At 36.4% G+C, this 72,089-nt stretch overlaps 2 protein-coding genes across 2 annotated transcripts; one reads left to right on the plus strand and one right to left on the minus strand.

The window, feature by feature from the left end:
* Positions 1–2,797: 2,797 nt before the first annotated feature.
* Positions 2,798–3,697, minus strand: LOC131057072 (uncharacterized). The gene has a single exon (XM_057991266.1). It carries the CDS (start codon positions 3,695–3,697, stop codon positions 2,798–2,800), a length of 900 nt encoding a protein of 299 aa, XP_057847249.1.
* Positions 3,698–13,166: 9,469 nt separating this feature from the next.
* On the plus strand, positions 13,167–50,252 carry LOC131056942 (ABC transporter F family member 1). The gene is made up of 6 exons (XM_057991196.1): positions 13,167–13,398; positions 13,639–13,898; positions 47,757–47,830; positions 47,939–48,149; positions 48,381–48,615; positions 48,848–50,252. Exons 2-6 carry the CDS (start codon positions 13,647–13,649, stop codon positions 49,897–49,899), a joined length of 1,824 nt encoding a protein of 607 aa, XP_057847179.1. The 5' UTR covers positions 13,167–13,398; positions 13,639–13,646; the 3' UTR covers positions 49,900–50,252.
* Positions 50,253–72,089: the final 21,837 nt, after the last annotated feature.

Here is a 72,089-nt window from a genome sequence, read left to right on the forward strand (position 1 = left end):
CTCTTTCCAAATTTCCCATATGACTAAAGAGGGGCTAATACGCCACACACTTAAAAGAGTGGACTTACTTGGCTGTCTTGGCCAACTTTCAAAGACCTCTTTAAGGGTGTGCTGAAGAGGACCTTTCCAGTTTAACTTCTCTTGAAGATCCAACCAACATCTCGAAGCCACATCACAACTTAATAATAAATGATCCATTGATTCCTCTGGCTTGCTACACATCACACATTTGGAAGGGCTCATAAACCCAAGTCGTTTCCTTCTCTCCCTAGTAAGAATTCTGCCTTTCACTGCTAACCATGCAAAAGCACCAGCTTTCGGAAGGCAATCTTTGCTCCAAAATAGATCCCAAAACCTTGAATGAACCTCCTCCCTGCCTTCCAAGAATTGATAGCCTAGTTTTACTGAGTAATTCCCATCCCGAGCTCCACACCAAATCACCATGTCCTCTAACTCTATGAGAAAAATCTTCCTATGGTCCAAAACTTCCATGAGATGCAACTGAGACTGATTTGAGAGACCTGTTGAAGACAAATCTTTCCACACCCATTCCTTTCCAAAGTCCCCTTCTACAGCTACCATACAGTCTTTTACAGAGTCACCCCAAAAGGGGCACCAAATGATTCTTAATAGTAGAGAAATTTGCAATGTCTTTGATGGCTGAAAACCCTGCCCAAGAGTCATCCCAGAACTTAGCTTTATATCCTTTACCAATTTGCCAAGATAGATGATCAATGACCACCCCTTTACAACTCACTATAAGTTGGTACAAGATGTTGTGTTTATGAGTGCTTGTCATGTCTTGTTGGGAAGACCTTGGCATTTTGATAGAGGAGCTATTTATGATCGTAGAAGAAACCTAATAACTATTAAGAAGGATGGGCAAAATTTCACATTGACTTATTTGAAGGAGAAAGAGAAGGAGGTGAAGAATTTGAGTCTTGAGAAAATTTTCAATACTGAGAAACCAATTGCAGAGGTTATATTGGAAGATGGCATGAGTCTACAAAAGGATTTGATAGATAAGCCTAATGGACAAATAGAACTGGATGATAGAAAGCTTATGGTGACAAACCGAATGAAGTCTTGTGGCAGAAACAAATCAGAGTTGAAGAAGAAAGAGAGCAGTAAGTAGAGACAATGTGTAGACCTGAAGAAAAGGAAGAGAAACAAAGGGAGTTAGGGGTAAGAGAATCTGGTTGAGGTCTTAGAGGAGCTAAAGAAGAGGTTTGTAGATAAGGAAGATGTTTGGATTGGAAATGAGCATGGGGTCTTTATCCCGAATCCTTTTCGATGTTCATGATTTGCCTCTCATGGAACATCTCTTTCTACCTAGGGTGTCTGATGCAGGAGCATCCTCAGTCTATGAGCAATCTTGCATCAACTAAAAATATTTGCTTTTAGTTTAGTTCTTGTTCAGTTCAGTGTGCATTTTTTTGTGTTCCTGTCAGTAGGTGCCTTATTTGCTTTCTTTTCATTGCAGATCCTATTGTCATTGACCACCCCTTTACAACTCACTATAAAATTCCATATACTCAAATATTTAGCTCGCAAAAATTTAACCCACATTTGATCCAGAATAGTATAGATATTCCAAACCAACATTGCCCATAGAGCTATATTCATCTCGTGTCAATCTCTCAAACCCGCACCACCCTTAAACTTTGCTTGGAAAAATTTATCTCACGCCAATAAGGGGATTTTATCTTGATCATTTGCCCCATTCCATAAAAATTATGTCATTCTTTATTGGATCACACTAGTCACCTTTTTCAAAATCTTTAGACACATCGTTGAGAAGATTGGTATTGCAGATACAGTTGATCTTAACATTAAAATTCTTCCAGCCAAAGTAAGCCATCTACTTTTCCACCCATCCATTTTATTAAGACAACTATCAATCAAATTTTTCCATAAATCAGACTTGTTCGTACCACCAAAGAAAGGGATGCTTAAATATTTACTGGGAAGGGTTCCCAACTTCATGCCCAAAATTCTACAAATCTCCCTTTGTTTACACAGTTTGGTGTTGAAAAAGAAAATTTCAGATTTGAACCAAAGCCTCTTCATAAACATCCAAAGTTCCCTTGATTATTCGGGCTTCTCTAGTTGACGCATCACCCACCGAGAAAGTGTCCTCTACAAATTGCAGGTGGGTAAGGGGGTTCACACCTTCTGCAATTTGAACATCTTTCCATAAACCTTCACTCTACTTCTTAGAGATTAGTCTCCCTAGAACCTCCGCCATTATGATGAAGAGAATGGGGGAGAAAGGGTCTCCTTGCCGAATACCTTTCTTGGACTAAAAAAAATCCTGAGGGCTACCATTTATAATAATAGAAAACCAAGGGGAACTGATACAACTATTGACCCAAGCAATCCAATCCTTACTGAAGCCAAATTTTGAAAGGGCTTGCACAAGAAAGTTCCCATTTACCTCATCATAAGCTTTCCTTATATCCACCTTGACCATCATCTTTTCTGTTCTTGCCATCCAAATAGAGTGAACAACTTCATGTGCAACAATAATACCCTCATAAATTGATCTACCCGGGGCAAAACCACTTTGTTCACTTGATATCACAGATTCCAGAACAAGTTTTAATCTATTAGCCATTACTTTGGATATCACATTATATATGGTGTTGCATAATGAAATCGGGCAAAACTTATCAAAAGATGTGTAGTCCACCTTCTTTGGGATCAAGGCAATAAAAGTGTTATTCAAATCCTTTAATACAAAGCCCCCTTTCCTTTATTCCTCCACCACATCCAGTATATCAGTTGCAAGAATGTCCTAAAATAATTGATAAAAAAGGGCAGGGAAGCCATCCGGCCTTGGGGATTTATCCGATCCTAGCCCAAAAACTGCTCTTTTCACCTCCTTCAAAGACACCAGATCCATTAGCATTTTGTTATGTTCTTCCTTGACACATGAAGGAATAACCTCCAAAATCTGGTGAAGATCCCCACTAGGGTTAACTTCACCATTATTAATTGAAAAGATCTTGTTACGAGTCCTCCTTACCTTTACTGAAGTGTGATAGATTTTTGTGTTTCTGTCTCCATCCTTCAACCATGTTTCCCTTGACTTTTGTTGCCAAAAGATTTCCTCTCTGGCTAATACTTCAGAGTAGCGTTTATATAGAACTTTTTCTTTATTAAACGCCTCTTCATCCATTCCATGACTGGTGATTTGTTCATGGAGTATTTTTAACTCATCTTCAATCCCTAGCTTCTCACTGAAAATATTACTAAAAAACTCTCTATTCCATTTCTTGAATTGCTCCTTTAAGAACTGTAGCTTCTCAAAAAATATAAAAGCTTTGTTACCAGATTTTTTTAAGATATAATGCCACCGACACTCCACTAAGTTTTTGATGTTACTATCCCTTAACCACATAGCTTCAAACATAAACGAACATCTGTCCGAAGCACTATCATCCTGAATTTTGAGGCATATTGGATAATGATCCGAACCTGTTATAAGTAGGATTTCAGCAACACGGTTCCAATGACTTTCTGACCAATCCCTAGTAATAAAAAACCTATCTAGCCACTCAACAATATTCAAAATTCCACTCCTATTAGTCCAGGTGAAATCCCCCATTCTGAAGGGAATCTCAAAAAGCCTAGAATCCATCACAAATGCACTAAAATCTCTATGACTTTGTCTATTCCATCCCACACCACCCATCTTATCTAAGGGGCGTAGTAGAGCATTAATCTCCGCCAAGAATGAATAAAATTTCCCTATCATGCCTCATAATGTCAGATAGATCAGACCATAGCTGCATTTTCAAATTTGTATTATTAGGCCCATAAATATTAATAAGGAAAAAACTAGTGTGTAGTTGTTTTGATCCGATTTTCAGCCACTGCCACCATCTGTTTGTCTTGATAACATCCACCTCAACAATTGAGTCCCACCAAAGAGAAACAAGGCCTCTAGAAGCACCTTGAACTCCAACAAGATTATATTTCCACGATTGGAACTTCCTAGAAAAAACACCAAAATCTTCTTCTTTATTTTTTGTTTCTTGTAAAAAAACAATATCCGACCTAACTTGATCAAGACACCTTTTGATCAAGCAGATCTTGTCAAGGGAATTGCAACCTTTGATATTCCATGATAGGGTCCTCATTGCTCTCGGGAAAAGGCATAGCCTCTTCCCGATCTCAATTTACTTTGGCCTACTGCATTGCCCGCCATCTCCAATTTGGCCTTATTAGATTTGGCTCCCCTCTTCTTCTTTTTTCCCACCTTAGCTTTTGTTTGGAGAGAAAATGTCATCTCTAGTGATCTCTTATCTTGCATTCATTCGAGGGTCGTTAACCCCAGTTCATCCTCTCCATCCTACGAGACTGAAGACTCACTCTCATAGTCTGAATCTAGGAAATCCCCTCCACTGTCCTTTACTCCTTCAAAATAACTTTCCAAATTTCTTATCAAGGATATTTGAATATCTATAAAAATAGGTTCCTCCATATTTGATTCAGGATTGTCATTCTGCATTTCTGAAAAGACCTTTATATGATCCAGGTCTGGGAGCATAGGGATCTCCATTTGAGTCATAACTATGTAGTTTGTTGCAGGCATCACCAATGTTACAAGGGGTTCATCCTTGTCCTTCATAGGGGAAACACACTCTCTAGAAACCCTAAACTCCAGGATTCTAGGGAAATTTTTTGCTTCCTGACCATCAATGATCTCCCTTTGAAGATTTGCCCTACCCTCTGAGATGGCCTCCTCTAGACCCAAATAAGCTACCTTCTCACACCTTCCCTGAGGAGTTGTTGCACAATTAGATCTATTCATGATTAATTCCACCTCTTCGTCCAGCCTCATGGAATCTCCTTTGGTGAAACAACATGAATTTGAATCCTTAACAAAAGTTACATCAATAACATCTTTTTGAGACTCAAAACAATAGTCTTTTCAAAAAAACTACCCAAGTCATTTCTACACTTGGAAGAAGACTGAATCATCCAATCCTTTTCATTCTAGAGTTGTTCCCAATGATTACCTTCCGACAACCTAATGATTTCCTCCACTAGCTAATTATGCATCACTGTTTTGCCTTTTTCATCCTTTTTACAGGAACCTGGAGGATGAATTTTGGTAATAAATTTGGAACAAGATTCCATCTCTTCGTCCAGAAGTATCTTTTTCTTCCAAAACTCCAAACCTATTTTAATCTCTATGGTGTCAGGGATATTGTGAATCAGTTGCCAATTTATACACATCCTAGAAACCATACTAAAATCAGAGGAGTCTACAGATTCCTCGGCCATAACAAAATCACCCAGTTTGTTGCCAATTTGTTTTAGGGTTTCCTGAGGAAGTCCTGGTAGTTTTATCCAAATGAGGATAGTCTCCACCAAAGCCTCATAGGGGTTGAAGTTAGGTTTCTAGTTTAAGATGGTGAGCCCTTTCCCTTCCAGAAAAAAATGACCCATTCTCTATAATCCAGTCTCGATCTTGTCCTGTTGGGCAAACGACTTGATAGAAGTAATTTCCTAGGGTTTTGAGATACATCCCTTCTCCCCAATTTTTATTACACCAATCCCTAAACTTAGTAAACATCGGCCATAAGCCTCCCCATTTAACAAAAAGAGCTTTATCAGATAAAAAATGAATCAACTCCCTCCATTCTTCATTTACTATTTCTAAAGAAAGGACCCTACTGTATTTTGCATTAGGGTTTACCTCTAAAACCTTTGCTGCTTCAAGAGAGGGTTTTGGTCACCAAAACTTCTCTTGGACTGTTCAAAAATCCACCTTCGGGCTTGAGTAAAGATATCGATAACCACCAAAACCACCAGATTTGTGTGCCCTAATTGAGCTGACACCACACTCACCAAAATGATTCCAACCTTTTGAGGTCACCAAAGCCTTCCATGTCCATTTGTTTTGGCTATTTTGCTTTCAAAAACCATTATTCCAACTGCTGTTGAAGCTCTTGCTTAGAGGCCATCTGGATCCTGCACCACCTCTGTAGAGGAAATCCTCATGTTTCCTGAACCTAGACCTACTGCTCTAATCCGCCATTAGTTTTCCATTGCATTAATAGAATTAAGAATTTATTAATTAAATAACTTGTATTTAATTAATTCTCTCCAGACCAAATTTTAGTGTATACAATATGGTGAATACAAAAGGGGTGGCTCACTGCCAGATTGATCACTACAAGATTATAAAAATGACTTATTGTCGGAATGCTCACTGCAACATGTATGATTGAATTGAAGAAATTTGCATCTTCAAATGCATGAGATCAGTTCCAAGTTAAGCTCATATTACAATTCACAAACCTTGTATTAGATCTGGTGAAAGATCTCTGTACAACTGTTTTTAAGCACTTGCAATAGATCTGGTGAAGGATTATTGTTTACACTCTAATTTTGCACCAATTGCCTTCATTGTCTGTAACTTACACTTCACACTATGTTACTTGTTCCTTGTACTCTTTCTGCATACACATCATCACCACACACTTATATATATATATATATATATATATATATATATATTGGAAGACTCACACACCGGGATAATATGTTAGCCTAGCTCAACACGTTATCCAATAAATCCTTGAATATTTAATATGATAATCAAGTTGACTTCCACAATATCTCTATACACTTCTCTTACATAATTTATTCACTAATGCATATACCTTGATTATCGAAATGGGACAAGGGTCATCCAAACTCACAAAAGTTGAAACATAATGACTCCAAACTCCAAGAATGCAAATTTTATGCATACCATAGATACCAAACCAAAATACACGAAAAGATACATCTGCCAGAACCAAAATAGTTGATACTGGAACACATGACTGATACTGCGACTAATGTAAGCACAACTCAAAATTTTGGGTACAAGGATCTTTCGAAAATAACTCCAGTAGATCAACCACATCTTACTGCAACACATCTCAAACCAATGGCAGAATTCACATTACCTACCCATAATTGCACACATCAACTGCTCACAACAATGCACACAACATTCAGACTAAACTATATAACCAACTTGACATCAATATACTGCGTATACCATCCATACCAAACCTTATAACTGGTTTGACATCAATGTCAAAAATATTCACACAAGTCTAACACAAGCTTCTGTACTTCAGACAATGGTACAAGATCCCATGTATCATTCTTTTTCAAAGCTCCCATTTCTTCTTCCATAGCAATCTTCTAGGATTCTACATCATTCATACCCAATGCCTCTTCTACATATCTAGGTTCATCCACATTAGTATTCAAAGAAAAAATACATCTCCAATCATCAAGTGAATACCTTTTAGGTGGTTGTCTATGTCTTGTAGACCTTCGAACAAGCTGAGTTGGAGGTTCTTCCTCCTCTTCTAAAGATTTGGAGCTACATGAGCTCTCCTCAACTTCTTGCCTATCAAGTGGTCTCGATTCAACTCTTTTAGACATAGAAGGGAATTGAATCACATCTTCTTGTTTAGTCTATTCTAGTTGCAATGTAACATAAGGGGAGTTAATTTCTCTAAAAAGAACACTTCTATTATGAATTACCTTTTGTGCAATAGGGTCCCAAATCTTGTCACCATAACTGTAACTGATGAAGATACATTTCACAACCTTGTTCTCCAACTTTGTTCACTTCTCCTTTGGCACATGTACATATGCTTCACAACCAAAAACTCTAAGATGACTCAATGAAGGCTTGTGACTTGACCATACTTCCATAGGCGTTTTATCAACAATAGTTGATGTAGGAGACTTGTTAATTAGGTAGCAAGAAGTGGCAACAACTTCAACCCAAAATTTTTGTTCTAAACCAACACCACTCAACAAACTCTTAGCCTTCTCTATTAGTGTCCCATTCATTCTTTCTGCAACTACATTCTGTCGTGGAGAATACATAGTTGTCTTTAGTCTGTTAATGCCATAGTCTTTACAGAATCTATCAAAATCATTAGAGCAAAATTCACCGCCATTATCAGTCTTAAAAAATTTAAGTTTCTTTCCAGTCTACAATTCAACCATTGCTTTAAATTCTTTAAAACGACTGAAAACTTTAGATTTACTCTTTAGAAAATATACTCATGTCCTTCTACTAAAGCCATCAATAAATGAAACATAATATATTGATTTTCCAATGGAAGAAACATCTACAAAGACTAAAAACATTAGAATGAATAAGATCCAAAACACCACAAGATCTAGGAGAACTCGAGTAAAACTAAATGTGGTTTTGTTTTCCATAAATGCAATGCTCACAGAAATCAAAGTCAAGATTACAATTATTCAAACCTTCAACAAGGTTTTTATTTTTCAAGGTCCTTAGATACTTTTCTCCAATGTGGCCAAGTCTTTGGTGCTATAACATAGTATTCTCTATAGGTAACTTTGCTTCATAAGAAATAGCACCCTTAGGTACCCAAAAGCCATGTCCATCCACTAAAGGTGAAACCCTCAAATATTTCGATGAAGTATCCATAGATTTACTTTTTTTTTATAAAAGTGCTATTACACTCAACAATGTATGCCTCTAGCTTATACAAAGTGTTGAAACTGACACCTGTAGCAATCACCATAGCACCCTTAACCATCTTAGATTTTGCATTAGAAAAGACTACCTGCACATCCACATTTATCAGTTTTCTCACAGATAATAAATTTCGTTTTAATCTAGAGATATGCAACACATCGCCAATCCTTTTTATTCTATCATCAGGAAACCTGATCCTGACTTTATCACGACCAACAATATCTAAATGTGAATCATCACCCAACTACACCTTACCTCCATTAAATTCTTTATATTCAAAAAACCAATTTCTATTGGAAGTCATATGAAAAGAGGCACCTGAGTCAATTAACCATGCATCATTACTTGCATAAGTAGCCAAAGCTGCAACAAATGCATCATCATCTTCCTTCTCAGACTCGGAATCAGAATCAAACTTCTTTTTATTCTTCTTTTCTTCTCTGTAGTCCTTACAGATGTGACCTGAATTACTGCAATTTCAACAAATGACTTTGGAATTTCTAGGAGATTTTGATCTCCCTCTATATTTGGACTTATTATGCTTCTCATTCTTCTTGCCTTTTTCCTTAGGTCTTCCACGAATAGTTAGGGATTCCTTAGAACTGATGGATACCTTCCTCTGTATCTCTTCACTAAGAAAGGAACCCACCACATATTCAGATTTCAAAACAACAGAAGTGCTTCCGATAGCCATAAAAAGAGAATCCCACGAATTAGGCAAAGAACAAAGCAATATTTGACATTTCGCCTCCTCATCCATCTTGACACCAACAAATACCAATTGAGCCACCAACATATTAAATGTTTCCAGGTGGTTTGTAATCCATCCACCCTCTTCCATTCTCAAGGAATACTATTTCTTCCTCAAGTAAATTTGAATCAATAAAGATTTTGCTTAATACATTTCACCAAGCTTTGTCCATAGCTTCTTTGTAGAGTTCTCTTCATGGACATTGATCATAATAGAGTCTACCAAGAACAATCTTATTAGACCCTTGGCTTTACAGTCCATAACATCAGATTAAGCAATCACAGTAGGATCTGAGGGTCTTGAGACATTCGCATCAACAACATCCCACAGATCTTGATCTACTAATAGATCTTCCATCTCCAACTTCCACGTCTTAAAATTATTTCCATTAAATTTCTCCAACTCTATTCTCCCTGACGAACTTGCCATCTATAAATTCCTACAAAAAGATCAAAAAGTGTCTTCTGCACAAGCTCCCACTCAAATCTAGATTAGTTCAAAAAACCCAACAACCCACAACTGAAACCAAAGGTGACCAGGCTCTGATACCACTTGTAAGGAAGTTAAGTAGTGAAACAAATTCCTACACTAACCTTGAGAGGAGTGTAATGCAAAACTTTTACAGATCGTTACAATAGTTACATAAAACTTAACATAAATAAACATAATATTGTGCATACCACGACACAATGATTTACGTGGGGAAAACCCTTTCAGAAGAAAAACCCCGCACTCCAAAAGAAGCTCAATATATTATTCAGCAACCAATAACATATTACAATATATTTTTAGAGCAAGATCTTCACAAAAGTACCACTAATCAGACACTCACAGGTAACTCAATAGCCATAAGACTCTTACACAAAACCTCTATCTCACACACCTCAAATATAGGAGATACAATACAAGAAACCGTCAAATGGTATTACAAAACCATGGGCTAAAACCACCCTATGAAGTAGAGCTGACCTTATCACCATTCTAGATGACCTATAATGTGTCAAAACACACATCACCACATGTTCCTTTAACAACTCATTTACGTGTTTGATGCAATTTTATATTTCCTATTATAGGAGTCCAAACTTTCGGAGGCCATAACTCATGAACCAGGTGTCCGATTAACAAACCCTTTGATGTGTCAGAAAGCTCGTGAAGTGCTCTATTACCTCATAACCCGCTATGTCGATTATGCACACTTTTCAGGGAATTTTGGAGGGTCTAAAGTCCTCAAAATTAAATTTAAACCTTTCATCGCACCCATCAAAAACAAAAACTTTAATATCTTCAAAACTAGCTGTGAGCTTGCGATGAAAATTTACCGACATGCTTATCGAGCCAATCTGAAGCTTTGGGGAGAATTTTGCACCATTTCATTCTCAAACAAAAACATACTATAAATAGTAACCTCGTGTAAATGCAAGGTTGAGACACCATTTTCCCAACAAAAATATGTTTTCTTCTAATGTAGGAGCATCCCTAGTTCTTGGCAATCTTGCATCACCCAAAAACATTTATATTCCATTTTGTTTTCCTCATTTGTTTTCTACTTGCAGTTTCAACATTTCATTCTGCGTTTTGCTGCATTTGTTCACCGGATCTTGTGGAGATGGATTTTGTTTGTGGACATGTTCATCTACCTTATCCTAAGTCCACAGGACATTTGGATATTTTTTCGGCAAGTTATCGCTTCCAGAATATGTGTTAGTTTTGCTAATTAGAGCACCAGAGCCGCTTGGACCTATTTGCCAATGGAGAATCTTGCAGATCACTTCCGTAGCTTGTAGAGCCTAATTTCATTGCTTCCAACGTTCCTTGGCTTGTGGCCAACCTTCCTTTGAGTCCGCACCTCAAACTATGTATTTTTTTGGAGGCATTCTTTTGGCGGAGGTTGACCTTGTTGTTTTACACATTACATTTTCTTCATAGGCAATTGTTTTCATCTTGGGCCAATGCAAATCATCCTTGATCTATGAATATCATATAAATTAATGTAATCAAGCAGTTAGACATAGTTAGACAAAACATAGAAGATCAATATGAAGGTGAGGAGGTCCAGAGTTGGCTCACATTCTGGCTTGAGCCCAGATACTATATTTGAGCATGTTTGTAATCAGGCATGTGTGCCAAATTTTGTAAGTCCGCATGTTGTTGGCTAGTTGTATTTGAATTCTCTGATACAATAAAGTCTATTTCTGCATTGCCTCCATCACATTGTGCTGCTTGTTGTGTTACTCTTGCTGCACAATCTAGACCGTTCTCTTTGAGGACTTACCCTTGTCGTGACTGCACCAACATCACTTACAACTTTATAAAGATTTTGGCACTAAGTGGAGAAGCCATGACGATGGCATTAGATAGTCATTCAAGCATGCATAGAAACATAAATAACTCTAAACAATTTGTTTTGTTAAGACAAATATTCTCATTTATAGGATTCCATGATGTTCAATATCATATTGGACGTATAACTCTAACACATATTGGCACTCTACCTTCTACCCAATATTTCAACTCAATCAAGGAATATTGAATTCAGCTCGTGCTCAACCCTTTCCTAATAAGTTTGAGGCTGAGCCTATTGAGTTCATTCTTCTTCCAAATATGATTATTGTGCAATAGGTTTGATTTATAGTTTGCATGCATAAACTAGTGAACCCTATTTTCAAACATTACTACAATTAACTGAATCTAACTCATATTATCATCCAACATATCATATTCAATCATATGGAAAACAATGTAAGAATTTTTTTATCTATAATGAAGATGAAAAGTGGTATTGTTAAAAGTGTGATGTCACATTCATTGATTGCAATTATAGGTACATAGTTCAAGTGAAACTACAGGATCATACAAATATAATATGGGCAATTGCATTTGATGAGACAATGATCGAAATCATGGGTAAGCCTACACCCTACAATTCAATCATGAGGTAGAAAGAAGTATTGAGGAGGTGATAAGAAATGTGCTCCTTAAGCGATTCCTCTTTACCTTGTCAATTACAGAATTCCAAATATATACAAATATATGCATTACACCACCTCTACTCTAATATTACTCCTTGTTGCAAAACTAATTCTATAATCAACAAAAAAACACCAATGAAAATTTTGATGGAAATGACATCAAACATGACTACAATGATGTCACTCATCTCGAGACTCAAAATCTATTTTTGTGTGAAGATGCGTAAATGATTATAGTTTATTATTACACATTTATATTTGTGAATACTTTTATAAATGCTACTTATAAGTTCAAATATATAGATCTTCCCAAATACATTTTATATAAAATATAATTGATATATCCTCCTTTTAATACAAGTGCAAATAAAAAAACATTCTTAAAGTAGGAGATATTTCCCAACAAGTCAAATTATGATATTTCTATCAGGATTCAACTGTGTAGCTTTGAGTCAAATTCAATGACCTATAATTCATGAGTAGTGGTTCACAAGAACTCATCTCTCATGAGAATGAACCATACACTTAGCACTCATTGCATCTAGGTGATGCTCACACAGATAAAACATTAGACCTACACAATGAATTTGACTCGAAAGCTACACAATCGAATCCTATAACAATATCATATCACATCCTTAAACCTAAAAGATTTTGTTCAAATCTCTTCTCAAAGAAGACTGAAATCCTAAGAAAGGCTCGGAACTTCCATACAAGAAAATGAAAAAAGCAAAAATATAAAAAAATACAGTAACGTGCTAGAAAATAATACATATTTGTGGAAGGTAGAGTGCCCAAGTCGAAACCTAATTGAATCCGACTTCAAATCAACGAAAAAAAAAAAGATATTTAATACAAAAAGCACTAAAAAGTGCACGCGTGTGAGGCCATAGACCAAGATATTTATGGCTCAAGTGGCGGTATAGTGACGCCGAAGCAATAGGCTTGGCAACAAAGTACTTACCGAAGCTAAACTCTAGCCCTATAAATACTTAAATTCGGGACTCTGCAATTTCTCTTTAAACGATCGGAAGGAAGATTTTAAGAAAACCTGCCATTAAATCTGTGAATTCGATACCCATTTGCCAGGTTTATCTCTTCCAATTCACCGCCCTCTCAGATCCCCTCTTGAGGTATATACTACTTGTTGTTTATTGTATTTTATCGTTTGGAAAACTAGCCATATTTGAGTGATTAATATGTGGTTATTACCAAAAAAATCTGTAACTTGATCAATAGGCTTTTTTCTGTATGACATTGATCAGAAGTTTAAATGTATCAGTCGGAAGGTTTTTTAAAGATCGGAGTGATATTCTGGGGTTTTAGGGTTTTTTAAAGTTAGGGTTTGACTATTATTTTCCTCTCGTTCGTAGGCTCTACAATGGTTTCTGATGCGAGCAAGCAGAGGGCGGCCGCCAAGAAGGCAGCCGCTGCGGCAAAGAGGGGTGCCAAGTCAGCGGCAGTCACGGCGCCCAAGTCAGAGGCGGCATCGTCTACGTCAGTAGAGCCATCGCAGAATGGCAAAGCTATCGCCAGCGTGGACAAAACAGCTGAAGAAATAGCTTACATGACTATATCTGATCGGACATGTACCGGTGTCCTTTGTTCTCATCCTCTTTCTCGAGATATACATGTGAGTTGAACGGAAGTGTAATCATTCTTTTTTGCTTATGCGAAAAATTATTATATTTTTAGTACCTTATTTGAAAGCCGAGTGATTGTAGTTTACAAGCTTTGAGGTGAATTTTGGCAAAGTTTGTAGCTTTTAATGTTGTGGGAAGTTGCTGTTTTCCTAAGAGAGATGGTGTGAAGTTGGTAATACTTGAAAGAGTTTTTCAAGAGTGGTTTGTGATTTATACCGTGCCTATCAACTGAAACAAAAAAGAAGGAAAGGAACATGGCTTATTAATTGAGAAAAAAGGATAAAGCTTAGGTGGGCGATCAGCCAGTAGAATAGTCGAATCAAGCGTTTTTTTTAAGATTACCAGGGCAATCAGTTTTTAATGCATACTAGCTTTTTGCCTGTGACGAATTTTACTGCTTTATTTGTAGCGATTTTACTGTAACTTGTTTACTGATATGCTAATGGCAGCATCGGTACTAGCTTTGACTCTTGACGAATTTTACTGTTTTATTAACAGTGATTTTATTATAAATTGTTTACTGAAATAATAATGGTAGCATCGATCACTAATTTGTCCTCTGGTTTGTTATTCTACTCAATCTAGGAATGTAAGACTGCGTACACTATTAGATTAATAAATTATTCTACATCGTAATATGTTGTTAAACAGGGAAAATATTATCTATTAGGATATTCTTGCCCCATTTCCGCCTTCTTCTCTTGCCTTAATAAGTGATTGTCTGTTTTTGGAAAGGGCTCCTTTTTCTTGCCTTCAAAGTGGTCTGTTTTTGAACAAAAGACCTTCCATTACATGATTAGGGTTGCCTTCTATTATTGCCTTTGCGTATTTCTTATTTTTTTTTTTTTACCTCTTGATGGTTTTTATTTGCTTTATAATTTTCTTTTATTATTTTAATAGTGCAAGCACGTGTATCTTGAAAAAGTAGTTTAAATTGTTTAATATTTATTTGTGATTGGTTCATGCCTATGTACCCAATCGATGCTTCTTCTATGCTTTTTGGCACCTCTACCCATCTGAAAAATTTCAGGGATGCATAGGAAACACATCCCTGCTATTCACTACACCCAGAGAATAGATAATGGCAGTGGCATGGCAGGATTTTTTTTGGAAATGCTGTCCCTTCAGTCCAGCACTCAAAAAAACATTTTTTTCCCCTTAAATAAAGTATTTTGGTGTACTCAGCTATGATTGCTCGATAGATTGAAACCTGAATCCATAGTTTATCGAACTGATGACCTGTTAAAGAAACCTGAGCAAAACCGCCTGTGTATTATTCACCATTAAATAAAGAGAAAGTAGCTGGTAAAGTTGGCTGAAAGGAAATGAGATCAGCAAAACAGATGGCAGGTTACCTTAAAAGCATTAGTGAAGGTGCTATCACAAGTTTTATTTTTAAGTCTTAACTTTTCTAAATGCAAATTCTTGGTGTAGTTACATGTCAAGAAATTTTATACATACGCAAAAAACAGAAAAATGGAGCATTCAATTTACAAGCTTCAGCCTTAGTGAGTAATTTCAATGGATTTCTAAGCCATGCTGTGAGGACAGTTCTACAGTAGTTTTTGATATGATGTTAAATGATTCTTATTTGCTGTTATTTACATGCTTTGAAGACAACCATATGGTTGTTTTCTTTGTTGCAGCTGCTACATTGTCTGTTAGGACTTAAGATCAACAAATGTACATTGTAGGCCATAAATAAGCCATCTGTAAAAGGCTAAAAAATAAAAACATCTATATAGCTGTTATTCTCATATATATATATATATAGAGAGAGAGAGAGAGAGAGAGAGAGAGAGAGAGAGAGAGAGAGAGAGAGAGATGCCACTGTGTAACAGCTTCGTGCTCTCCATTCTTGATTGAGACTGAGGAAAGCAGTTAGGTATTTATCTTTTTGCTTTAATGCTAAAAATATTATTTCTTCGGTCCCTAGCAGATTCCTTCTAGGGTTGGGCACAGGTTTGGCCTGGGTCCTGCTCTTGGCTGAATCCAAAGGCCTGAGGCAGGTCCTTTGGCAAACCTATGTTGGACCTAAAACAGGGTCAGCACCTGGTGTGGACCGATTCAAGTGTAGACAGGGTTCTTGCAGAACTGTAAACATTATCAACATTATATCTCATTTTTTTAAATGAGTTATTCAACAACGGTTGATAAGTTGCACACATCAAAATAGAAAATCTGCTATTTTTTTTTACAGGATAATTTGCAGTTATCCTTAAAGAGCACATGGTGCTTTGAAAATGTTACAAGCTTGTATATTATTATTCCTTTTGTTCATATTACGTGAAATCATTTTTTACATTATTCAATGTAGAGGTGGTCTGCAAATCTGTTTGGGACCTAGATATTTTCATGGCTGGTGTTGAATGCTTGAAATGCAAATGGATGTTTCCTTCCAGGCTTGTACAGGGAACCAAGGTTGGAACTTTTTAAGGTGACATTGGGCTACACAACACTTGGCTGCTATTGAGGGAGATGACATTTCATTCTTTCTTGATTTGCTCAAATTATAGATTACTAGGAGTTGGAGGAGAATGTACAACTTATTTTGATATGGTTGTTGGCAATTTTGATCTATTTTTGGAGACTTTGTTTAAGATAGGCATTTGGAAGGCTAATGCATTGCAAAAAGCATATCACATTATGGGCCTACATAACTTGCACATGGATTCATGTTCAGCCAAATGTCACATTGCATGTTCAGATTTAAGAGGTCAAGAGTCCACGTAAGATCCAACATGGTTTTTAAATTATGGTATGGCTGGGTTAAGATTAAATCGGAATATTATGTATCCACAATACATTAAGTCGGAATATTCAACATAGCTGAACTGATCTCCTTTTTGGCATCATATCATATAGTTGAGAAAATTGAGAAATGACCTTGTGGATCATGGCTTAGGTTAGATAAATATGAACATATTATTTGCAAATCTCAAGTAAAAGAATATTTAAATACCTATTAATAGTTCTTGTACACAGGAAAATGTGGTGATCAAAATGAATAAATCAAGATCAGATGACCTACATACCAATGAGACTCTTAGTGCAAGCATATAAACTATTTTGAACTAGTTTAACTTCCCAAGGGGGTGTCCCATTGTTCTCTATCTCACAGGATCCCTAAAGCCAATGTTTTGCTCTCAGATCATTGAGCAAATGACTTAGGAATGACAGCTCCAAGAACGAGTGATATTGTGATCTATATGCATGAGTGCACTCTAAGATCTATATGATGTGTTAAAACTATGATAATTACGCTAGTATGAAGATAGTGATATGATAAAGATATTGCTAAATTATCCTAATCATGATATACTAGCATGGATATATTATTGATATGAAAGTGAAATGCTTCTAAATGTTTATGATGATATTTTAACAAAGAGGCTAAAATGCTTAGTAAATTAGACTATAATGTAGATGCATGAAACTTGGATCCTTTGATAATGAAGAATGAGAGCTCTATTTATAGGGAAAATAGGGCAATGGAGGGTTAAGATTGAATAATCTTAACAATGGCTAGGATTGAAAGTTACTCAATCCATTTTTACAATTTTCACCAATGAAATGGTGACAATTGTCAACAAGAGGTGGCTTGAGAGGAGATACAAGAGGCATAAAATGCTCGAGGAGACATGAAGGTTACCTTAGGAGGTAAGGGTTAAGGTTAGGTTAGGGTTATCCATTGGATAAAGCTTTTGCCCAAGGGGTAAAGTCTTGTGCAAGGGTTAAGAGGATAACTATGGTCAAAGTCTATAAGTGCTTGATGAGACCCTTGGGTTAGACGAGGGTTAAAGTTAGAGAGAAAGTCTCTAATCATGAAGAGAGGGTTGAGTTAACCATTAATGGTTAGGAAGACTTTGAAGGTTAACTTGTTGAGGACATAAAGCCTTTAATGCATTTCAAAGACTTTTGAGGCATTTTTGAGTAGTGACTTCTCTTAAGGAATGTGCAAATGTTTAAGAGATGAATTAGGCTAATTAGAATGATTAGAAGAATCTAGCAGGCTCTAGAAGAGGTTTAGGAGGCAAGTGGGAGATGTAGGATTTTGCAAGTGAGGGAAAATAATTTAATTAAAATAAAATGTTTTATTTCAACTAAAATAGATGCAACTTGCATAAATACAAGTGGGGGGATTTAATTAAACGTAAATTTAATTAAAAGGAAGAAAAGGGAATTGATTAAATAAAGTGATTTATTTAATTAAAGGCTAGAAAAGATTTAGGTGAATTTAATTAAATAAATTGAGTAATTTATTTAATCAAATAGAAGAAGATGAAAAAATTAATTAAATAAGATTTAATTAATAGGGGGATAGGGTTAAAATAAATATTAAATATTTATTTAAGAAAGTGGTTAGATTTATACATCTACAGTTCCTTTTTTTGATATTGCATAGAATACGTACATCATGCAAAATATTAAGTGAGTGAACAAGAGAGCATCATGTTAGCACTTACCACCAACCACATAATTGTACGACTATCTTGTATGTCACCCCAAAAGGTGGACCCTATCTTTCATAGACAAGGTCACAAGAGCATGCCATATAGGAAGAGACTAAAACATGTGCAAATGATCGCTATGCTTGAATCACAAAACAATAGTACTTTCATAGTTCTGCAAGTAGGTCTTCTCTCATCTCGTCACAAGAACAAATGGATTCTCAATATTCTTTCATATAGATCAATGGTGTTGACACTACCTCGTCTCACACAAAATATAAATTCTATAGTCTGATTGATAGGACCACCAAGATTCTATTCCAATGAAGTTGCGTGGTGCCAATTATGTTCACAAACTTACTCTTGGATTTTAATTACCACCTTGTTTAGAGTGTGGGCTATTTCAAAAAGATTGGTAGAGGCCTTCTATAAGTTTCACCACTCCTTTATCTAGTAGTTTAAACTTGTCAATAAAAGAAATTGACAAATCACTCTCCGTCTAGATGTTCAACCAAATTGAACAAATCAACAAAGGTCCTTAAGAAGTCCCTCCATTTTATTTATTTATTGGAATAACTCACCATGAAGATAGATAAAGTGATTTTTTGAAACAAGTGAATTGCATAGAAAACAATATAATCTAAAAACAAATCAAATTCTAGAATTTAAATTATTAGAATATTTAATTATATTTTAGTCACCTATATTTAGTTCCTTGTTTAATGGTCATTTAGCTTTTTAGTTAATTAGCTTTTAAGCTTTATTTAGCATTTAGCTTTTTCTTTTTAATTAATTAGCTTTTAAGCTTAATTTAGCTTTTAGCTCTTTAATCTTTTACTTTAACGTTATGTTCTAATTATAGAACATCGTCTTGTAACCTCTATATATACGTGCGTATATCTTTCAATGTAATCATCCCCGATTATTGAATTATTCATTCAATTTATTTTTCATGGTATCAAAGCATGGAAATTAAAAATTTCGAAAATTTTTGTTATTAAAATTTTTCGAAGTTTTTATTGAAGAGTTTTTTTAAAAATAAAAACAGATTTTTTTCTCTTCTTTGGCAATTTTTTTTGCTGGTTGAAAATTTTCCTAGGGTTTTCTACAATTTTCGACTAGGGTTTTGACCCTTTTGTTAAGTCGAATTTTTTTTTTTGGTTGCAGATTCTTGGTGGGTTTTTCAAGACCTCAACTGGGTCACCGTCAAATTTATTTGGGTGCATCGTTTTCCGTGCCTCAATTTTTGAGCCGTTGGATCTGCATTTTGTTTTCAAATTCTTGGTGGGTTTTTTGAGAGCTTTTTGGGTTGGTCTTTAGATTTTTCTAGGTGCCTCGTTTTCCGCACCTCAAATTTTGTGCCAATGAATTTGCCTTGGAATTTAAAATCAGTCAGCAATTTCTGCTAATTTTGCGTACATCAGGAATTTTGGTGTCTTCTGGGCACCGTTTATGTTGTACATTCGACCTAGGGTTTCTGCCCCTATTTTTTTTGCATTTTTTTTGAAAAAAAAATCATCACTATTTTTCTAGTTTTTTTACAAAAAAATCAGAGGTATTTTTTTATTTTTTGCAAATTATTATTTTTTTCTGATTATTTTTAGGAAAAATTTCAGGTTTTAAGTTTGCAGAAAATTTTAATTTCTGGGTTTCTTCCCAACCTCGAAATTAGAGCCTTATAATTTGTGCCAGAATTCTCCTCCAGGGTTTCAGATTTTTTGTGCAACTGCTTCTATTCTAATTTTTTAATCAGATTCTTCTGTCTCATGCTTTCACTAGGTTGACCTCATTCAACCTCCATTTTTGTGATGGCATCTTTGACCAACATCATGTTGGAACACAGTCAAAAGTTCAACAGCTGCCACACAGTGCTCAAATCAGGAGAGGAAGGCTGAAAAGGCTATAAGTATGGGTGTTCGTCTTCCCTTAGCTCCATTTGATGGGAGGGATTTAGTTGACTCTAAAGTTGTGGGGTCTCCCAGGCATGCCATTGCACCCCCTGACTTTCCTCAAGATCTTCTTGATCCACATTCAGAGGAGCTTGCTCTAGATATTCCAGGCACTCTTCATCCTGCAGCAGATGTTGGTACTTCTACTCTGCGGCCTATGTGGTGGGCCAAGACCATTGGCGATCTTCATGATGATGAGCTCATTGAGGGTAGATCCGTTAGAGGTAAGAACCAACAACACACAGTTAATTTTGCTCCTATGGCCAACATTCACAGTATTTATGAGCCTCAAACATATACAGAGGCTAAAGGTGTACCTGAATGAGAAAAGGCTATGGCAGCGGAGCAACATAGTTTTTTGAAAAACAACACTTGGGTATTGTCTAATCTTCCTCCAAGAAAGAAGCCCATTGGTTGCAAATGGGTGTTTAAAGTCAAGTATAAAACTGATGGAAGTCTTGATAAGTACAAGGCTCGGTTGGTGGCAAAAGGGTTTTCACAGAAGGAGGGCATCGACTATGAGGAGACATTTGCTCCCACAGCCAAGATGAGTACCATTAGGCTTGTCCTCGCTCTCTCAGCTTAATTTGGATGGAAAGTCCATCAAATGGATGTTAAGAGTGCCTTTCTCAATGGTGATTTGCAAGAAGTCTACATGATGCAGCCTCTAGGATTCAAGGTTGCCGGCAAGGAACACCAGGTATGTAGACTAGTCAAAGCACTCTATGGCCTGAAACAGGCTCCTCGTGCATGGTACATCAAAATTGATAAGTACTTGATTGATCAAGGCTTTCAGAGGAGTCCTTCAGATCCCAATTTGTATGTCAAACATATTAGTGATGATATTCTATTTCTAGTAGTCTATGTTGATGATCTCATCATTATTGGCAATGCAACACATCTGATCATGCAGGTCAAACATAATTTGTGTCAACATTTTGATATGACAGATTTGGGACTTCTCCATCATTGTCTCGGTGTAGAGGTTTGGCAGATTGATAGTCACATATTCATTTCTCAGTCAAAGTATGCCAAGAGCCTACTAGATAAGTTTCGAATGCAAGATTGTAAACTTGCATCTACACCTATAGAGATAGGGCTCAAATTATCATCCAAATCAGATTCACCTGTAGTGGATGAGTCTTCATTCAGGCAACTAGTGGGCAGCCTCATCTATCTCACCGCCTGACATCAGTTATGCTGAGAGCTATATTTCTTGCTTCATGTCAGCCCCAAAAGTTGAACATTGGGTTGCAGCAAAGCGTGTGCTTAGATATGTGAAGGGCACTCCCGATTTTGGCATTCTGTACAACAGAAGCAAAGATCCTAGGCTGGTTGGTTTTACAGACTCAGATTAGGCAGGTTGTGTTGATGATAGAAAGTCAACTTTTGGGTATGTTTTCAGCTTGGGTACAGGTGCAGTCACATGGACCAGCAAGAAGCAACAGGCAATAGCTCTTTCCTCGACCGAAGCAGAGTATCGGGGAACTGTTAAGGCAGCATGTGGCAATTTGGCTACGTAGGATGCTTGCAGACATGCAAATGTCTCAACCAGGACCTACTCCCTTGTTTTGTGATAATCAAGGGGTTCTAAAATTAGCCAAAAATCCGGTCTTCCATGAGCGGACAAAGCATGTGGAGCTTCACTATCATTTCATCCGCCAGCATGTTGAAGATGGATCAGTGATACTGCAGTACATTCCTACAGAAGATCAGACTGTAGATATCCTCACCAAGTCCTTGAGCTCGACAAAGTTTCTCAAATTTAGAGGGCAGCTTGGTGTGATAGATAGCATGACCATTAAGGGAGGGTATTAGAATATTTAATTATATTTAGTTCCTTGTTTAATGGTCATTTAGCTTTTAAGCTTTATTTAGCATTTAGCTTTTTCTTTTTAATTAATTAGCTTTTAAGCTTAATTTAGCTTTTAGCTCTTTAATCTTTTACTTTAACGTTATGTTCTAATTATAGAACATTGTCTTGTAACCTCTATATATACGTGTGTATATCTTTCAATGTAATCATCCGATTATTGAATCATTCATTCAATTTATTTTTCATAAATGACATTAATATAATGTTTGTGTGCCATCCTTTTTAGGATGCATCTCGGATGGTAAATTTGATATATCCTCCCATCAAGATAAATCAATAATTAATATTAATTGCAAAATTTTTGTTTCCCTTTCACAATCATGACAAAGATAGTATTTTGTTACGATTGTCCTAGAAGTTTGTAACAATCCTTTTCAATATATGCCTTATGAGCTAGGCTGTCTTACATAGTGTTTAAAAAAGCTACTAAGTTTGTATTCGTGCTCAACTTTCTTCTATGATAAAGTTGAAGTCAATATTTAGTCTACACAAAGTCTAATACTATGACAATTCATTGTATCTATATATTATACACAATAGTCAAATGCATTGTGTAGAGCCACATAAATTAACTTATAATGCAGTAGTCAAATGAATAAGGATAGCTGGTAGGTAAAACATTAAACCTCATTCAACTCTTTGCTAGCTCTTGGACTTGTTCAAATAAATATTATAAGCTTCTAGGGTTTGGCTGCTAGAATTGGCCTAACCCAAAGTCTTCTAAAAGCAACTATGCCCATGCTTTGAGTCTAGGTTCTTAAGTTTTTTTGAAGAAAAGTTTGCTAATAAGCGAAAATCTAATTGTGACGAATTAATTCAAAAGTGCAATTCTTTAGTTATATCAATACCATCATAGTATTTTTGTTTAAAATCAAACAAAGTCAAATCTCAAAAGCTAACAAAGGTTGAAAATGATTATAACCATTCTTTCAAAGCCACACAAAAACCAAAGTGATGCAAGCCTTCATAGTCAAAAACGATAGTTTCCTATCTATCCGAAAACTGTTGACCCCAATCTTTCATCCCATCTTTAATAAAAGAATTGATCGCATTTGGGCAATAAAAGCAATGATGAATGCATTACCTCAAATAAACATCCCTAACCAAATTTCCCAATTATGAAGTCCTTGTTGTTAGGTTGTGTGCACAATTGGGCTTAAGCTCTTGCCATTCACATTCAGTAAGCCAAGACTTGGGGCTTTTACATAAGTTAACCCTAGACACCCCTAGTATTTTTCCATTAATGACATATTACTTACCCCATTATACCCCTTTTTAGCTCTTAATTAATTATTGAGCATGATTGTTTGGCTGGCCAAGCCTATGTCCACCTTTATCATTCTTGCTAAGCATTCAATTCAATTTTTCAATCATGATAAGCATTCGAAGAAAAATGCCAATGATGTGTACTTAATAAATGTGAGAAAAATGAGGTAAGATAAATTGACACATTTAAATCACAGAGGAAGACAATTTGACAAACATTTGAATCAACAATATAATATCTAAAGTGAATGAAAACCAATGAAGATAGATAACAAACCAATTTGAACATGTGAAATGAATAGACATACAATTGACCATGTATTCACTAAAGAAAACAACAAATATATGCTACCAATTTAATCGTGGCCAAAGATCACATACAATACTACATATATTACAAAGATTAACTAGATAAGTTTTCTCCATAGGGGTCAAGTATTTGCTTTTGACGCTATGTTGATTTGACAACATCCTCCCTCATGATGCTCTCCCTTGCTTGGTATAAACCTTGCATAAAATCAAAAGAGCTGAACAATTCAGTAGCAAAAATGGTATATGCATAAAATCAACATCATTTGAAGCATGTATAAATTATAAGCTTCCAAAGGCTAATAATAGATTACGTACAAATTTTTGATTAGGAATAAATAACATCCAACATTTTCAAATTAGATTTATATATGAAATAATTGTGTTTTCAAATAATTGCAATTGATATTCTAAATGTAAATGTATCGGTTCTCAATAGCTGTCCAAGTTATCTTGGAAGTATTACAAGCCAACATATTAAATATTAAATGGTCCAAAAACGGAGTGTTACATATCTTGTCTCTACCATTAGTCAACCTTATTTTTTGTTAACTTGTATGCATGGTCTATCAATAATCGATAGTCTTTATATCGTACATGTGTGAGCTGCCAAACAATACACCATATGCATCAAGAGAAAGCACATCTATATTAACTTCCATCAGCAAAATCCTTATTAGTACCAAACTTCAAATTGCATTATTAGGTGATATATAATTCTAGATCTTGTTTTACCAAACCCAACTTGTATGATTTGTGCTGTTAATATGTATCTAATCCAAATTTGTCTACCAATTCCATAGAAATCAAATTTACTCTAGAACAAGTATCATAGAGAGTGCCTACCTTTGTCTACTTCATTTATCTATATACCTTTTTCTCACTCTTAATTGCCACTCAAGCAAATCTAATTTTCAGAGGATACTGAAATATGTTTCGTCCACATTGAAATTACATTTCACTTCTCGGCCTTAATAAGATGTCACGACCACTTTTGCTTATTCTTCTTATTCTTGTTCGTCCATGGGTTTAGCTTTTGGGTGCCACTTTTCACTTTTATGAGAATGTGTAACAATGTTTAACAAATTTAGAATGGAAAGCACCAAACTTACCTTCACCTTTGTGTTTATTTTGGATTGGGAGTCACCTTGTTGTTATTGTGTTTGAAGTTAATGATGGACTCTTTACTTTGCCACCTCGATATAAAGAAAACTTGGCTTATATATATCTTTAGGCTTTCAGAGCAATACATGCCTCCTTAGAGGGTTGTGACGACCATCTATGTATTACATCAAGATATCTTCTTGGACATCCTTGTTCATTTTGATAGCCCTTCTATGAAATTCACTAGTGTACTCTTGCACTCATTGTCCTTTTTCTATCTTTCAAAATTGCCACTTAATATTTCTCTCTTCTTGATGACAGATGGCATAAAACTAGTTATTTATTAATCTCTTAAATACATCTCAAGAACAAATTACTTCTTAAAGGAAAGAACGAGAATAGCTTCCAAGACAATTAAAGGAGATTTACTTTTCTTTTCTAGCGTGATGTATGCTGAACTATACTTGAAATTGGGCTAGGGGATGGTCATGCGCATTTGCATTGATATCTCCTCCATAAGGCATTTATCCTTTCCTAACTTTGAAAAAGGTGTTGTACAAAGACTTTGTTTGTTGTACCACTGCACTTTCTCATGAGATTGTAAGCTGCTTTTTAGCTTTAAAATCCTCAATGGATATCTTTATTTTTCCATCAATGCCACCATGGGTTTTTATGGTTTCTCCATGGACCTACAAATGCTAACACATCTTTTTTTTAGCTTGAGAAATTTCTCTTCACCAAGAGGTGTTGTGTCATCATGTGCTATGCTTCTCACACTTGTTATCTAATCTTTAGATTCTTGTTGCAAAGGAATCAACCCTACTTTACCACTTGAACTAGTTGCTCTATTAATGGGCACAAATCTTCAAAATTGATCACACAAACAAACAACAAAATCCAAGAAATCTAGTTTTGATACTTATCTATAAATAGCATGGATATTCCATCACATAAATCACCAAAATGAATGTTATTCATTTGTAATGTAAATTGGTTTCATAAGTTGTTGTTCCTTGTGTGGATATATGAAAAAATAGTCGCAATATATTCAATTTAGAGATTATTGGAGTAATTGATAATGAAGAGAAGCATGGATCCACATGCAGATAACATTAATTAAGAATTAAAATGAAAGATAACAACAATATGAAGTGGAGAAACCCCAAAGTGAGAAAAACTCCATAATAGTGAGCGGTCTCCATATTAAATCTCCATCTCATCAGTTGTTTTAGTGGTTTGATACATTCATATCGAAGGCCTCTATGGACTTCTCTTACACAAAATACATATTATGCAAAGTCTCCAATTCTTTGACAATTTCCAAAATCCTTAGACAATCTCTCTTAGACTCGTAGGCTAAAGCAACATAAGCTTTTACAACCAACTTATTTTTAAAGCATTAGGCATTGACTAATTACAATGACTTTTGTTCTAGGTTTTTTAACAAGAAAGAGTTACAAGAAGAGCTGAAAATAGGAAGCTCAAGCATACTTATAGCTAATAATTAATTTTTAGACATGTCCCATATCCTCCAAAATCATATAGGCTTTGCCTTTATCATTTTTATGACTTCTTTGTCGTGGACATAGTTGCCTTGTATGCCTAACTCTATCATAGAGAATTCCGGTCATAGGTGAATTACTGACACTATGTTGGACAATAGTTGAACTGGTAAATCTTTAGTGATCAAGTCCTTTAGTGCAGCTATTCCTTTGTTCGTTTTCAATTGCTATCTTTTACAACTTTATTTGGGTGTTCATTTGCAAGAATGTGCCTTAAAAATTGATTAACATTTGGGTTAATTTATTTGAGAGAATTTAAGTAACTAAGTTAGCTAACTTATTCGATCCAATTTCAAATCAAGTACTTAGATAGATATAATTGTTTCATCTAGTTGGTCTTCTTGTTGCCTAAATACATCCTTCTATGCCCCTTTTGTGACTTTGTTCACTTGTTTGCCCTTTTTTTTAAGATGATACATTGTATTAATATTGAATGCTTTCCTTTCTAATTGAAATAGTTCTTGATTTTGGCCAAGCTCTTGATTTGGGACCGGGCCTAAAATTTGTGCAGAAGTGTGGTTTTATCTCTTTGCTTGGAGGGTCATGGTTTACAAACATCTTATGAGTTATTGAAGCACTTTGTTTTTGTCTAGTTCTTTTGTTTCAAGTCTTTCTTGAATGTTAATCTAGTTTTAACCTTTTAAAAAATAAAGCAATGATAAAAGCTTTTTAGGGGCTTGCATAAAGTCCTAGAGTATTATGTTTGTACTTCTACTACTTTTCAATAGTTTGAAACCTTTGCTTTGTTGAATTTAAGTTGCCTTACTTGAAGAAGCTTTCGCAATCAATGAATCAATCAGTGAATCGCTTTCAGTATTTCTTGCTTTCCAAAAGAGGCGGTTGTTCGGAGGCCTGGATAATGGCATGAATGTTACCTAAATGCCGCTTTCCTTCGTCTTCGTTAGTGAAGTATCCCCTGTTGGGGGATACTTCCCTCACGAGGAATGAGGTGCGGGGCTGCATCGAGAACATTCGTTGGATTTTATGCTATTGATTTGGTCTATATGGCTTATTGGCTTGAATGTTCTTTTGTACCCAAAGTGGAATTTAGCATTGCTATTTTCCTTTCAATATGGAATGTATTCCTTGGTAGAGCATGAATCTTTAAGATTCCAAATTTTTGTAACTTTATACACTCCTCGAGCCATAATCTTATTGATATTTTCACAAAACATATAATAATCATAACCAAATATTTTTTGTTAGATGGAGGCAAAAGTAGGGTTTTTGAAAGGGTTGAAACCCATTTTACATAATAGGGAAGTTAACACGATGAAACACAACCAATCAACAAAGAGCAACACCATGGAGCAAACAACATTGGGGCTGCATTACAATCAACAAAGGAGCCAAAAGCAGCAAACTCAAGGCAAACTAGCCAAGGACCAAAGGATGCTAGTTGAATCAAAGTGATTTGAAACCATAATGCTCTAGAGGGAGCATTGGACAGCCTCTTCTTCTTTACCTTGATGCAAAAATCCTTCTGGGCAGTTCACCCTTTTTAAATGCTACTCTTGAAACAAAAAGACCCAAAGGGCACATGAAATCCTATCTTCCAACTCTATTTCTCCTTTAGTCATGACTAACATTTATTAGTTGATCTATGTTTCCACTTCCAAATAAGATTTGAGCTCTAACTCTAAACATTGAAAAGTATTTTTTTAGGCAATCAAATTTGGAGTTGATTGAATGAATTTTTTTGTGTTATATTAAAGCATATGCCTAAAAGGTAAGACTTGTGAAAATATTTAGAGTCATTCAATCTACTCAATGTAATAGTTTGAACTTATTCTTGGCTGCACAAACCTCCAAAGTTGTGATGTCATCCAAAAATCCTTTAAATTCTTCAATTATCATTTAGTTGGCTTGTAAGCCTTGCCATCTATCCAAAAAGCAAATTGATGAAGTTATGACATTGCAGTCTATGCATTACTAACATTTAGTTTGTGAAAGTCTTAGATCCTAGAGTGAAGTATTGAAGCTTGTTTTGTATGTTGGCAATGATTTGGAACATTGCAAGGATGAAGTTATGACATTGCGGTCTATGCATTACTAACATTAAGTTTGTGAAAGTCTTAGATCCAAGAGTGAAGTGTTGAGCTTGTTGTGTGGTTTCATGTTGGTGATGATTTGGAGCATTGCAAGGACCAGTTTCACAGTGCAAGACATAAAATTTGTGTTTTTCTTGTTGTGGGGAAATCATTGGTTTCATAGGTAGTTGTTGTAGCTAGAATGAATTTGTGTCTGCCACAACAACAAACATATCAAATAGTGAATGGTAACATTTGTGGCAATTTGTATTGGTGGAAATAGGGGTGTCAGTTTGATACAATATGTGATGGAATTCAAAAAATTTTACTTGGTATTTTTTTTTATGTTTTTGGACACTTAATTTGCCTTTTCTTGGTTTTGGGATGTTGTTGGAGTCCATGCATAAGTGTGTAGGTATGTTAGATGCTAGTTGTAGTGCTGAAACCTTCATGTTTTGTACTCTTGGAGCATAAGTCATGACAACAAAGAGGTGTTCTTGGGTGTTCAAGTTCTCTGTAGGTGTATGGGAGCTTTTTTATGGGTCTTAAAACTTTGTATAAGCCCTTGTGGTGTATTGCACTTGTAAAGTGATTGAAGTCTAGTGAGTGAATTGTCTATAGGTGTGTGGAGCTTGTGTATGTGTCAAAGCTTTGTATAAAGTCTTTTGGTATGTTGCACTTGCAACGAGATAGAAGCATAGTGAGGTATGGGGTTCTTGAAACTCTCTTATGGATTTTTTTCTTGGTTTTGGTTTCTCTATAGTACAAGGGGTGTTAACAATCATTGCCCTGTGATGTTATCACTTTTGTTAATTGTTATTGCTCCCTATTTTCTAATTGGATATATGATAAATATGTGTGCTCTCAATTCAATAGGGTATTGAGCAAGTTTGCGCTACATTTTTGTAAGTTGGTGATTGTTGGGTGTATAACTCAAATTACTTATGGATTAAGTAGTATTAGAGTAGGTTTGTATCGTTTGTTTTTGTCGGATTGTGGTCATATTTGGTTTATGCCCTACACTAAATCTAGTAGGAGCGAAACTCTAATACCTTTTTAGCTTGAAATTGGATTAGGAGCTTGGTTAACCACAAGAATCACAAGAGAGGATGATGAAGAAGCATGATTGAGAAAATTGGGAGATGTGGCCAATATATATGTTTTGGAAGAAGAGCTTGATATGTTAGAAAGGATGGACCGTTAAATAAACTGTCAATAAGAGGGTGAATTTGTGAAGGCTTATGTAGGGCAATTGGAGTTTGTGATTTAGAGAGACTCTTATATGATGGAGATATTAATGTTGAAAAGTTGGACCAATGGTGTCCCAAGTGGAGGTGTACACTAGTGTATATTGGCTTTCTCCATACCATCAAATCTCTTATGCAAGGTTGAAAATTGTTGGGCATGCTTGTAGATGGTATAAGAGCTATACACATTATTTGGAGGTTCAAAAAGTGCTACTAGTGTTTAGGTGGGATGACTTCAAAATATTGTTTAGGAATACAATTCTATCCCCATTTGCCATGAAGGAAATAATGATGCAATGATATCATTCAAAGCAAGAGCATGGGCAAATCGTGCAAGTATACACAAGTGAATTTAGGAAATTAGTAGTTCAATTTGGGAAAGACTATGAATTGTGAGGTGTTGATAATGCATGTGGGAGGATTGTTTGATCACTTACAATGAGCGGTTCTCACCCAAAATAGAGACAAGGCATGTGCCCAAGCACGAGGGTGGAGAACAACAATATATTGGTAAGAAGAACAAAGATGATAAGGGTAAAAAGAATGCTACTACCATGACTAAAACAAAGGGCAAAGGAAAGAGCAAATCCAATTTGTAGCTATTGTGGCAAAGATGGGCTTGTGTTGTGACCATTTCACACATCGCCCCATTAGAATGGGGACCCCCTTTTTTTGGCTTTTGTTTTGCTTGTTCTTCTCTCTGCTTTTAGGGTTTTGAGTGAGTGAGTTGTCTGTCTGGACTAGGGCTAAACCTTAGGAGTTTCTTTTGGATGTTATTCAAGCCGAGTCCAATTAAATTTTGAAAAGTTGTTAAGTATCCTCCCGAAGAATTGAGACGATTGAAGTAAGGTAAGCCTTTCAGGGAAGTCAAGTAGGTCTAATAAAGGGTTTTTAGGGTAAAATCCAATTTTGACTAAATGTTAGTATTTTTGAAGGAGAAATTGTGTGTTCTTGCTCGGGTGAGTTTTGATCCTTTTTGAAGTAAGATGATGCCTGAAACAGAGAAATCGCTCCTGACCCTCAGACAGGGCCCAGGGCGAGATTTATCTTGAATACCATTTCTTGTTTTTGTTGAACTTGCTAATTGGTTCCTGACCTTGAAAATGACCTAACTTTGCCTTGTGAAGCAGTTTGAGACTTAAATTTGAAGCAGTTTGGCCTAAAAGGGTAAAATCGCTCCTGACCCTCAGAGAGGGCCCAGGGCGAAAATGTTGTTTAAGTCATATTTGTCACTGACTTTTCTAAATTACTTTGTGCAGGGCCTCCTGGAAGGATGATTCAACGTGATTTGATGCTTTGGACGGTTTGGAGACGTGAAAGATGGTGAATTTTGGAAACTAAGGAAAAAATCGCTACGGACCCTCAGAGAGGGCCCACAGTGAGATTTTGATTTCCTTCATTTTGCAATGAAAAGAGACCAAGCTTTGATCATAGATGGAAAATAAATGACTTTCCCCACCCGCCTAAGGAAGTTTTGGCTAGAAATGATGAAGGACGTTGTTGAAAACAGAAAAATTGCTATAGACCCTCAGAGAGGGCCCACAGGGAGAAATCTTATAAGGGTCATTGCAAGCTTTATTTGGTCGATTTGAGAGGTCAAGAGCATGATGAAGGATAGAATGAACATAATGAAGTATCCAGACTTGATCAAAGATGATGAATTGAAGGAGTTTTGCCCAGGAAAGGAAAAATCGCTACGGACCCTCAGAGAGGGCCCACAACGATTTTCTTTGTGTGCACATTTTTGGACCTTTCTTGGACATGAATTTTTATTCATAGCAAAGAACAAGACGATATCTTCCTTGGCGAAGTGATTTTTGGATGAAAAGTGAAACATTTTGGTCCAGGTAGCAAAAATCGCTCTTGACCCTCAGAGAGGGTCCACAACGAGATTTTCAAATATGCATTATTCTTACAGGATCAAAGTGATTTTATGATTGGAAGGGATGAAGGAAAGCATGTTCTATCCGTTGAATATAATTTGGAGGATCAACACAAGGGGAAATCAACTCAAAATGAAAAAATCGCTCCTGACCCTCACTAAAGGCCCACAGCAAGAAATCGCTCCGGACCCTCAGAGAAGGCCCACAACGAGAAACCTAAAATGGGAAATTTTCATCCAAGTTTGAGGAAAGCTATAAGGCTAGGCATGGGTTTGAAGCGATGTTTGAAAAGCCTTGAAATGAAAAGAAATCGTTGAGAATCAATATTTTGAAGGCAATTCAAAAAATCGCTACGAACCCTCAGAGAGGGCCCATAGCGATTTTCCAGTTTTCTCTCCTTGGTTTGAAGAATTGAGATAAAATCTTGCTTGGATAGGAGGAGAACGTGATGTGTTATGCCTTGGAGGTGATTTGAAGATTAAAAGATGAAGGAATTTGCCTAGAACCAAAAAATCGCTTCGGACCCTTACTGAAGGCCCACAGTGAGATTTTCAAAAAATGTATGTTTTCTTCAAAATGGTGCTAAGGCAAGGTTTGGACAAGGAGAAAAACCCTGCAAGAGTAGGATGCATATTATTTTGCATTTAAAACTTGATGATTTTGGTCAGAAAATGAAAAATCGCTCCTGACCCTCGGTGAAGGCCCACAACAAAAAATCGCTACGGACCCTCAGAGAGGGCCCATAGCGATATTGTTGAAAATCATCGTTTTACCTTACAACAACAAAGCGAATTTGGTTGGAGTGGATTAAGGGAAGGCATTGCCAAATGATGAATGAAGTTTTAGTGAAAAATGATGAAGAATCGAGCCTAAATTGCAAAAATCGCTACGGACCCTCAGAGAGGGCCCACAGCGAGAAACTTCAAAATCATGCCTTTTCTCCAAAATTGGATTGAGCTAAGTTTGCAATTCAGTGAAAGGACCTAGTTGAAATGTCTTGAAGAAATTTTGGAGGTAGAAAAGTGCTAAATTTGAGCAAGAAATGAAAAATCACTCCCGACCCTGAGAGAGGGTCCAGGGCGAAATCCTCAGGATGTTTCATTAAGCCTTGTTTTAAAAATTAATATTCTCCAAATTGCATTAGATCGCCAAAATTGCTAATTTTGAGGCATTTGAAAAAATTAAAATTAAATTGGCATTAAATAAAAGATATTTTGGCATTTAATAAATTAATTTTAAGCGTTAAAAAATTGAACTTCTATCTTGGAGGCATTTAAAATTAATTTTTATTAAATTAAAATTAAATGTAAAACGCTCAAGGCCTTATATTGATTTATTTTACCAAGTCGGCCCCCCTTTTTTGGAATTTTATTTATTTTTTAACCTCTTTTTGCCAAGTCGGCCTAGAGGGAGCAAAGGGGTGAGCGCTCTATATATTGGAGGTGTTTTTTCACAATTCAAATCATTCAAATATTGCGTCAAGTGCGAAATCTGGTTTGCTTGGAGCGAATTTATTTCAAGTGTTGGAGACTAGAAGGAAGTGGAGTTGATTCTTGTGAAGGCTAAAGGAGGTGCATTTTATCCAAGGGAGAGCTTTGATCTACATTTTGCTTAGCGAAATTCATCTATTTTTGCATCATTTCTTAGAGTTAATACTCAAGAGGAGGTATGGCGAAATCATCTTGACACCATTGTTGAAGATTTGAATTTTGAACTTTTGTTTTGAAAATTCTAAGTTTGGCGTAGTTAATTAGGAAATGATAACTCAAGATTTATCATGAAGTTTCCTAATTAAAATCTTAAATCTTCCTTTCTACTCTATATTTCTATGCTTCAAGATATATTACTAATTGTGAAATGTTGTGTAGGTGTCAAGATGGCGACTCCAAAGGCAGGAGCATCTACTATTTGCCGGGCTCTCATGAAGGAAGATCAGAAGAACGAAGAATTGGAGACCAGGATTGTGTCCAAATGGAGTAATATCGGAGATACCAACTTGGGAAACTTCAGTGTGAAGAAGTTTCGAGTGGTCCCCTACATTGGCAAGCCATCACCTATTGCGAAGACGATAATTGAAAGTGGCATCATCAAGGCAGCCAGTTTCCCCCCAACAGTCCAGTGTCATGAGCTGATGATCGAGTGTGCTCGCCATTATGACTCACAATCAAGATCGATTGTATCCAAGGAAGGAAACACTTTAGCTTACCTTTTAGAGGAGGCTATAAGCGAAGCTCTTCATCTTCCAGAGCATAATGATATGATTTACAAAAGCCTAGAAGGAGCCAGGTCAAAGTATGAAGATGATCCCGATACTTGCCTGAATCTCATCAACAAGAATTGGTTGCTCAAAAGTCGTCCTCGCCTGAACAAGACTCCCAATACACCGCATAGGATTGATTTCCAAGAAGAGTACAAAGATTTGATAACTTTGCTCAATCAAGTTACGGGGGCTCCCCAAGCCTTCTACTTCGAGAAATGGATGTTCTACTTCATTCAAGTGATTGTCCAAGGGAAAGGAACGATTCATTGGGCCAAAATTATTAGCAATAGCTTGGATGTGCAGTTGAGAAGACTGAGGCCTACCAGGTCGTTCCACATGAGCTCATATGTCATATATGCCTTGATAAGAAGTTTTGAGTATGCAGGGCTACCTCACAGAGGAGTGATCGGAAGAGGACCCGGAGAAGTGAGAGTTTGTGACTCTTATGTTCATTTGCATCATCCACCTGGAAGTGACTACAAGTTAGTCAATGATACCTTCACGATGAACATCACTAGGATATTGCAAGGCGGGATTCACAATCGACTATCTTTGGATGCACAAGAGCTTGTGAAGAGGTATGGTGCATGGTTCATCCAGTTTCAAAAGTTTACATATATTAGAGTTCAGGGGTGTCCTTCACCTCCCTACATGTTGCCAAGATATCCGACAGATAGAATAGTGCTACTTGAGGTAACCAGGTAGTTGGTGGCTTGTGCAAAGGTATCCAGACACAAGCATGGAAATGGAATTCCCATATCTATCATATTGGGGAATTCAATTGAGGTATGTCCTAATACTCAAGCTTCAGAAGATGCAGAGAAGGAATTAGCCTTGTATTCATTCACCTTCTTTGCCCCACGGGAGAATTTTGATCCTTATGGTTATATGGAGGAGACAGTTGCTAGGAAGTACGGACATGAGTTTCAGGTGGAAGACTTTTGGATTAATCTCTCAAGTGATTTAGAAGTGAAAAGAAAGATGCATTCCAGATTACCCTTAGATTTCATCAGGAAATGCAAAGTTTACAGAGTAGCCGATCAAGCTCAGGACAATGGCAGACATCTCCAGTCATCCTATGACAAAGAAGATAAGAGAGTGAAGATAGATTGGAACGAGCCTGAGATTTTGGACTTGAGAGCTTTGATGGCTCCAGTTTTGTCATGTACTCGCAGATGGGTGGATGTACAATATCAGAAGTTAAGAGAGCAGAATGTACCAATGACTTTTACTTTAGAGGAAAGACCAGAAGAAGGGGGAGCAAGCGTAAGTGAAGACAATTCTCATCCTAGAGGCGCGAAGAGGAAAGAAAGACCTGAGAAAGGGGCTTTCTTTGGAAAGTAGAGCTCACTCTGAAATAGCATACTTCAACGACCGGTTCCAACATTCAATTCGGATACGCACTCCCTTCGGGCATGTGCCTGCCGTAGGAATAGATGGATGGATAGATGCGCGTAATCAATCCATAGAAGAAGCAAGAGGCCAATCGAGATCGCCCATCAGATACATCTTCTCGACATGGAAAGAAGGCAAGTCAAGCTGAAGGTCAAAAGAAGATGGTACCTGAGATTGATGAATCTATGGAATCCATGGTACAGAATGATAAGCTAGAGAAGGGACAAACACCTCAACATTCATCAAGTCAACCTCTACAAAGTGATGAGCTACAAGAGGATCAAGGAAATGATGATGAAGCGACATCTCCTCTCCGAGAAGATGAACCACGACATAAAGAAATACAAGTGAGAGAGACAAGATCCGCCATTCCAGATTGGTTGAAGGAGAGACTGACAAGGGTGATTGTGATTGAAGAAGAAGAGGATGTGATTGACTTAGAGAGCCTTATAGGAAATTCTCAAGAGGTAACAGAGAAGAAGAAGGCCACCAACATGTCCAAGGTGATTAGAGATGAGACAGGATCCAGGAAATTGCAGATAGCTACACCAGTAGTGGACAAGTATGAAGGTGAAATTCTTGCAGATGAGTATGATGTAGAAACATTTGAGCTTGGTCCACTCACTATTGAACAGGCAATGGATGAGGCAACCGATTCATTTGAAGCACTTAAGGGCAAACTTAGAGAAGAAATGGAAAAGAATAGGAAGCTTGAGAGAGAGGTCGGTGCTTGGAGAGGCTATTTTAGTCATCTCAATCAGCCCTTGAGACGTCAGGATCCAGTTGTATCTCCTGTGCAAGCACTTCCCCTTGAATCAGTTGGCGAGGCAGAAAGAGTCAAGAGCTTGGTTCAGCTTATGAGCTCTTGGATTGACAAATCCCACGCGGTAGCTATTGAATTTACAACAAGAATGATGAAGACAATCCACCGAGCTATCCAGGTTCTTGAAATCGCCCACAATCTAATGATAACTGTAGCCGCTTTCGCTCACACTAGAGATGTTATCATTCCCGTTCTGCAAGTAATCAGGCAAACACCAAGGAAGATCCTAGCACAAGAAAAGATAGTGGATGGAGCAGCTCATAATCTACTTCAGTGGTCAACTCTACTCCAGATGAAAGAGGTTCTTTTTGAAGACATCAGCACCAAATGCAATCAAGTTGAAGGTGTCATCCATCCTATTCAGGATAAGGTGTTTGAAGTGTTGTGTACCATTCTTGGCAGGCGGGTCGAAGTTGAGACGGATGTGGACCTCCAAGAGTTGGAAGAGAGAGTCAAGGTCATCTTTTGCAAAGATGAGAATGTCATCACAGATGAGCAACGGGATCTAATGTTCACTACTATGTTCCTGATTGAGAAGATCAAAGAACAAGGTTCTAGAAGAAAGGTTGTTATAGAATGAGGTGGCATCTTAATTATCATTGGTCTATGTTTCCTCGATTTTTGTGCCAATTAAATATTTGGCTATGCATTTAATAATGTTCATCTAAAAAGGGAACTTTTTGTAACAAACCCTAATTAGGGTTTAGGTGTCAGAATCTCAGCCGTTCATCTTCTTTTGATCTGGGCCGTTCATTGTAATTGAGTATACTATATATACCCTCACTCATTTTCATTTTGTCATTAGAAGAGGAGATCAGATTAGATATTAAGGAGATAGATAATAGTTAGAGCTTTGGAGAGAAGAAAGTTATTTTGTAGCAAGATTGAGTAGTGAAGAAAGAATTTCGAACAATTGTTGTCTATTTTGGCTTTGAGATCAGTAAAATATTTAAGTTATGGTGTTTTATTACAATTCTTGTGGCTATCTTCATGGTTGTTTACTTTCTTGAATCATTCTCAGTCGAAGTAGTATTTAAGTTTGAAGGACTAAGTGTTGTGCTTGATCTTTGGTGAGATTCACGTTCCAAACCACTAGCTTCTTATTGATTGTAAGGACGCCTTGCGTGGTCAACTGGAGATATTGAGATTGCTTGAACCTTCAATCGTTATTGAAATATTGATATATATCTTTATGGTAGTATCTATAATTCTTGATGATTTGAAAATCACTAACCACCTTAGAAGATCGCATCAATTCCAGTAGAGTTGTAATTCCTTGGCAATACTGAAATTGGTAGAATCTTACCAAGTCTAGCCTACATTGAGTCATTCTTAGGATTAGATTAGTATCCATCTCTTGAAACCCTATCTTTTGCTATTTTTTGAGAACCTGTTAGCATTTGGGAAAATCCTGTTCCTGCAGATCGAGAATACGTAAGGCCCCTTGAGGAAACAACATTCACAACGACCACTGGTGTTTATCCACACGTAGAGATCCTACAACGAAGAACCTTGAAGTCACCCTGATTGATCCTTTTCGCGATATCTTCAGCATTCAGAGACTTTGCTCGAGAGGATAAGGTACCATTTGGGTATTTTATTTTGTGTTTGGTTGTGTACAAAATACACGTCAACAACTTGTGGCTGAAAGGTGTTTTGGAATTTGCATCTAGGGTTAATACCTTCTTGTATGAAGGTGGGTAAAGACAAGAGTACTCTTAATGTGGACAAAGCAAAATAAATAGATGGTTACTTAGAGGTAGATGATCGCCTTCCATTAGTACTCTTATATTTTTTGATTTGTGCTCTTAAACAAACCTCGCTTCTTTCAAATTAGTTGAAAGCTTAGTTTAGAAGTGATAGACAACCCGTCCTTATTCCTTGGGGGTGGTTGAATGACAATGTAAATTGAATGAAGCATTATAGGTTATAGTGTGGGGCACTTTGTAAATGAGGTAGTGTTTGATGTAGTTACTATAGACATTTGTGGTGTAATCTTTGGGATTCCATATTTGTATGAAAGAGATGAACTCTATTTCCAAAGAAGGAACCAATATAGATTGGTATTGAATGGAAAAGAGTACCTCTTGAACTCTCACAGTGGTAAATCCAAGATTGCTTTTGCTGGTACCTCAAAAGAAAAGTGGACACATCTCTCTAGAGGGGGATACATAAATTTGTGAAGTGGATGCCTCAAACCAGCAACTTGTGACGGAAAACAACAGATAGTTAAATATGAGATATGGGGTTCCATTAAGCATGCCAAGATGTGAACAATAAAGATGTTGAATAGAAAACAAGTACTAATTTCAAGTCCTATTCTACACCTAATGTATGCCATTGATTAAGATAAGGAATTAAACAAAAAGGAAAAAGAAACAAGAGTTCTCTTATCCACAACTCCTTGTTGCACACACAAGATGCGTGTAATTTCGCTCCAATGGATTTATGTTTGAGAGATGGTAGCACACACAAGATGCATGTTGTTTCACTCCAATGGATTTGTGTTTGAGAGATGGTATGTGGTTGCTTTTCGAATCAACATCTCCTTTTAAAAAAAACAGCTACACTTATTGCATCGTGCGCACCAAGGTGCTCACCCCGGGCAAACCAAGCTCCGATTTCGTGCGTACCTTGGAGCGCACTTCGGAGCGCTCCTTGGTGCGCACCGATGTTGCGCACCTCGGAGCGCACCGGGGGAAAACCAGGCAATTAACCTGACTTCCGACTTCGTGCGCACCTTGGAGCGCTCCTGGGTTTGCACCAGTGTTGCGCACCTCGGAGCACACCGAGGTGCACACCTTTGATGCGCTGCCTTAACCAATTTCCAGAAAAAGGCAAAAAAAAAATTGAGAAGGTGTGCGCACCGAGGTGCCCATTTGTCTTTTTACATGCCATGAAATAAGCCATCCTAGCAAATCTATCAACTACCACAAAAATTGAATCATGACCCCTTCGTGTTCTTGGCAAATTCAATATAAAATTTAAAACAATTTCTCCCTAAGCCTCTCTAGAATCAAGCAATGATTTGTTCAATCTAACATTTTGGCAAGTTTTGCACTTCTAAATTTACATCTTTGCATCCGTGTTCATCTAGAACTGAAAGTAATGGTTACTTATCAATGCCATTGTCTTTTTTGACCCTTACCCCTTGTCTCTTTGCAAGACAATCTTAACTATCCAAATCCCTTTAATACTTGCCCTCTTCAAGTGCACCAATCCGAAATTCTATAATTTCACTTTAAAAGCAAAATGCCTTCCAATCCTTAGGGTTCAGGTCTCTTTTTTTGTATGCTTGTAGGCATAAATTTTTTTGTTAAGGGATCTTTCTACATCTCATTGAATTTGCTCATAGGTTTTCCTATCGTTGTGGAAGATCTATTTATTCCATCTTAACCTCACCAATCAGACCAAGCTATACCTTATTTGTAATTCACAATTGAGTAGAATGTGATTTGCTGGGGCAAAGTTCACATTTAGTTGGACTAGAAAAAGCCCTCTTCTTCTGTTGATCCCTTGCAAAATCTATCTTCCATAACCACCACACAAAATCTTCAGCTTTTGGGCATGCTTGGGATTCCCAAACTTTCCTTTAGACATTTGATCTACAAGCAAGCATGGTGTTTCTTATAAGCAAGGTATATTTTGCAGCAATTGAGTAGACTCTCGGTCCAAGGCAATTCTAGGAAGTGTCTAAGAGTAGTTTTCTGTAGACACACTAAAGTATTGCAGGATTTTCTTCTAATTGGTTAGAAATGGGTTGATTCTGTTTGAAAAACTGCCCTTATCTTTCTATGACCCATCTTTCTGATGGCCTTCATCCCTACTAACACAATAGTCCGTTTCTTTCTTATCCAAAACATGGGAAGCCACTTTTGTGACTTCCTCGATACTAGATGTAGCATGGCAGGATATTATTTGAGCTATGCATCCCCTTGTTGTTGCCCTTGTTGTTTACCTTCTCTTTGATCCAATCTTGCAGAAGAGAGTGCTTTTTTGAATCAAATATCCAGCTTGACCCACATTACTCTCAGATAGGTGAGGCTTTAGGAAGCATAAATGATATAGATCCTTTTTGGGTTGTCGCTATCTAGGTACCTTCTATGGATGATAGATTTTCATCTTGCAGCATTTTCACCAATGATCCTTCAGACCAAGTTTGCATTTAGGTCTAGGTTGGCCTTTTCTCGATTCCTAATCCCATTGTCTGCTAAATCTTGGAAGGGTTGCCTTTTTTCCTTGCTGGCATGTAATTTTTTTCTGCTTCTTTGTTTCCTACCACTTTTAAAAGCAGAATACTTCGTTGATCCACCTATGAATTTTCTCTAGAGTTTCTAAAATTGAAACCCAATATTTAGGAACTGATTGAAGGAACACTTTTACCATTGCCATCTGAACTGCTGACGACAACTACTCAATTTTGTCTTTAAGAATTGACATTGCTTTCCCCTCTTAAGAGAGGTGTTTCGAGAAATGAATCTGGAAGCTGCATGACTTCACATCCAAAAATCCTTTTGGGGTAATTCTGCTTACTACTATTATTGAGGGAAAAGGCTATAGATTTCTTTCCATTGATAAGTTGATCCAATGCCCCTACATAATTTTGAAGAATCTCCTTCACGCATATGCACCCTCAAGGAAGGATCAACGGTTAGATTAGTGTCATCCACAAATTGAAAGTGATGAACAACTTACACGTGGAAGACTTCTATGCCTTCTATGTTTTGTCTTCATCTGCTTGTTGGAATATCCCCTCCAAGTCCTCAACCAGGATAATATACAAATAAGTGGAGGGGGATCTTATTGCTTCAAATTTCTTGTTGATTAAAAAAAGCTCTCAAGATTATTGTTGTTCTGAACATTTAATTTTGAGGTAGAACAGCATTCTTTAATCCATTCTCTCCATTGCTCAAAGATATTGAATCTCAAATTTTATTGAGAATACCCTTACAGAACTAATTATAGGCTTTAGGCATAGCTGACTTTATCAAAATATCCTTCTGCTACTTTTCAAGGTGAATGCCTTCATTTAGAGCAAAATTTCTGTCCAAAACTAACTTGTTGCCCTTTCACAAAACCTCTCCATTAGGCACAGGGTATCAATGTTTGTGTTATATCAATCATATTTGTTTTCCTTTCACAAAGAGAGAAAGATGAGTAGTTTCCAATATATCAATTGGGACGACTGATTTCTGAGCTTTTTGCTTGATCTACCTATGTTTCCCTTCCACAAAGAGAGAAAGAAGAAGAGTAGTTTTCAATATATCGATTGGATGACTAATTTTTCTGAGCTTTTTGCTTAATCTACCTTTGTACTATACATGATCAACATTTCTTTTTTCAGCTTCACTCAACATAAGTCATGCTTTATATGTCTAATTATCAGTTTGATTGTGTTATCAGCTAATTGTTATTGTACTTTTTAAAATTCAGTGCCTTTTGGTTTCTTTATTTATTTTTAGTTGTTTTTGAAATTCAAATATTAATTATATATTATTTTAACAATCATCTTCCTGCAGTCCCCAATTTCTGGATATTTTTTTCTAAACCTTCCCAAAGCCTGCCTCTGCCCTACGTCATCCTCAAAAGTGGGAGATGTTGCTAGGAATCCTTTCCTACTCATAAGGATCATGCACGGGATGGAGTTTGTAATGTGATTCACAATCATATTTGTGGCATGATTTACAAGGAAACGGTATAATTTAAATTCTTGAACAGTAAAATAGGGTAAGATTGGTCAAGTGTTTGTGTTATATGGTAGTGAACTTGATACTTCAGAACTCTAGTTACTTGTTGGCTGTGAGGATGAGACCATTAGCAATGATTAGGGACTTGTTACTGGGAATGGGGGATCTGTTATATTGGAGATGACATTCTTCTAATCTTCTTGTTGATCTTGGCCCTTTGCATGCTGGTGATTCATTCTTGATTCTTGAAGAGAGAATTTGAAACTGTTAATTTGCTTATGTGATGCGTGTTTATGTATTGATATCGTATGATACTTTTAACTTGTTCTGTTCCTCAACGTTAGTTACTGTTTATATATTTTTTTTGTTGATACTCTTTTTTAGGTTGCTGTTTGAGCTGTGCTGTGAACTTTTCTTTGGTTTCAATTGTTTGCTATCTATAGTCATATATTTTGTAATCTAGCTTTGCCAATATAACAAAGCTGCTATTGGTTGTATAGTTCGAAACTTATTCCTTTGTTTTGATCTATTCTCAATCATGGCTAATTAAACAAAATTTAGTGTCACATAATTCTGAGAAACTCATCAGGAAAAAAATTATAATTTTTGGAGTTGTAATGTTACAAGATACATACAATATGGGAAACGTAGTTAGACCTCTACAAACATAGATAGCTTTGACGTGCATCACATAAAGGCGATTTATTGAAATTTTTTGTCTTTGATGATGTCATACCCAAAATTCAAAATGCCTGTTTTGTTGCTACGTTGTTAACAAGTATGAAAATAAATATTTAACATTAGACAAGGGTTGTGAATTTTATCTAAAGAAATTGTTCACAAAGTTGGGCAAAAGGGATTCTCTTTGTCTAAACACTTAACTAGGTTGAGAGACCTAAATGATCTGTTTTCTATCGTAAACAATCCAATAGATAATTAAGGTATATTTGCCCTTGTAGGGAACATATTGCCTTCTTTCTATGAGTCATTTATTGAGTCTTTCAATCTATTGGCCAAGAGTTAGACATTAGCCTTTGAGTTGGTTGAATCCACTTCCAGATGTATGGAAATACTTTTGCAAATGCAATAAAGGCAACAAAACTAAGTACATTTTGTACAATATTTGCAGAAGGTTTGCAGCAGACCAAAGTGCATCGTTTTTATTGCCATAAGTTTGGCCATGTCAAAAATGAAATGTTGTGAGGAACATTATGGTTTAAGAACTCAAAGACTTGGGCAGACATGGTACCCATGAAGGGGGTAGGATATAGAGAGGGATATGTTTTTATTGTCTCCAAATTTGACGAAGAAGCCACTAGGTGGTGGTGCTTTGTTCAGGAGCACAGTAAAATTTTACTTCTTGCAATGGTTGGTAGGTAAATTTTACTATGAAAATACTAATTCTAAATGAGTATCTTTAGAAAATGGATGATCCCATACAGAAGGTTGAGGTGATGTTCATGTTGTTCTTATTGATGCTTCCAAGTATGTGCTATGGGATGTTATGTATGTTCCATAAATGAATAAAACCCTGATATCTATTAGGCAATTCACCTAAAATCTGAATATTAGTATTAATTTTAGTGGTAAAAATTGCATTCTTATAGTGGAGGACAACACTAACATTATTTGGCAAGAAAGGTATGGCCATTTGACATGGTTTATGGTTTGCCTTCCACTATGGAAAAGTAATATGTTTGTTTAGTGTGTTTGGCTATAAAAGGAAAGAGATCCATTTCCAATTGAAAGTGTGTGGGCCAAAGGGATTTTTGGTCTTATCCATGTTAATTAGTGTGGGCCATTTTTGAAATTATCAACAACATCAGATCAAGTTTTCCTGTTTTTGGTTGATGGTATTTGTTGGAAGATGTGGGTTTATTTTCTTCAGTTTAAGTTTGAATGCTTTAGTGATGTACTTAAGTTGAAAGCACTGGTAGAAAATCAGACTGGTTAGCACATTAGGCATCTCAATTCTAATAATTTGGCAGAGTTTACTTCTACACAACTCAAAGAAACTGTTTCAAGAAAGGGAGATGGAGCAATCTCGGCTCCAAGAAACTGTGTCAAGAAAGGGAGATGGAGCAGTCTCGACTCCTTGGATACCTTGTAGCAAAATAGAATTGTGGAAAGGAGGAACTTCAGAATAATGGAGATGGCCTGTGGGAGAGTGTCCATATGACAGTATATCTCTTGAATAGAAGTCTGCAAAAGCTCTGCAGCAGATGCTACCAGAGGAAGCATGGTTTGGACAAAAACCAAAGGTGAAGCACCTCTGCATCTTTGGTTCTATTATACACGCAATGCTTTTGAATAATAAAAAGGAAAACGCTGGATGCTAAGAATAGGAAATATATATTTATTGGTTATAATGAGCAATCAAAAGCTTATAAACTTATTGATGTTAGTGCTAACAAAGTCACAGTTAGGAGGGATGTGCAAATAAAGGAGATTGAGCCATTGTTTTCTAGTTCTTGAGATAATATTGGTAGTTTTAATCAACATGAAGTATTGAATAGTTTACTTGGTGCTAGTTCTGGTGTTATTTTTTGTTGCCATCCTGATTGGACAATGCTAGGAGCATCAGTTTCAATGGTGTATGCAACAAGATAATGTTCTTGTGTCTGTACCCTTACCTTAGTTTTAATTGCCCAATTTGGATTCAGACTGATGCTTTCGGAGGGTATTACTCTGGCACCTCACCCTCACTGTAAAATGAGACCCAAGTGGTTTATAGTTTATACTTAATACCACATTGTAGGATGTGTGGGAAGGCTAACTTTCCTAACTAAATGCTCGACCTAGAAGGTTGTGATAGCAACTTGTTGGTTCTAAGGAGCATGTGAATGAGCAACCCCAAAGTAGGAAACATCAATTAAAATTGAGTAAGATGGCCTAATGAAGAATAAAACTTGGGTGCTCATGGAGTTGCCTCTAGGTAGTCAAGGCAAATGGATGTAGTAAAAAGAAAGGCACATGGCAATTTGTATGAGTAGAATTCCCATCTCATTGCCTAAGGCTATAAGCGGTGAGACGTATTTTGGCTACAAGGATAGCTTTGTTCCTCTGTCCAAATGGTAACTTTTAAGTTGTCACTGAGCAGAAATTGTATTAGATGGATGGAAAGAGTGTTTTCCCGATTAGGGATTTTGATGTAGGAGGTTTATATGGTACAACTGGAAGGGTTCAGGTGCTAGGAAAGTGACATCTAGTGTGCAGTATGGTCAAGTCCTTGCATGAATTTAACTAGGATCCTTGATCTTGGCATATCAGAATGAAACAACGTTTATGGTATTATTATTATAGATGGGGAAGAAGTTTCTTTATTTCTAATCTCTACAACAAAAGCAATGGTGACGATATTGTGATTTAGTATTTGGAAGGTAAAACCAAATTTATTCCCAACTTAGGTTTGGAGTGTTGGCAAAATGATCATGTAGTCTTTGTCTCTCAACTCAATTTTTCGAAAGATCTTTGGGAGAAATTTGAGATGGTTGTGTTCAAATTTAAAGGACATGCTAATTCAATTATCAACTTTCAGATGGTGGACAATTTGATACATCTTTCATCTATTCAACCAGATTTAAGTCATCTTTCTCAATTCCTGTGACCGTTAGAATTATATGAGGACTTTAATATGTCAAAGGTATAGTTGACTTTAGCAATATGTAAGCATAGTTTTCAGGGTTTGGATTGTCAGGCTACATAGACTCTGACTGGGTCAATTTTGTTGACACGAGATCCACAAGGCTATTTTTACCACGAACATAGAATTTTTCATGGCAAACTAAACTCCAGTATATGGTTGCCTTGTATTTCACTAAATTAAAGTACAAGGTAATTGCCAGGAGTATTACAAATAAATTTGACAAGCAATGGTCATAACAAGCTCAAGGTTATTAAGATAATTGGACATCAAATGTTTTGTAATTGTGATTTGTTTAGTTATCTTATTTTTCTCACACCACTTTTCTAAATGTGAATCTGATCTAGGGAACAGGAGTATTCTTAATATGTCATTTCATTCAGATGATTTATTTTTAAATATGACCAAGGGGTTCATTCCTACTTGGTTGCTCCCTCAAAATTTTATCCCTTATGACATCTGTGTCCTTTATTTATAGTGCACTGTTTGTCTTTTAATGTGCCAGTTAGATTAACCTTTCCATTTTTACTTTACATGTGACCTTTATATAACTTCTGTTTCTCTCTGTATTGCATTTATAAGATAATCAGCACCTTTCTAAAACAGAATTAGTTCCTTCCATGATCAAGGGTTGACATTTTGTCTGGTTCCTCCTCTCTCTTCAACATAGTTTCTGTATATCTTGATTTTTTTTTATGTTCTGTCACAATTTTATCCGGCTTAAAATTGAATTTTGTGGTTAATGAGAACACATTTATCTTAAATTTTCATTCCTTTCTTGGAAGCCTAATATTACAATTTCTGATATGCCATTTTCTATGCTTAGTTCTATGCATTTTTCAAATGATATATGAACTTTCGTTTATGCTGTGTGATAGAAAAATATCTCAACAATATTGCTCAACTTAAAATATTGTTTTATGCTACAATTCTTTCAGAACTGTAATCTTAACAGGACAGGTGTCATTTTTTTTATATGTACTTGATTGTAGCGTATTATCCAATTGGTTTTCTGAAAAAACCCAATTTCCCTCTAAATCATGGTCGTACATGGATATTATCTCTATTTTGTTGAAGAAAATACAATTACACATGGTAACTTCTGGTCAAAATGTTAAGCTCAAAGAAGACTTTATGAAATCTGTTATGCAATGTGATAGAAAAATATCTCAGTAATATCGCTCAACTTAAAATATTGTTTTATGCTACATTTCTTTCAGACTGGTAATTCTAACAGGACAGGTGCCATTTTTTATATGATGTAATTGATTGTAGCGTATTATATCCAATTGGTATTCCGAAAAAAACTCAGTTTTCCTCTAAATCATGGTTGTACACAGATATTATCTCTATTGTACACACCTGGTAAATTCTGGTCAAAATGTCGACTCAAAGAAGACTTCAATACTCCTGTTATATGAAATCTAGGTGGTGATATTATGATGGAAGGCCATATAATCAGTTGCATGAGTGACAGCTGATTTAGGGGATGTTAACTGTTGATCATTGGTTCGTTTTCTTTTTTTCTTTTCTTTTGTTTGTTGACTGGCAAATCTAGCATATCTAGAATACAAAAGTTTTCTTGGGCTCTGTCTTTTGTTTGTTCACCCCTGAAACAATTTTAGGGCTTTGACACATCTGCTTTCTGTATGATCCTGGTTGGCATCTACTGATGTTCTCTTTCACTGCTTGGGTAAATGGTGGCAGATTGTAACTTTTTTAATTTAAGAGCAGTAAGCTTCACTTACTATTATAAATCAGACACAATTTCATAAAGCCATTGTGTGTTCTCAATCAGGGAATTCATCCACAACTAATCAAAATTTATGCGCCCCCTTCATCAATTTTTGTATGTCGTGCTAGCAAATGGAACCAAAAAGGTGCACGTAGAATATAGGTAATGGTATATGATGTGGACACATTAGATCCCTACAATGCTGTGGCTCAGACTACTTGATATGATGTATGAAAATATTCAGTATTAAAATTCCTTGAAACGTAGAATTAGCTCTGAAATATTGTTTAGAAAAATATGATGTATGAAAATATTCAATATTAAAATTACTTGAAACGTAGAATTAACTCTGAAATATAGTTTGGAAATGAGAAGGTAGAAATGATAGGCTGCACATATTATTAACAATGTTATCATTGATTGATGAATAAAAAATATATGAAAATGATATATAATGTACTAATGAAATTAATCTAGAACCAGAGAGACTAAGATATTTTTCTGACATTGGTCTTGCTGGTTGGAGTGAATCCCTGATGTGATTCATGGATCCATGGGTCCATGGTTACTCTCAGGGTGATCCACAGTTTTCTCTTGTATTAATATTTCATGTCTGTCATTTTGCCAGATAGAATCCTTGTCAGTTACATTCCATGGGCACGAGTTGATTGTTGATTCAGAGCTTGAGCTGAATTATGGAAGGTAGTAAACTAATTTATTTTTGGTACATTATTTCTGCTTTTTCATTCTTTGCTCTATTGGTCACAGTTATGGTGACCATTTCTTGATATTCTTTTTGCTGTATTCCAGACGCTATGGATTGCTTGGACTTAATGGATGTGGAAAATCAACACTTCTTACAGCTCTAGGAGTGCGAGAGCTTCCCATACCAGAGCATATGGATATATATCATTTGACCAGAGAAATTGAGGCTACTGATATGACTTCACTTGAAGCTGTAATGAACTGTGATGAAGAGAGGCTTAAGCTTGAGAAGGAAGCTGAAGCTTTGGCTGCGAAAGTATGTATAGAAGGGAAATAGAGACATTTTGCAATCCATCTTTTAGTTCAATTGTCTATTTCTATTTGACACAATGCATCAATCTATCTTTTTGTTCATTTATCTACATCTATTTGATGCATCTTCAAGTCTTCTTTTCTGAATGCAATATGATTGAAGGCTCACTAATTTCTATTGTGTCAAGAAATGAGAAGATTATTAAATTTTGATATTTTGTTTTGTGTGGTCTAGGATGATGGAGGTGGAGAGGCTTTAGATCGAATATATGAACGTTTGGATCTCCTGGATGCTGCTACAGCAGAAAAGCGAGCTGCTGAAATTTTATTTGGCCTGGGTTTTACTAAGAAAATGCAAGCACAAAAGACCAGAGACTTTTCTGGTGGCTGGCGGATGCGAATTGCACTGGCACGTGCACTATTCATGAATCCTACAATTTTGTTACTTGATGAGCCTACAAATCATTTAGGTTGGTAGTTTGTATTTGTTTGTTTGAGTTGTTAGTTTTAGGTATGGATCATACATGGTTGGTTTGCTTTTTGTTTGATATTCAAGCGTGATTTGATTTAACAGCAGGAATCATCTGTCTCAGTTTTTCATGCTGTAATGCAATACAGTTAATGCTTGAACTTATTGAAAAACAATGAAGTGATTGTTTTGAACTTTGTTAGTCTGAAGTTCTTGTCTTTGTGGATTTTCAGATCTTGAAGCTTGTGTTTGGCTTGAGGAAACTCTGAAGAAATTTGATCGTATTTTGGTTGTAGTATCACACTCCCAAGACTTCCTCAATGGAGTTTGTACAAACATTATTCATATGCAAAATAAGAAGTTGAAATTGTATACAGGAAACTATGATCAGTATGTACAAACACGAGCTGAGCTAGAGGAAAACCAGATGAAGCAATATAGGTGGGAACAAGAACAGATTTCTTCAATGAAGGAATATATAGCTAGGTTTGGACATGGTTCTGCAAAGCTTGCCAGGCAAGCACAGAGTAAAGAAAAGACACTAGCAAAGATGGAAAGAGGTGGGCTAACAGAAAAAGTAGTCAGAGATAAAGTATTAGTGTTCCGGTTCACTGATATTGGTAAGCTTCCCCCTCCAGTGCTTCAGTTTGTGGAGGTGGATTTTGGATACACTCCTGAAAACCTCATATACAGAAGTGTTGATTTTGGAGTTGATCTTGATTCACGGGTAGCGCTTGTTGGTCCAAATGGAGCTGGAAAGAGTACTTTGCTGAAACTAATGACTGGTGATTTGACTCCATTGGATGGCATGGTGAAGCGCCATAATCATCTCCGAATTGCTCAGTATCACCAGCATTTGACTGAAAAGCTAGATTTGGAAATGTCTGCTCTGCAGTTCATGATGCATGAATATAATGGTATTGATGAAGAGAAGATGCGTGCAGCAATTGGAAAATTTGGACTCACAGGCAAAGCACAGATTATGCCCATTAAAAACTTATCTGATGGACAGAAAAGCCGTGTGATTTTTGCATGGCTTGCTTGGAGGCTACCTCATCTGCTTTTGCTTGATGAACCAACTAACCATCTTGACATTGAAACCATTGATTCCCTTGCTGAAGCACTGAATGAGTGGGATGGGGGACTTGTTCTGGTTAGCCATGACTTTCGGCTCATAAACCAGGTTGCCAAAGAAATATGGGTGTGTGAAAATAAGTCCATAACTAGATGGCAAGGCGATATTATGGACTTCAAGCAGCATTTAAAGAGCAAGGCTGGCCTGTGAGTGCATTTGCCATCTGTGCTTTTGTGCTACTGGAAGTTAGTTTTTGAAAGACAAGCATATACACAGTTTATTTTACTATATGTAGGATTTAAGACTCCTTTGTTGTAGGCTTAAGCAATTCTATTGTATTGGTCTAGATAGATGTTCTAGGGTAAAATTATTAAAACCTTTGTTGAAAATTTGAAACCATTGCTCGTTATTGTTTATGGTCTCAAGGAACTAAGAGTTTGTTGCCATTTTTTTGTTGAAGCCAGCTATTTATTGATATATAGCTTGTGCATCACATGCATTTGGAAAGGGAAAACTGACACAGATTATTTTTAAAAGAATATATATTACAGTATTTGAAACAACTATTTGTGAACACGTGTTTGATTTATGAAATATTAAAACTAGATATGATGTTTGATTTGGAGACCCTTGCACACAATAAGTATCAATGCTGCTCCAAGTCAGACATGAACGAAATTGCCTATTGTTGATAATTATGTTATCGTTTTATATACTCAACGAACGGATTTTCAGTTCTTCCATCTAGTTATTAAAAATAACTAAAGATAAACTGAAGTATATGCTTTGGAACCATAACTGATCACAAAGTGATCAACGAACAATGCAAAAAAGAAATGCATCGAAGGGACTTACATATTCATTTCCTTTAAGATGAGACACTTCATTTTCAAATTACAGAGTTCATGTTGTCTTGATATGGCATTCCTGTATGGTTGCTTCTTTGATCGTGAATTATGTTAATATGAAGAACCCCATAGTGTACTGGATTATTTTAGCATTGAACCTGCATCAGTCCTACAACTGACCTGCTGTTATTTCGATTTGTCATTATGATGCTGCTGTCTTTTCAAGCAGCTGTGTACATGTGTGCGTTTGCATGCTTGTAACGTTTTTAACAATTTCATGTTTACCATTCACCGTAGTGTACTTGCGTGATTAAAAAGATATTTTCAGGATCAAAGACCGATCAAACAATATATTGATACCTCAAAGTTAATGAAACGACTGGGATATATGAGGTTTGACTTGCAACAATATGTTGTAATTGGTATGGAACTGAGGTTTTTTTTTCATTTTACGGACATCGCTTAATTGTTCTTTTGTTAGGTTAAAGCTATAGTTCATTATTTTGTAATCCTGGAATTATTTTGGAGTTAGTGGTGTTCAACCTCTAAATTTTTTACGTCTATTGCTGTTTGGCCTCGTCGATGTTTGAAAAATCATTCATTCATACACAGCAGTTATTCGTTTTGATGGTGTGTTTATGAGACGTTTTAAGAAAAACCAACCCAAAATCTGGCTTGATAAACGTAGAACGGTGAAAAGCAGTCATTCAAAGCAGTTTTTAGTTTTGATTGTCGTTATGAGATGTTTCAAGAAAAACCATCCCAAAATCTGGCTTGATAAACGTAGCACGGTGAAAATAGAAATATTGTTTATAGTGGGAATAGATTCTCTCCTCAAGATAATTATGCCTAGAGGCATTCTACATTGGCAGCCGGCAGTCTCTTTTTGCAAAATAAAACAAAAGAATTATCTAAATGATTAAACTAGTGTATCTATATTTAAAAAATATATGTAAAATATGCCAAGAGATATCTCATAATAAAAGAGAATCATCTGTAAAATAATGTTCTTCTAAAATACTAAAACACCAAGAATACAAATCTATTAAAGTCCTGCATGCAAAAAGCTGTGAATTGGGGAGGGTTCTATTTTATTTGGAGTAATAGAATAACACCTCCACAAAAGTAAATTGTTTCAAAAATGGATTTTTGTTTATGGCTATTTTGATGTCATTGTAGATGCCTTTTGGCATATATTAAAATGATTCTTAAATAAAAACAATTTTTTTTGTATCAATATGTATGTCTTAAATAAAATAGTTTTAAAATAAATTTAAATAACGTTTGAAAGTAAATTTAATTAACAACTTTTTTTAAGTAAATAAAATTTTATATATTAATTCTTTGGCATTTTTTTAGTATATAATGCGGTTAAAAGTCGTTTCAAAGTTCGTTGTAAGAAATAAATATGCTTTTTGGTACAATTTCAGGCTCAAATCCCTAAACTCGTCCGGGGAAACACTGTATACCCACTTTATAAGTTATTTGGGGCACTGGTGGATGCCTTCTAAATTTGTGCTAGGGCAGTTGGTTGTCTCTAATTCAACCCAAGTGTATGATGAATTGCAATGCTTAAGGCAACTTCTGATGTACAGATTCTTCGTGCAGATCAAAGGGAAGTTTGGATGTCTACTCGGGCCGAAGGGGTGGGTTAAAAATAATGTTTTGTAGGCATGAGCTTTATGTGCAAGAGTTACGTCCATGCAAGAGTTACGTCCATATAGTATGTGGAAGAGTTACGTTCATGTAGTATGTGGAAGAGTTATCGGGAAAAAACTATATGTTTTTTTGTAAAGTTTTTGATTAAATTAATGAAAATTAATATTAACCTTCGATAGAGAACAGCAAGCTAATTGGTTTTAGATTACACGGTTTAGAACAATAGGTATTCTAGACGGTACCATATTGGGAATATGTCAGCCCAATAGAGAAACATCATTTCTACTCTGATACCCTTCTATATATATTAACAAGATTACTCTGGGAGTTTGATCCAAAATGGTTCTGGAAAATTTATTTAGAAACAGAAACTTGAACAGCCCAATAGAGAAACATCATTTCAAGTCTAAATTTCTACTCTGATACCCTTCTATATATATTAACAAGATTACTCTGGGAATTTGATCCAAAATGGTTATGGAAAATTCATTTAGAAACAGAAACTTGAACAGTAAAGTTATTTTAGATGCAGGAAGATGAACATAACAGAATGGGGCCTGAGAGAGCAATGCCATATAAATCTATACAAAGGGGATTGTAGGTTGTTTTTGGAGTAGGAGACTTAAAGAAATATTGTAGAATTTAGCTATTATTTTTAGTTTCTGATTTGTTCTATAAGATCTTGGAGGGAGTCTATTTTTAGTAACTCATCTGGTTAGGTTTGATTATCAGTTTTCATCATTGGTATCATTTCTGCATGGTCAGTTTATAATTCAGATGCTTTTCGACCATTGTGACTACTTGGTGTAATTTGTAATTTTGAGCTACATCTAATTAATTTTATCAAGGTTGGCATTTTAATTAAAATAATTTTTGGGCTTAAAAGAAGTTGTCCAAGGCTTAACAAAGAGAGAGTGAACTCCCAAAGCCCATAACTTGCCCAAAACCAAATCCCGATTAGTCGAAGACGTAAAGGAAGAAATGAAAAATCCTTTAGCACAAGGAAATAGCTCAATATTATGAGCTATCAAAGGCTTCCAAGAGTCACTCACCCAACAATGGAGATCCAAAAGTGAAGGCTAGAACCTAGAGAATCAACACACCAAAGCGCAACGTTGGTAGAACACAATGCTATCCACAAACCACCACAGGGGAGGACTTGGGACATGGAAGAGGATGAACTCCCTTGGAGGGTTCTGTAGCAGATTTGGCTACACAAGCAAAGTTGCATGAACTAGTAAAAGGAGGTCTAGGCGAGACCTTCACACCCACATCAGGGTCACCATAAATAGCCTTATTACCAAAATGAGGATTAGCACCATAAGTCAAAGATTCTTTAACAACAACATCCCCTCAAAGGGCATCCATGGGGGAGTGGGGGGTGTGGGAGGGCACAAATCGTCCACCATTCGGGTAGAAGCACCAACAACAAGCACAAAGGCACCCATGTGAGGAGGGGGACCTGAACCACCCACCACCGAGGGTAAGACCACAGGTGGGACAACAGAGTCAACGAGAGTAGCGATCAAAGTTGGGCGAACAGAGCCGTTGCAGGAAGCAATGTTCAAACACGAACAAGCAGGAGGAGCAATGTTCAAACAAGAGCGAGTGGGAGTCATTTTGAAAACATAAAATCTAAGGAACCCAATTGTTGAATATCACTATTACATTTTTGATTGGGGTCGTTGTTCCATAACATAGGATTAAGACATATGTCACAATCTTGTCTAATTATATGTCTCAACCTTGTCTTTATAAGCAAGACCTCTCATTGTACATTTCATATTCAATCAATCAATCTTGCATTGTTTTTAATTAAATTAAACAACAAAACAAGGTTGTTGACCTTTTACAAAGACCAACCAAATGGGCCACTTACAACTAGTGAAAAATAGACCTTTGACAACAAAGGCCAAAATAGACCACTTATAGCAAACTAGCAAAGTAGCTAGTAGCCCACATCAAGGGGTGGTAGAAATTTTAACCATAACTTGGGGAAGAGTTTGGCAAGAGGAGGAATAATGATCTTTCCCTCAACAACGAACAATAGTCTAAGCGAACTATCACTTGGAACACTAACGCAAGGGGGAGCAAGAGGGATAATTTTTTTAGGGGGATTGTCAGCACTAGGAGTAGAATATAGACCAAGCGAAAAATTCACCAACGAAGGTTGGAACAAAATAAGAGCAACAAGTGGAGGAGGGTCCATGGGTCTAGAAGGGGCCACACCAGTAGTAAGAGGCAGAGGAGTATCCACGGGGCCTTGGAGGCCACAATAGTAGGAGGCAAAAACATCGTCCTAGGAGGGATCACCATCAGCTTGTGAAAAGTCATCAGAGGAAGAATCAAAATCTAGTATAGTTAAGTGATCACCATTAGCATCCTTTCACTGAGTGGCAATGCCTTTACGACATGAGAGAACAATCTATGACCAAGTGGCTAGTAGAGAAACAACAACGACATTGAAAGGGGAGGCCCTCATAATCCAATGACTAAGTCCATGGCCTATTCCTAACCATAAGAACCACATCCCCAGGAAGAGAGATGGAAAATGTGCGCAAATATAGAAATACCCATGAAGGAAGTGGTATCATTAACCTTCAAGAAGTGGTTGATAGAATTGCCAATGGCCTCGAAACAAGAATTCTCCCAAAAATGAAGGGGGAGATTGGGAAGACAAACCCACATTAGACAATTAAGAGGGTTGAAAGAGGTTGTCCATGGTTTGATCAAAAGAGTGTGAACACCCCAAGCCTACAACTTGCTCAACACCAAATCACGATCACTAGAAGAAACAAAAGAAGCAATAAAAAACCCTTAGCACAAGGTAAAAGATCAATGTTAATAGCAACTAATAGCTCCCAAGAATCCATCAATGAAGATCTGGGAGAGAAGGCCAAAGACCAACAAATTCATACACCAACTTGTAATGTTGGTAGAAATTCACATTTTCTACCACATCTCGACCACAAACCACAATAGCGAAGGTTTTGGCACAAGTAAGAGGGCGAGATTTCCCGTTGGCAGGAAGGGCGATAGTAGATCTGGCAACACGAGCAAAGTTCCACCCACTAGTAGCAGGAGAAGGCCTTGGAGGAAGGACCCCAACGCTTGCAACACCATTGAAGGACTTAGAATGCAAACCTTGCAAGGAAGGTAAAAGCTCCTCACAAGTCGTGAAAATCAGAGTAGTAGCATTAGCCACCACCAAAATAGTAGGAGCCATAGAGGGAGCAGGTAACCCAGATCTAACAACAACATAGGAGGGTGCATAAACCCTTGCACGTGACGCAAAGCTCATAGGCATAGTGGGCAATGACACCAAAACAAGCAAGGATGAAGCAAAGTCAAGACTAGGTGCCATTGCAAGATTCAAAACTTGCAACAACAATGGAATCGAAGAAGTAATCATTGTAGTGGGAGCCATATTCACAACTGAGACATGGGCAGGAGTTGAGTTCATAATCGATGCATGGGCGGAGCCATGTTTTGAACTCAAAATATTTTCGCCTCCATCTTACATTGTTGAAAAAAGTTAATATTACCATTTTCTCTCTTGTGGAAGATATTTTGGTCTAGCAATTGATCCTAGGGTGTTGGAAGTTCACCATTAATTCGTACCTGGTATCAAAGTTCGAATGCTATAGATTCCTTCCTAGATCTAAGTGATGCTATCATGATTGAAGAATTTGCTGGGTGTAGCTTGAGATTTTAAGGAACTCATGGTTGAATCCAGGGCATCATAGAAAGTAGGGATTGTTTTTCCTTTCATCAAATTTCGTTTGTTTTGTCATATATGTAAGGGTTTCAAGTAGGGTTAATGTTCCCAGATCTAGGAGTTAGCTGAAATTTGATAGTAGTTTGGGCTAAATATGATCTTGCCATTTCATTTGAAAGGATAAAAAACTTACAAATTGATTGTCATGTTGTTGTAAATAAAGTTTTTATTTGAGGGCACTAGAGGTTTTTTTGCTCCAATTGTTGAAATTCATACGGATCTGTACCCAACCATGCCATATGGATGGGTTATAGAAAATATGACGACCTCTTCTCCATAAAAAATATTCTTCTCTCGATTCAACATCAAGAAAGGAATACTTGATTGGTTGGTGTCATATTTGTGTTTTCTACATCATTATACCTTAGTTCTACATCATCAATACATTTTGTGTTTTTTATACTTCATTTTGCGTCAAAAATTATACTCTTCAACAACATATGGTCATTGGTTTGCCAACATATGCTAGTATGAATACCTTTTTTGCATTTAAAAAAAAAAACATTTTTCAATATTTTACTATGATTTTTGGTTTGGTTGGTGTTTAAGCATCAAAGGTTTTAGCTCATGATTTTTGTCAGTATTTAAGTTTATAAGCCTAGGTTCTATTAAATATTGTTCACTCTAAGAGAGGGCTATAACCCTTGGTGGCACAACCTAAGCCTATTGCCTCATCAAGACACAATCGTTGCCACCCACCTCTCGTTGGGACTTTTTTCAAACTTGCATAACTTTTGTATACAGTTTTGGTTTTTTGAAACATTAGTTTTGTGAATTTTCTACTGGTATAGGTTATTTTCCAAAATTTTGTTGTTTGGTGATAATTGCTGATTGAAGCCAGATCTTGTTTTTGGGCTCTCAAGTTGATAATTTTTTGCCACGATCTCCTATTTTCATGATTCTTGCAGGCATTGGAAAGATATTGAGGATCTCTATCCAACCATGCATCTATTTTTTCCTAGGTATATTATTGTTTTAGTTCTTTTATGGTAAGTATCTTAAAGGATTAATTGTTTATTTTGGTAGTTGGGGAGGTGTTGTTTTGATCTAATCACTTCATTTCAACTACATTTCATGTATTGATCTCTAAATTTATCAAATGAGAAGTGTATTTTAATAATAGGTTATGCAACTCATCCTTTATAATTATTTAGATTAATGACTACTATGAGTCTTGAAAAAAACGCATCCTAACACATTGCAGACGGCTCAATCTTTTGCCTCATCTTTATGTACTGATTTTTGAGCTAAAGATAACATGGAAGAAATTAATTTGGGGCAATAAGAATGATTGTATCATAGATTTTGGTTATGTTAGAGTAATCTTTTATTAGCTAATAATTATTTATTTAATTATTAGTCTATTATACTCTATGTTTAAGCTAAACTTAGGAATCTTATAATTCTTTATGGTTTTCACCTTTAGGGTTTCGAGTATCCTTTTATAAGGATTCTCTTTTTGTATTTTCATAACAACTATAATTATTGAATTGCATTCTTGTTGCACAATCAATATGTCTCCTCTTTTCTGGATCTCTGAATTCTGGCCTCCATAGCTTTTTTGCTTCTCTCCTTCTGTGATAGGTTTGCATGCAGGTGATCTTTGGGATATGTAGAGTTGATTTTTCCTCAACTCCAATATGGTATTAGAGCTTCAAATCTGCTTGCCCCTGTTCTCTTCATGAGAGATTTTGGTCCTTGTTCTTCAGATCTGTGTATTCGGGGGTTTGTGCAGTTGTTTTTTTCCATTTCTAGGGGTAGCTGATTTTTTTGGTACGATTTGGTGCCAAAAGGACCTCACAGTTGGATTTAGGAGGCCGTTTCCATGAATTTTGATATAAAATTTGACTTATTTTGGAGTCCTGTGTTTTGGAGGTAAAATTGTTTTTAGGCCCCAGGCCGTATGACCTCGGCTACACAGATCGAGTTTTTTTTTTTTGGCAGTTTTACGGCTTGCCTAGGCCGATCCGGACTCTGCCGATCGTCGACGGTTTGTTAACCACTGGGGCCAGCCCTCACGGTCTCTGCCGACAGTCCAGGAGCCACTAGCAGCTTGGGCCCTGCCAGCAGCCAGCAAGCCACCAGCCGCCCAGGACCAGCCCGTAGCTCGCAGCCCGCCAGGCCGTCAGGCTCCCGCCGCTCGGAAACGCTGCAGGCTGTCTCTCTTCCGCCAAGCTCCCATTGGCCGCCCTCCGCTCGACAGCCGCCTACCCTCCGCCCAGCCACCACCTCCTTGCCACCAGCAGGGGGGTGTGTTTTTTTTGAAGGGTTTTTACAGGCTAATGGTTTTTTTTCCATAACTTGGGCAAACAAAGTCATTTTTTGTAAAACCTTATATTGTCGGAAATCTCTCTCCGAGCTCTATCTAGATCTGGAGGTTTGAACTTTTGATTTTTCTTTTTTGATGGCATTTTTTGCTGTCAAAGCTAGAGGTTCTTTTTTGCACTCTAGGAGACATAACTTGAACATTCGAACTCCATTTTTTGAAAACTTTATATCGTTGGAAAACTTGTTTTGTTTTCTTTCCATTAATATGAGTTTTATTTCTAGATTCTGCTGTAGATATATTTTATTTAGTTTTTTGCTTTTCAGCACTCTAGTGAATATCTTGGATGTTTCAGGTCCTGGGATCTCTTTCTTTGAGTAGGATGTCTCGTCTTTGGTTGTTCTTTCTGTTTCCAGTCTTCTGTCTCTTCTGATCATTGTAGAATTTTATTTATGCAAACACACTGAGATAAAGTGTCATCATGCATTGTATACTTGGGATCTTGCACATCTTGTGCCTTACTGTACATGCACTACTTATAAAGTGCTATGGGGGGGTTGATGTTTGCCTTTGTTTGCCATCTACCTTTGTCACGTGAGTGTTCCTTCCACGACATTAGCCTCATGATGTGTGTCAAGTGAGTGTTCCTTCCATGACACAATGTACTTTTTCTGCACCTTTGATGTTCTTGGTTCTTCGTCATGCAACTTTTGTTGGTCGTTCTTTTTAGTGTACCCGTCCCTCTCCCTTTTCAACATTATGGGGAGGTTTGTCCTGTTGGTTCTAATGCTTCCTTGGTTTGATTGATCAACTCTTCAGGCTTTGGTGTTTCATGCCATCTGTATCTTCGAGTTCAATTGTTTGCCTTTGTTTGCCATCTGATTCGAGTAGTGTCATTTGAAGACACTCATGTAGATTACAATCTTCTCTACCTGGTCATGTTCTATTTCAGTGGAGGTTCTTCAGATTAGCAATTACTCTTCGATAGTGTTTGCAGCTATTTCATGCTTTAGTGGTGTTCTTCATGTTTTTTTTATTCCCATCTTCTAGAACACTCTTGTTTGGAGGCTTCTTAGTCCTTCACTTGAGCTTTCATCTCTTCTTGGAGAGGAGTTTTGTTCCCATAGGGTTTTCTCCTTTTTCTCCACTTTACAAAGATTTTATTGTACTTGGGTACCTCATTAGGCCTAGTTGCCAGGACCCATTGTTGCTTTCTTGCATTTATTTCATGCTTTTTTAGTCCCTAGTTGTTTTTAGCTACTCCCTAAGTTCATCTTAAGGGGGGGTGTTAGATTAATCTTTTATTAGCTAATAATTATTTATTTAATTATTAGTCTATTATACTCTATGCTTAAGCTAAATTTAGGAATCTTATTTCTTTAGGGTTTTCACCTTTAGGGTTTTGAGTATCCTTTTATAAGGATTCTCTCTTTGTATTTTCATAACAATTGTAATTATTGAATTGCATTCTTGTTGCACAATCAATATGACTCCTCTTTTTTAGATATCTGAATTCTGGTCTCTATAGCTTTTTGGCTTCTCTCCTTCTGTGACAGGTTTGCATACAGGTGATCTTTGGGAGCTGTAGAGTTGATTTTTCCTCAACTCCAATAGGTTCTAATTTTAGTGCAAGCATTTTCAGAGGCCTACAATCGAATGTTAAGAACTAGTGTTCACACATAGTTTGGACGAAGATTTGAGAGGTTGCTGGAGATCCACACGAACATCCATTCCCAAATGATCTTGCATTAGATTGCCTCATTCCACTTGATGGTGTTGACAATATTCCAGGTGATTATAATACCTTAGAGGAGTTTGAATATGATGCATAACTTGAGCATCTTGATGATCTAGAGACTTCTCCTATAGCTCCTACCTATCCAATTAAGATCACACGTTCATCTTCTATTGGTGATTCATTGATAAATTTGAGCGAGTCATTGCAACATGTATTCCATTCTCTTCTTGATTGGGATTCCTATTTATCAAACATTGCTTCTTTGTTTGTGGAGTCTCAAATTTCACAATTGGAGGACCAATTTGAGGGATTGTCTCTCTTATTTGATGATAGTCATGACACAACTATGTCACATCATATTTGTTTTTGGAGATGGTTCAAAAACAATTTCCATTTGTTCCTTGTTTGTCATTTTCTGTTATGATTGGGCATGTACCTAATTGGATTGTGGCATCTTCATCGACCAATGACTTGACAACACATGAAAAAACAACACATGAAAAAACTTTAGAGACATCATCCTAATTTGGATTCTAATTCCTATTAGTTTCTTTTTGAAGCATTCCTACATTTGTACTTGGTCTATCTTCTTCCCAATGGGAGAAATGTTGTTTGTAGGCATTGGACTATGTTTTATCTTCAAGCTCATACCACTTTTACACGATATTATACATTGTGGGGGGATATACAATCTCTCTCTTTCCCTCTTACTAGGGGATCGTTGATTGCATTTTCATGATGGATGTAGTCCTTGTGGTATCATCGAGTACTCCATGCATCATCCTTATTTATATATTTTCTCTATTTTAGAGAGGAGTTTTATCCCAATGGATTCTCATTTTCTTTGTTTGCACAAGATATTTGCATTGCACATGGATACCTAACATGATTTTGCATCTAGGATCTTTAATAATATTGCATCATTTGCATAATAATCTACTCCCTAAGTTGCACTTTAGGGGTGGTGTTGGTGTGAATAAGATTTTGTACCTAGTAAAGGTGTTGTACCTAGTTACTTCCAAGTAGCTTCCTCGTAGGGGACTTATTCACATGAATTAAGTTTACTTAGGTGTTAGGTGTTCTTCCAGATGTCTTAGTTGTCTAGATGAGATCTTATCATATCTTATCTTTATGACCTTTATTCAATTCTACTTATCGAGGTCATTTAATAACTAATTGCGGTAGTTGTCTCATATCAATGGATTAAGACATGTCACAATCTTGTCTAATCCTATGTCTCAACCTTGTCTTTATAAGCAAGTCCTTATTGTACATTTCATACTCAATCAATCAATCTTGCATTGTTGAAGCAAGCTAATCTTTTCAATTTACCTGTTGTGGAAGATATTTTGGTCTAGTAGCTAATCTTGGGGTGTTGGAGTTCACTTTTAACTCCTATACCCCTTGCATGGTTGGAGTTTTCTATTTTTTAGCTAAATTTTAAATGCCCTTTGCTTGCCCATATGATTTTTATTTTTGAAATGGGTTATAATTTGATTTCCTCAACAATAGTGGACAATTCTCTCTCTCTCTCTCTCTCTCTCTCTCTCTCTCTCTCTCTCTCTCTCTCTCTCTCTCTCTCTCTCTCTCTATATATATATATATATATATATATTTTTTTTTTTTTTTCAAAAAACAATATTCCCAATGATCTTTTTATACAATTCTTATTGTGAAAATTTTAAAGGGTCTTAAATTTTGTGTATGTACCCTTTTTAAGTCCATTTTTTTGGAAATGTATCTATATTATTATATAATATGTAATGATTCCCTCCATTTCCTCTTTTCTTGTAAAAATATTGTATTTTCAGCATATGGCCCATTTTGGACACTATAGTAATTCATTGTATGCACTTTTAGATTTGTGAATGCACTAACATAAAGTACCACATACTATTATTTATATAGGGATCTTGCATACTATGTTGTGATATTATTGTATTTGCACCACTTATAAAGTGCTATGGAGAGTGTGTGCTTAGAATTAGTGATCACAACTTTGTTTATGCTCATGCTAGTGTCTTATATGAACACACCCTTCATAATAGTGTCATGAGAGGTTTGTTGCATTTGCTTTGCATTTACAATCTTGTCTATCTTCATGTGAGCGTGTCTTGTATGAGCATATTTTGTTTCAATTATAAATACATTGGTCCTCCTAATATTGCTTTATTACCATCTTACACTACATGGTGACATAGTTTTAGCGGATATGCCATACCTTTCATTTGTTAGCATTATGGGGGATATCAAACTATTTATGCTAATGCTTTATTGGTTTCAATTTAGAATGAACAATGCATCTAGTTTTTGTTTGCATATACTTGGTGGATGTAGGAGTTGGTTACCTATGCATTTAGGTGTGATGGAGCACATGCCATGTAGACATTTCTACATAACAAGTTGCAACCTTATATATTCTTTAGTTGATCAATGCTTTTGATACTTTTTGCATCTATATTTTTAATAGTTAGATTATTATCTTGTTGTAGGGCATTGCTGTGAATTTCACTACTTGTGCATCTTTTGAGTAGTGTTGTTGGGATCACTTGGGCAAAGTTACGTGTCATATATACTTTGAATATTAAATTGTTGCCTTGTATCCATGTAAGAATTTTTTTGAATAGTGTTGTTGGAGCCACTCATGCATACTTGCGCCTCTTCGATTTTGATCTTCATCTTGATTTTAGTAAAGGTTCTTTGATTTTTGTAGTTATTCTTCTTTGTGCTTTATGTAGTTCTTCTTGTTCATCTTCTTGTTCCTTATGAGGAGGCTTTTTAGTTCTTCTTAAGTTCTTTTTTTTTCTAGGGTTTTCTCATTTTCTCCTTTTTTCAGAATTTTTTTTGTACATGAGTATGCCATCAAGCCTTCTATCTTTGCAATTATTATTATTATTATTTTAAGTTGCACATAAGGGAGGTTGTTGGTGTGAATAAGATTATTTCCTAGCTAGTGATCCTTTTAGATCTACACCTAGTTAGTTAAGTTTACTTAAGATACTTATTCTTTTATGGTTCTATCATATGATTAAGAATCACACCCAAATATATAATCTACTAACAATATATTAATCTTAACAATATACTAATCTTAACAATATACAGACTTTGCATCCACTTCCTCCATTTCTTCGAGGTTTAGAGGTTCAAGGGAAAATGACCAATCCACACTAAATTCCACAAAAATGCTAGTAATGACCTTCAAGAAGCCAATTTCCCAATGAACATTATGTCATCCAACGTTGTCATTTGTGTCCATGGCTTGTACTATGAAGGGGACCCATGGGGCATTATAGCCCAGGTGGATCCTGGGCCAAATTTTGTTGTCAAGCCAAAAGCCTAAGCCCATGACTGTTGGTTTCAGAAATTCTTGCAAGCCTCCACACCAACGTGATCAAACTAGTGTCCATATAATCGTTTTCACTTCTGATTTACACTCTCTTCCGTCTAGAAGGATGACCAAAAACATGGAGTTAACAATCATGTTGACATGTTGCCGATAAGAGTTAACATATGTCTCGCCTTTGGAATCTTTAATGTGTGATTGTCCCCATGAAATCCATCTATTGTCATCTAGTACTCAAATAAAAGGTTGTGTTCGTTGTACGCTTCTGCTATGGTGCCAAATGTGGGTTGATGAACTCATATGTAGGGTGGCAGCACCAAATGACATTAATGCCGCGTGTTCCATCAAATGTAGCAGTCCTTTCAAACCGAACAATCAAATCGAGTTTAAAGGCTTTTAGATTCATTAACACTTTCCCCTTGTGAATTCACACGAAGATCGTACCCCAGGTCTGCTGTATGCAAGAGGAAATCATTAAAATTCATGTTTATCACCCAATTTTCCATTTGGTTTGTCAGCTTGTTCCCTTCCCTATAAAAATATGTTATGTTTAGTCTTTGAATTACATTTAGAGCTCCCAAACTCGGGTATAAATTTATATAATTTTCAATTAGAAATATTTTTTTAGGGAATCATATTTATTATGATACTTGAGTTCCCTTTCAAATGTATCTTTTGGAGATTGAGCTTAAAAGTTGTCTGAAATTCGACTTTATTGTTTATTTTTTTGGAAGCTTCCAAGTAATCGTTATCCTAATCTTCCAATAGTGGTTTCTTATTAAACATTTAGCCCTTGACCAACTAGGGTTTCCTTGTGACACCCCATCAAAGTTGACCTTAAACCATTCCATCTTAGTCATAATTCACCTCATGTCAACTCTAAGCGCTGCCTTCATATCATCTCAGGAGACCTTGTGAACGAGGGGATGATATGACTAGGCCAAAGTTTCCTCAGTTCTTCATCCTATGTAGTGAAAGAGCAATGTTTTAACTTCTAATTTCTAGAAACATTGTTTACTACTCATGTTATGGAAGATTCAATTTTCAATGTCAGAAGATCCTTTGGCATTTCCTTTCCTTGAAAGATCCTTGTATTTCTCTTCTTCCATATTTCTCATATGATTCGCGATGGGCAGACACTTTACATGCTCGATAAAATATTTTAGGGGAGTGGGGTCTGCCAATTTAGTTTTTTCGTCATCATTTTTTAGTAGAAATCAACCACCTCACAATGAACAAGGATATGGACGACCACATCCCCTTCCATTTTGGAAAGAGCACATCTATGAGGGCCCAAAAAATCAATCTTACATGGTCTATCATTGGTTAGGATTTTTCTTTGCAAAGCTACTCAAGCAAACACTCCTGCCTTAGGGAAGTTTTTGTTGCACATTTGAGTTTATGTTGTCATTGATGCCAAACCTATTGGTGGTCCGGAAGTGACATGATGCAAAAGTGTATGGTCTGATAGTAATTTGGTTGAGTCTAGATATTGGCCCGAAAGTGATATGAGAAGTGGTTTGGTTAAATTCTGTTAAATTGGTGTCTATCTTGTTGGTGATTGGTTGTTAGGATGTTATTTTGGTAGTGATGTGGTGTAGAAGTATATGGTTGCTTGTTGACAAATATTGCTGGTTGTAATGGTGAAAAAGGTGAATGATGGAGAGATCAATAGGAAAGATTTTCTTCCCTCTGAGGAGAGATGAAAGTTTCATTGCGGATTTCCCTTCAAACACTTTATCCACATTACATTTAAAAGAGGGGGGAAATTCAATAGATCCAATCTCTTAGGGAAGAGATTGAATACTAAATGAACTGATAATGAGATAGAAATGACAAGCTAACCCCTCTTTTAGAATGGAAAATGATTGAATTATGTGTTGTGAGATTAAGTGTAAAAGTAGCAAAGAACTGATTATAACTTGAGATAAAAGCATGAGATGAAGCTGTGCACCTAGATCTGGCTATAATATGTCAAGACAAAGTTGCCCTGCGAATTTGAGGAAAAGTTGTCGGGACCGCGCTGAAAGTGTCCACGGTCCTCCGAAAAATCCGCGAAACAAAAATGATTTTTCTGCCTCTGCAAATGGAGTCTAAATATGCAAACACAGCTGTGCACCTACAACCTACACACAGAAAAGAGAGGAAACGGGGTTGGGATTGGGGGTTTGCCTTCAGGTCAAACCCCAGTTTTGGAATTAACCAAATGATGAAATAAAGTCCTTGCAAGTAAATGTAAATGAAAGACTGCAATGTAATTCACCTCAAGGGAGGTTGTAGATAGAATGTAGGTAGATTTTCTTGTATTGAATTGAATGTTGAAAGAGATCTCCTCTTCAATGGTTGAATCCTTGACTTGAATGCAACACCTAGTCTTGAAGGGAGACTTGAGAATGCTCAATGTTGGAAAGGAATGCTTGAATGCTTGAACTTATGCCCACCTTATCGCTTATCCAACTTATTCATTTATTGAACTTATGCAAATGGGAGGGCGAATACGACTTATATACTCGTCAATTAGGGTTAATTGACTGATTTTCCGTCACAGGGAAGGTTTTTCCTGCTTTATGCAATGTCCAATGCAAAGATAGGATAGAGGGGGTCCCAAAATAGGGCAAGGACAAGGGCGCCACGCCCCTGTCCTAGGGGGGACAGGGGCACCACGCCCCTATCCTGCCCTTGTCTCAGAACAGGAAGCAGGTTCAGGCAGTGCGAAGGGCAAAAAAAGGCAGTTTCTGGGGGTTGAGCATGTCTCGGGTCTCCGATCAGGCTTAGGGATTCAAATCGCCAACGTGAAGACCCTAATGTGGTCACAAATTTCAAGGGTCACAATTTTATGACACTACACTGGTAAACATCTATGATGGTGTAATAAGGTGCTTTCAGGATTATGCAGATATGCTATAATGCATGCGTTATACTTGTGTATGGATATATTGAGTGTAGTTGTTGCACGAATATATGAAATCTATCTAGAGGTATTATGGATGGCAAATATAGTTGATATGGTGTGCTTCCAGAGGATTGATGACCTTTTGTTTGGTTTGAAAATGGTACAACTATTTTTGGTGGCTACTCTAGTTATCTATATCAAGGTCTGGTGGTTAGTGGTTGTACTAGATACGTATCAGAAGGATGTATGCATTATAGATAAAATAACTAAACTAACTAACAAATGAGATAATTTTTTTTTTAAACATCTACTAAGCAACATAGTACACTTAACATTACTCATATGCATTAACCATAACATAACATGAAAGCATAAACTACTTAAGCATAACCATATTCTTCACGTCATTTACGTAAGCAAAATAACATTGCACAAATATCATTTCTCTAGGGTACTTCAACACCATTACTTAGCTATTAATAACACATGCACATGCACACATCCACAATAAGATTCCATAAAAAACCAATGCATCTAACTACATTCATCTCCCAATTAACCTCTATCCTTCTTATCGTGAGAATCATTACCTATGGATGCATATCCTAACATATACCCATTAATTCCTTAAGTTCATTTTAAAACACCAAATCATATATTCCTAATTTCCATATCATTCCATTATTCATCTAACACACCGAGAATATATATATATATATATATATATATATATATATATATATATATATATATATATATATATATATATATATATATATATATCCTTCTTTTACAAATGGAACGAGAATACTTCCTTAAGAATAACCATTACACATTTCATCAAGTTACTATCTACAAACATATGCAAGATTATAACAAGAAGTACAAATCTTCTTTCCAATTAGGATCTCACGCTACTAGACCAATTCAAGAACCATTTGATACAACAATAATGCACATAATATAATCATTCAATTTCCTAATCCAACATAGATCTATTGGACATTGTTGGTCATTGCTGCTGCTAGGATATGTTGTTGTCATTGATGTCAACATATTCTTGTGATTTATTCTGGTGTGATTGGAAAGATTTTTTGATCTGGTTTTGTAGTATTGGTTTTGCTGATAATTGTTTTGCAGAGGTTGACATTTCCTCTTATATATTCCAATGTGATCAGATCCGGTGCTAAGATTTTGGGATATTGTTTTGGATGATCTTGTGTATCTTCATTTCAGATGGTTCATGATTTGGTGCTCTGCAAGTTATCTTTCTTTGTGACAATTGCTGATTGGTTGTGTTCTTGAGCTTCTAGACATTGACAGATGAAGATTTGAAAGTGGTGTTGGTGCAGATGTTCCAGATGATTCTAACGTGTTTGCTAGTCTTTCCTAGTCGTGTCCTATTTATTTTGGTGATCTGCATTGATCGTTGTGCAAGTTTTTGGTGGTTTTCATCAACCGGTGATGATTTACGTGTTATGTGGTATTTCTGGTGGTGTAGCGTATTGCGGTTGATCTTGGCGTGATTTCCAGTGGATTTGATCATTTGGGAATTTGAATTAGGACCATGTTATACTATGTAAATCATCATATTGGTCCGGTGGTTGATCTTTGTATCGTGTGATGTAATTTTTTAATTGAGGGTTGAGGGTTTAGCCGACCTTGTTATCAAGGTTGATGAATTGCATATATAGGTGATATTCTCATATAGTTTGGGTGTCGATGTTGTGTTTGCATTATTAGAGAGAGGTTTATGTTCCAACAAGTGATTTATGATTTGGTGTTGAGTTTCAGGTGAGAATGGTGTTGCAGGGAAGACATTTGTGCTTAACCAAAACTGTAATTAGGCATTTGAAGATGCTATTCTTTCAGTTCATTTCTTCCGGATTGTAGTCCGAATCTTATTGTAAGTTAGTGAGACTTCCCTTAGGGTTGTAGCCTTCCAGGAAAATATCTTTTGAGTAGTGAGCTCTAGGCAGTGTGCTTGAATGCATGTGCATTCCCCATTGTAATATTTTCACATACTACTGCAGAGTATCATCTTACTGTGGGTAGGTTCCCACCATTTTTTCCCCCTTAACTAGGTTTTCCATGTAAAAATATTGGTTCTTTGTGTTGTGTTGTTAATTTGCTTATCTGTCTTATTGCTGTAGTTTATCAAATTTGTGTTTGTGGTTAAGTTTGTTATTTTGGTGAAGACTGAGAGATTCACTCCCCCTCTCAGTCTTCCTTCTTGGCTACTGCTAATAACTGGTATCAAAGATAGATCCTTCGATAGAAGCTTAACCACTTGAGGAGTTCTGGGATGGCATCTCAAGGTGTAATCTTTAAGAAGGATAGTCTGAGATTTGATAGAAGTAACTATGCTATATGGAAGGACTGGATGGAAGTGCACTTGAAATGTCTTGGTGAAGATTATTGGAAGATGACAAAGAATGTCTATGTTGTTCCTTAGAATGGACATTCTACTCCTGATGAGGTTAAGGAAGCAAAACATAATATTAGAGCGAAGGAAACATTGCTTAGTGCCCTGACTAATTCTGAGATGACAAATGTTATGGGTCTTTAGACCGCACATGAGATCTGGGTAAAAATTGAGGTGTTGTATGAAGGTGATAAACAAGTGAAGGTTGCTAAGTTGCAAAGTTTAAAAGGAAAGTATGAGACATTAAAGATGGGAGATGATGAGAACATACACTCTTTTATGGCTAAGGTGAATGATCTTGTCCTAGGTATCAGATGTGCCAATGGAACCATTGAGGAAGATGAAATTGTTGCTAAGGTGTTGAGATCTTTGCCTCCTACCTTTAAGCATAAGGTTGCTGTTATTGATGAGATTCAGAGTGTGACTACAGTGACAAGAGATATGTTGGTTGGAAAGCTTGCTGCATTTGAGCTGAGTGAATTTGGAGAATCACATGAAAAGTCTGAGACAATATTTAGAGAATCTGTCGCTGTATCCGGTAAGCAAAAGTATGATCTTGATGAGTGCAGAATATACAGATACGAAAGAGAGAGAAGAGAGATGGAAGAGCAAGAAAGGGAGCTGGATGAACTTGAAGCATTGATTTCCCAAAGATTACTTAAAGGTACCGGTAAGTATGATAGAAAGTTGTCTTTGAAATGTTTCTCTTGTAATAAGATAGGACATTTTGATTCTAGATTCTCAGAGAGAATGGCTAAGTATGACAAACATGATAAGTTTGATAAGCACGATAGGAATGATAGATATGACAAGCATGAGAAGTATGATAATCCTTACAAGTCTAACCGAAAGTTTAGAAATAAGAAGAATTGTTATTATACTGCTGATGAAGGTATTACAGATGATGAATCTGAAGGAGATGAAGTTGTATTCCTTGCCATTAAGGAAGATAGACCTATACCAATTGATTCCACTAGCTGTACTATTGAGGAGAAATCTTTAGCTGCTAAAGTTGAAGAGAAAGATGAATGGGTGATTGACAGTGGGTGTTCACATCATATGACCGGTGATAAAAGCAAATTTGTAAGCATGGAAAGATATGATGGTGGAATAGTCAGATTTGGAGATGACAAAGCCTGTGTAATTCATGGGAGAGGTTCTATTTCTTTTGATGGTAAGCATAACACTGATGATGTCTTGTATGTTGAAGGTTTGAAGCATAATCTTTTGAGTGTTGGTTAGATGGTTGATAAGGGTTATGATCTACAATTCAAGGATGGTAAATGCAAGATCTTAAATGCCTCCAATATAGATATTGCATCTGGGACTAAGACTAAAGGCAACATTTTTGATTTGAATGCTGGTGAGAAAAGTTGTTTGATTGCTCAGACTGATGAGAGTTGATTGTGGCATAGGAGAATGTGTCATGTAAATTTTGATTCAATGATCAAGATCTGTTCTACGCATGCTATTAGAGATCTGCCTAAGATTGTTAAGCCCGCTGATCCAGTATGTAAGGAATGCTAGTTGGGTAAGCAAACAAGAATTTCTTTCAAGAGCAAACAATATACTTCTAATGGACTGCTAGATCTTGTGCATACTGACCTATGTGAACCTACAAATGTTAGAAGTGTGCAAGGTGATAGATATTTTATGCTACTAATTGATGATTATTCTAGGATGATGTGGTTTGTCTTTTTGAAGGAGAAATCAGAAGCATTTGATAAATTCAAGATATTCAAAGATAAGTTTGAGATTGAATCTGGATTAAAGGTGAAGTGTCTGGGATCTAATAGAGGTGGAGAATTCTGTTATGGTGAGTTCAACTCATTCTATGAGATGCAGAGAATTAGAAGATAGTTATATGCTCCTAGAACCCCTTAGCAGAATGGAGTTGTTGAGAGGAAGAACATAATTGTTTTGGATGCTGCAAGGACTATGCTGATTGAAGGAAATGCTCCGAAGATTTATTGGAGAGAAGCCATTAGCACTCCTATTTATACATTCAACAAAGTTCACATCAAAGGTGATACTGGTAAGACCCCTTATTAGCTTTGGTTTGGTCATGTTCCTACTGTGAGATGTTTCCTAGCATTTGGTAGCAAACGTTATATCAATAGAGATGAGGATATAGGTAAGTTTGATGCTAGAAGTGATGAAGGTATTTTCTTGGGATATTCAACAAAGAGAAAGGCCTACCAGTGCTACAATAAGAGACTGAGAAAGATGGTAGAAAGTGAAAATGTGAAGGTGGATGAGAACCTTGGGAAGGAGATCAGAGCATGTGGATATGATGATGGTCAACATGTTGTTTTGGCTCCTATTCAGCTTGAAGAACCTAAGAAAAATGATTCGGTAGATACTATTAATCCAGATGTTGTTGTTGCCGGTGAAGATGTGCAGGAACCTAAAAATCAGAATAGATAGAAGACTTTGAGGTATGTAAGATAGAATCATTCTGAAAATCAGATTATTGGTGATAAGAATAAAGGTGTGATGACTAGAAGAAGGTTAGCTGTTGAAGAAGTATGTTTGATTTCTAAAGTTAAACCTAAAGATGTTGCTGAAGCCTGTAAAGATGAAAGTTGGATGAGAGATATGGAAGAAGATCTAGATCAGATTTAAAAGAATAATACTTGGAAACTTGTGCCTAGACCTAAGGATCATAATGTTATTGGCACTAAATGGGTATTCAAAACTAAATTAAATGAAGCCGGTGAAGTTGTCAAAAGTAAAGTTAGACTGGTTTGCAAAGGCTATTCACAACAAGAAGGAATTGATTATGAGGAGACTTTTGCTTCGGTTGCCAGACTTGAAGGTATTAGACTATTGCTTGCATATGCTACTTATAAAGACTTCAAGGTATATCAGATGGATGTCAAATCTACCTTTTTGAATGGTGGTCTTGAGGAAGAAGTTTACATTGAACAACCTGATGGATTTTCACTGTTAGATGATGGAGATATGGTATGTAAATTGAAGAAAACTCTTTATGGATTGAAACGAGCTCCTAGAGCCTGGTATACTAGACTAGATAAATACTTGTTGAAATTGGGATTCAGTAAAGGTGCTGCTGACAACAATATATACTTTAAGATAGAAAATGATAACATCCTGATTGTTGAAGTATTTGTTGATGATATTATCTTTGGTGGTGATGATAACTTGAGCATGAAGTTTGCCGATGATATGCAGAAAGAATTTGAGATGTCTATGATTGGTGAAATGAAATTTTTCTTAGGTTTGCAGATTGCACAGACTAGAAAAGGTATATTCATATCTCAAACTAAGTATGTGAAGGAATTGCTGAAGAAGTTTGGATTAGATGACTCCAAACCGGTTGGAACTTGTATGGTGACTAGTGGTAAATTGTGTAAGAATGACGAATCTCTGAAAGCTAATCAGAGTTTGTACAAATCTATGGTTGGTGGACTGCTATATCTTACA

Source organism: Cryptomeria japonica, chromosome 8 (assembly GCF_030272615.1).
Source record: "Cryptomeria japonica chromosome 8, Sugi_1.0, whole genome shotgun sequence".
NCBI classification, from domain to species: domain Eukaryota; kingdom Viridiplantae; phylum Streptophyta; class Pinopsida; order Cupressales; family Cupressaceae; genus Cryptomeria; species Cryptomeria japonica.

Coding starts and splice junctions, on each gene's coding strand:
- LOC131057072 (XM_057991266.1), bottom strand. CDS start 3,697: ATGGGTGGTGTGGGATGGAATAGACAAAGTCATAGAGATTTTAGTGCA.
- LOC131056942 (XM_057991196.1), top strand. CDS start 13,647: ATGGTTTCTGATGCGAGCAAGCAGAGGGCGGCCGCCAAGAAGGCAGCC. Junction 48,150..48,380: donor CTGAAGCTTTGGCTGCGAAA/GTATGTATAGAA, acceptor TGTGTGGTCTAG/GATGATGGAGGTGGAGAGGC. Junction 48,616..48,847: donor TGAGCCTACAAATCATTTAG/GTTGGTAGTTTG, acceptor GTGGATTTTCAG/ATCTTGAAGCTTGTGTTTGG.